Source organism: Pyrgilauda ruficollis, unplaced genomic scaffold (genome assembly GCF_017590135.1).
Source record: "Pyrgilauda ruficollis isolate IOZ18807 unplaced genomic scaffold, ASM1759013v1 scaffold6, whole genome shotgun sequence".
NCBI classification, from domain to species: Eukaryota; Metazoa; Chordata; class Aves; order Passeriformes; family Passeridae; genus Pyrgilauda; species Pyrgilauda ruficollis.
Window position 1 is genome coordinate 11,241,005 of NW_024527710.1, and position 69,820 is coordinate 11,310,824.

At 45.4% G+C, this 69,820-nt stretch overlaps 3 protein-coding genes across 5 annotated transcripts; 1 reads left to right on the forward strand and 2 right to left on the reverse strand.

The window, feature by feature from the left end:
* Positions 1 to 1,120: 1,120 nt before the first annotated feature.
* TAL1 (TAL bHLH transcription factor 1, erythroid differentiation factor) lies at positions 1,121 to 10,876 on the reverse strand. Of its 3 annotated transcripts, none has more exons than XM_041483036.1 (5): positions 10,724 to 10,876; positions 9,253 to 9,402; positions 7,567 to 7,995; positions 6,719 to 6,810; positions 1,121 to 2,580 (listed from the first exon to the last, which is right to left on the reverse strand). In XM_041483036.1, coding segments are annotated over exons 2-5 (942 nt in total). In that variant the 5' UTR covers positions 9,255 to 9,402; positions 10,724 to 10,876; the 3' UTR covers positions 1,121 to 2,161. The 3 variants fall into 3 exon arrangements, with proteins under 3 accessions (XP_041338970.1, XP_041338971.1, XP_041338969.1); XM_041483037.1 differs by having other exon boundaries at positions 9,253 to 9,289; positions 10,724 to 10,833; XM_041483035.1 differs by lacking the exon at positions 9,253 to 9,402 and having other exon boundaries at positions 10,724 to 10,875.
* A 3,474-nt stretch (positions 10,877 to 14,350) lies between these two features.
* STIL (STIL centriolar assembly protein) lies at positions 14,351 to 33,175 on the reverse strand. The gene is made up of 16 exons (XM_041483542.1): positions 32,944 to 33,175; positions 31,808 to 31,915; positions 31,364 to 31,479; positions 31,068 to 31,252; positions 29,894 to 30,141; positions 28,977 to 29,060; positions 28,776 to 28,862; positions 26,973 to 27,120; positions 25,743 to 25,852; positions 24,823 to 24,937; positions 22,982 to 24,034; positions 21,543 to 21,702; positions 20,570 to 20,795; positions 18,503 to 18,695; positions 17,642 to 17,895; positions 14,351 to 15,835 (listed from the first exon to the last, which is right to left on the reverse strand). Exons 2-16 carry the CDS (start codon positions 31,897 to 31,899, stop codon positions 15,016 to 15,018), a joined length of 3,891 nt encoding a protein of 1,296 aa, XP_041339476.1. The 5' UTR covers positions 31,900 to 31,915; positions 32,944 to 33,175; the 3' UTR covers positions 14,351 to 15,015.
* Positions 33,176 to 33,599: 424 nt separating this feature from the next.
* CMPK1 (cytidine/uridine monophosphate kinase 1) lies at positions 33,600 to 48,273 on the forward strand. The gene is made up of 6 exons (XM_041483389.1): positions 33,600 to 33,875; positions 42,614 to 42,760; positions 43,633 to 43,785; positions 45,276 to 45,352; positions 45,437 to 45,533; positions 46,006 to 48,273. Exons 1-6 carry the CDS (start codon positions 33,801 to 33,803, stop codon positions 46,045 to 46,047), a joined length of 591 nt encoding a protein of 196 aa, XP_041339323.1. The 5' UTR covers positions 33,600 to 33,800; the 3' UTR covers positions 46,048 to 48,273.
* The last annotated feature ends 21,547 nt before the right edge of the window (positions 48,274 to 69,820 follow it).

Genomic DNA, 69,820 nt, shown 5'->3' on the forward strand with positions numbered 1-69,820 from the left:
CTGTGCAGCTACCCAGAAGATACAGACAAGAAGCAATGGGTTCGTGTGGATGAGGGATTTCTGAGTATCGGCGAATTATTTTATTTTCTCGCGTCAGGTTAATAACAAGGGTGTAAAACCCCCACATACCCCACCCAGGGCTATTTGGGAACCAGGAACAGCTTTAGCTGTGTGACAGCACTCCCCTACTCCCCACCCAGCCCCGAGGGTCCCCTGGCAGCCCCCTTGCTTGTCTCTCCTAGCCCTGGCACCAGTACCAGTCCAAACCTCCTCCTCAGCATCGCCTCCTCACCCCCAGCACCTTCCCAGCCCTGCAGGTAACCCTCTCCAGTAAGAACCCCCTGCACAGGCAACCCAGACCCAAGAATCTTCCTCCTTTTCCACAATTTAAGATGGGGGAGATTGGTGCTTTCCAAATATTTGGGGGCTATGCTGGAAATACTTGCATGGGCCAGGATCCCTTCCCAGACAACTATTCTGCCTAATATGCCAAGCCACATGCCAGACTCTTACCTATTATTTACAAAGAGGCATCAAAACCAAGCAGGGATGGAAATGACAGGGCTCTGCATTAAGCCTGGACGGGCTTGCAGACACCCACTCATATTCTCTGTGTTCCCTTGTACCTCAGCATCCTTGGGAAGGCATGAGTGTGGTGGAAGGTGTCCCCACTCAGAAAGATTTATTCCCTTCCAAAGGATGTTTGTGTGTGGGGTTGGGGTTTTTTTTCTGCTGTATCATGGTAGGGATTTCTGTGCTTGACATGTCTGCAGAGGGTGGGGATGGGCTGGGGCAAATGCTCCATCAGGCCACAGCTGGGAGCAGCAACTCCCCTGTCCTCCCGCTTCCCAAACGTCCTCCTGGGGGGCAGCAGGGTCAGGGGATCAGCTCAGTCACAGAGCTCAGTTTTGCAGCAATTTGAGCACTCGGGAGTGCAGGCTAATCCCACCACTGTTTTTACTGCTTTCCCCCAAGATTCAGAGAGGCTGTGGACTCCCACCAGCCTCGACAGGTGAGGACCTTCCTAACTCCAGAATAAATCCAGCACTATTGTCCACACTGGGGGCATTGGCACAGCTGAAACACCATTTCACAAAATAAAACCAAAAAATTCAAAGCATACCATCAAAAAACCTTTTTATAACCCTATGTACACGCACACTGTTGATACATCATTGACTCCTTTTGCCCTTTTTTTTTTGCTATTTTGAATTTAAAAATCCCCCAGTCCAAAGAGATATTTCACTAGCAAATATTTTCTTCCTTTACCAACTCTGAAATTCATCTTTCCCAAGAGAAGCTCTGGCCCCACAGAAACCACTGGAAAAACTCTGGGAGACCACAGCAGGCTTAAAATTCACCTGCTGAGTGTTACCAGCAGAAGGATCAGGGACTGGGGGGTGGCAGAAAACACCTATGTACCTTTTCATTCAGTGGATACTGCATGACAGTGTTAAACGGAAGTAATCCCACATCATAAATACAACAAGCCCAAACAATCCAAAATTAGACAGAAGAGAAAGGAAGAAAGGGAAGGGAAAAAAAAAAAAGAAAAAAGAAAGAAAAAAGGGGAGAGAAAGAAATAGTCTAAATCCTTTTAATAGTTCTTTTGCTGAGGGTATTTTTTCACCTCTTTAAAAAGATACAGTCAAAAGCTCTCGGACAACAGGAATATGTGGCCAAGCTCCTGCTCAGACCAGCTGGATGTGCCGCAGGCTGGAGAAGTGCTGCAGCACTGGCGTGATGCAGCAGTTTCCAGCACCATGTGGAGCTGGAAAGCGCCGGTGGCCTCCGTGGGCAGTGGGAGAGGAGCTCCACGTCTCACCCAGATGACCAAAGTCACCAAGTGGTCTGGAAACCCTCTGAACGCTGCAGAGGCGCCAGCCACCTCTCCTTCCCCTCCTCAGAGTCCCATCCCGAGCAGTTCTGTACAACGAAGATGACTTCAAACGCTTTTCTTCTTTGCACGGTCACGTACCTAAACCCCGAGCGTCCGTCTGGGTTGGCCTTGTCCTCAGCCAACGCGCCGGGCTGGGGAGAGCGGGCAGCCCGAGCCCCCAGGGAAAGGCAGAGTCACGAATCCCACAAGCACAAGTTCCAGCAGCTGCACAGCCAGGCCTGGCCTCTCCCCCGTGGCTCTTCAGGAGCAGCGAGGGGGTCATCACCGCTGCGCGTTGCCTTCTACGGGGAGGATGGCGTGGTGCAGGCTCCGCGTGTGCTTCGAATCCAGCGTCTCGTGCTCTTCCGTGAAGCTGTCCGGGCTCGCCGCTCCGTCCAAAGAGCTTCCACAGCTCGAGTTGGGAGACAGCATGTCCTGCAGGAGGTCTTCCTGGACTATCCCCGAGTCTTTGTTCACTTTGCCCCTTTGGTTTCCTTCTTCCTCCTGGTCGTTGAGCAGCTTGGCCAGGAAGTTGATGTATTTCATAGCCAGGCGCAAAATCTCGTTCTTGCTGAGTTTTTTGTCGGGCGGGTGGGTGGGGATGAGCTTGCGCAGCTCTGCGAAGGCCCCGTTGACGTTCTGCTGTCTCCATCTCTCCCGGCTGTTGGTGAAAATGCGGCGAACCACTTTCGTGTGAGGACCTGCAATTCCAACCACGCAGAATTAGGAGCTGGGCTTAACAAGTATTGCTTTGCTGAATCGGTCACCGCTTTGCAAATTAACTGACTGACTAATTTTAGTAAGGTTTAATCAGCAAGGCAGTGAAACAAAGGTTTCCAGCTGATCACATGAGCTGAGAAAGCCGTAACTTTGTTCAATCCAGTGGAAGGGAAAAATAGAGTTGCATCTCTTTGGATGTCTCCTCAGATATCAAAATTTACCTCTCCAAGGAAGAAGGCTTAGGCCATGATATGTGTGCAGAAGGCTGCTATAATTTTTTGATATCTCAACTAAACAACAAGGGTAACTCAGCAACAATGGTCCCGTTTGAAGTTTATCTCACTAGATTGCTTTATTTTCTATCCCAAAAATTGTCTAAAGGACATACCATTGGGACAGGAGGAAATTAGCTTGAGCTAATTAAGAGACTTTGACAACCCTGAGATCCAGAGGTCTTCCCTGCTGAGGGAGACCAGAGGCTTGCCAGCAGCCCTCTGAATGAAACAGGGTGTTGGGATTTGTGCCATGGCAATGAGGACAGGTAGGAAGTGACCACACTGACCCACGGAGTGAAGGCAGTGTCCTGCTGGAAGGGTGGTCACAGGTGAGCATGGAACAGCTTCACAGCTCACCTGAGGGCTGCCTGCTCTCTCTCCTCCTCACTGCCACAGGGCAAAAACTCCCTTTGACACTGATTGGAGAAGGGGCTCCAAGTTGCTGGAGGTGTCCATTTGACCTAACTACCTGTGACCTCCAATTACACCTTGGAATTTTACAGCCATGTTTCTGAGAGGGGATGCTACACAGGATGAAGGCACAAAGCACACCAATTCTCCTTTCAGCACATCAGGGCAACTCCTGGTGTACATGAGAAAAGCTTTGTCTCTGTGCTAGAAGAAACCCAAAAGCACATCTAGTGAAAAGTACTGTTCTGCAGGAGCAGCAGTGCTGTAAATCAGGATTGCAGGCCCTTGGGTCCATGGAAACCAGCTCACATGAGGGAACACTACCCTAACATGTTTTTATTATTACATCCTTCCCATCATCTCCTCCAGGAGACATCAACAATGGAAGGTCTCATCAATCTCATTAAAATCTGGAAGAATGACCAGGGCAGAAACTCCCATGGGATAGGAAGCATCACATACAGTGAAAATCATCACAGAGTGGGAAGCAAAGCCTTGCAGGTAACACATTGGTGAGATTCACCCCAAAGGACTGTGGAATTCCCACTCCCCCCATCTCTCCCCTGTATTCCCCACTCTGTGACACCTGCCTAACTTCTCCCTCCTGGTGGGAGCAAGTCCCTGGCCTTGGTGAGCAGTTTAAGCCACAGTTCTGACATCACCCAGTGGAACCAGCCCCCCAGGGCACATTTAAACACCTTTATTCTTTTCTAGCAAAACTCTTGGCTGCCTTGACTGTGGCACAGGAACCAAACATGTGACTTTTTATAAGTATCCTGGTCAGGCTGTACCTCAGCAAATCCCACCCTGCACAGCAGGAGAAGTGGAATCCCTCATTCCAGCTGATCAGACACCATCACACTTTCCTTCCTTTGGGGGAAGCTGAGTCCCTGCAGCCCGGCTCACCACAGAGAACACCCTGCACTGCAGGGTTTGCATGGGGACACGCTCCCAAGCAGCCAGTTCAAGCTGCCAGCTCCTCCAGTGTGTGAGCAGCCACACACCTCACTCCTCCTCATGGTGTGCTCAGAGCTGGGAGTCCCCTGAAGTCACAAACAGCCCCTGGGACGAGCTGGGGGATGCAGAAATGACAAAACCCTCTCTGACCTCTAGGATTCCAGTGTGATGCTTTAGTAAAGGCAATATTCACCCCCAAACAGCGCCTAGTGCCCTCTGTATGAACTAAGGCACAAGAGCTCGTGCAAAGGGAAGGTTTCTTGTCCCTGATGTGTGCAGCCTGCTATGCCACAGGATTGTGGGGAAGGGGGCAGGAACCAAAGGGACCTCAGCAGTGCTGCTAATTAAGCAGTGAAGAATGTGCTACATCCCACTAAAACAATATGACATTTTTAGCACTTTACTGCTCTTTCCAGACAAGAAAAAGCAACCGGTCTTGAATCCAGAGAGAGATGGGGCTCAAAAGCTATTTACTCCCATAAGGGTATGAGAAATAACCACATCTTGGATACTGCTCATTAAAAAATATCCTCAAGAGACTTTCAGTCTTCAAATATGTGTTTCTGTTCACTGAAAGTTGATGACTAAAAGACAGCTATTCATAAATTTGTCAGAAATTAGGAAAAAAAAAAAAAAAGACCTGTTCATTTTCATCCAAGGGCATTCAAATCAAGCTTTAGTATATAAAACAAATTCTGACACCACTCAAATTCTTGATTCCTGCCCCAACTGAATTAAACATATCTTTTAGAAAGATACCAGGTTTTGGCCAAAACATGTCAAGCAGTGGAGGAAATTAAAATGCCCCATAGCTGTGTTATAATAGAAAATCTACTCCTCATAAAAAAAACTTGCCTCATAATTAATTCAAGCAATCAGATGAGAATTTTTGCCTGGATTTTTTAATAATGAATTGACTGATGCTCTTTAAAATTAGAAATATGAGGAAAATTAATAAAAATATGATCTTCCAAAGTTCCAGGATATACTTTTTTAGAGATACTTTTTTGCATTTTTGTCTTCACTTCTAGTTATTTTTAAAGAAGATATTAAATGGAACAAAATTTCCATAAAATAGGTAAAGAACTACTACAAAAACCCCACCACTTATTCTCTCACAGAAAAAAAACCACAAAGTGTCTGGCAAGACTTTCCTGCCCTTCTGCAGCCCCCAAGGGCTGAGGACCCTCGAGAGGGCTGCTCCTGTGTGCCCTGGATGTCACCCAGCAGGTGCCCTCCAGAGCAACAAGCAAAGTGCCTCAGACCACACAGGTGCCTCAGCATGGGATGTACATCCCTACAAATTGTTCCTGTTTGCACAACATAGTCTGATACCCTTTTTCCCCTCAAAAAATGTTGAGTCCAATCTTGGAAATTCACATGAACCAGAACCTGCAGGATTGGGCCCAATCTGTACTCCTGCATCAAAACACATGTTCAGAAACTTGGTTACAACCAAGTATTTCTGTAATCCTCTAATACCTGATTTAATAGCAAGTCCAAAGCTTTAGTCAGACACCGAGATTTGATGGACTTTCCAGCATAGCTGCTGAGCCTCGGGATCAAAACCCAGACAAAAAGCCCTTCTTGTGCCGGGGCTGTAACATCCCCTGTCCCACGGGGCTGCAGCCTGAAAGGACCGGGAGGGCAGTGGAGGACTGATGAATGCAGATAACACCCTGAGCCTGTCATTTCGGGATGCATTATTTTAGACTGATGCAGGTTATGATTTGATCTTAGATTAGCTGGATAGAAGGAAAGGGACAGCTAGCTGGAAAGGAGGAAAATTAATTGTCCAGCAATTGAAACACAGTGTTTACAATCGCTGAAGATAAAACGCATTTCAGTGAATCTCGTGTGCACGGGCTATTAACTCCAGAGATAAACGGGCCGGCCTTCCACGTGCAAATCGCTCTTGTAAGTGTCCCTTTGCGTGGGCAGCAGAGATCCCCTTGCACGGAGCATCCCACACCCCAAACCTGCTGCCAGGAGCAGGCAAACCGTGAAACGCGAGTCGGATGCCCGGGCGGTTGGTTTAAAGGCAGGTTATCCCTTCTGCCCAAGGCTGTGCTCTGCAGTGCGAACCTCTCCCGGCTGAAAGGGTTTACACACGCACATCTCACCGCAACGGCCCTGATCCGCACTTCAACAGAGACACGCGTTTATTGTCTTCTTTCGGATTTAATCTCTAAGCAATTCGCAGAACAGGGATGCAATTAGCCACAGGCTGAGCTGCATCCCTGGCTGCTGGGTGAAGGCAAACTCGCTGAGCACGCTGCTGGGCACCGCTGTAGGTTCCTCTTACCGGAGAGCCACCCTGCCTCCCTGAGCATCCCACTCGCGTTTTACGGTTTTAGTCCTTTTATTATTTGGGGGTTAAGTCCCAGAGTGTGGCATTGTGCAGGAACTTGCCCCCCATGGCAGATGGAGACACCCCTCCCCACCAAGATGCGGCGCAGGGGGGAAATTCTCTCACCGTCGGTGATCTCCATCTCGTACGGAGAGGGTCTCCGCTTCACCCGGTTGCTGCCGTACATGGAGAAGGAGTCCGGTTCGCCGAAAAACCCGCTGCGAAGAAAGGCAGACAGGCCGTGAGGACACACCGCCATCCCCCCGGCCCGGCCCGTGACGGGGGCTGCCCCCGGAGCGGCGGCAAGCGGAGCGGCTCCGTGACCTCGGAGCGAGCTCGCCGCTCACGAAGCCGAGCCGGGGTCGTGCGGTGACACCACACGCGGCCAGCCGGGGACACGCAGCAAGAGACGCCAGCCCTGCGCGGGCAGGGGGATGTGAGCGGCGTGGGGCGTCCAGGGGTGCGGCTTTGGGTAAAATCCCCCCATTCTCGCGACTCTGTGCCGCCCCGCAGGCGGGCCGGGTGCGCACCGCAGCTTTCCCTGGGCGAGGCGGGGTCCGTCCCCGCACACCCCCGGGCTGGCTCAGCCCCTGTCAGAGTCTCTGCTGTGCCCTTCGCTCATTTGCGGGACTCGTCGGAGAACAGAGAGAGCCCGGGGGGCTCGGAAGGGCTAAACCGGTTCTCGTCCGTTTATTGACGGATCCCTTCGATCTACCCAGGGCTTTACCACCGCAAATATTTCTCCTTCGAGGAACGAGTTTTTCGTTTTTGACTTTCCCCCCGCCTTTTCCCTTTCTCTCTTTGCAAAGTTCGCGTGCAAACCCGCGATGAGTAAGCGACGAGCCCCGCGCAGAGGAAGGGATGCTGCTGCTTCTGCTCCCGCATCTCCGCCCCGCGCCTCCCGCCTCCCCAGCACCGCGCGGGACACCCCTGGGGGAGCTCCGGGATGGGGATGGGACAGGGGGGACACGGACCTGTTGATGGTGGCCAGCGGCTGGCCCAGGTTGTAGAGCATGGCCCTGCCGGGGGGCTGCAGCGGGAGCGCGGGGGGGCTCAGCTGCACCATGCGAGCCTCGCAGGCGGCCTCGGCGGCGCGGCACGGCTCGGCTCCCGGCGCTCTCTGCATCGCCTCCCCCGCCGCCTCACGGCTTTTTATGTCCAGGGAGCCCCCCCGGCGCACCAGCTCGATGACGGGCACAGGGGCGGCGGGGGGCCCGGGGGAGGGCCGGCCCGCCTCCTTGGCCGCCCCGTTGAGCAGCAGCTGGGGGTCCGCCGGCGCCTCCATGCCCCCGCGGCTGCTCTCCGGCTCGCTCGTGGTCTCCGCTTCCGAGTCGTGCCGCCGGGCGGGGCGGGCATCGCGGGGGTCACTGGGGGGCGGCGGGGCGGGCGGCCTGTCCATCGTCCTGCGGAGAGAGGCAGCGCTCAGCGGCGGCCCCGCACCGGGAGCACGGCCGGGCTTTGCCCCTGCACGGGCACCGCCCGACGGGGGGGCCGCGTCGGGGCTCAGACCGCGCCGGTGACGAACGGGGCAGTTCCTGATCACCCCAAATAATTTTAGAGTTTGCTGGCGGGAGCGGGGGGGGGAGGGGGGGTCTGTGGGTCCACCCCGCCGAGCCGTGCGGTGCCGTGACGTCACGGGGCGCCCCAGCCCTGCCGTGACGTCACGGGGGCTCGCGGAGCGGCGCTTTGACGTCGCGCAGCGCCCCGGTCCCGCACGATGGGGACGGGCCGGAGCCCCCGGCGGGCTCCCGGCGCTCCGCGGGGATTCACACCGGCACCGCCGGGGCGGCCGAGCGGCGAGGGGGCTCGGGCGGCTCCCGCAGCGCCGCCGCCGAGGGTGCGGGTTAAATTGCGCGGCCAAATCGCGGCGGAGGCCCAGCACACATCCCCGCTTTTCTGGGGGTATTTCTCCCCGTTTTGGGGTCCCCGGCGGTGTTCGCTGCCCTGCGGAGCCAGCTCAGCCGCCGCCCGGCCTGCCCGTAGCGGCCTTAGCCTCGCGGGCGGCCTCTTCTCCTCCCATGATTGTTTTTTATTGTTATTTATAAACTATCGAAATATACCTGAAACCACTTTTTGGGGGAGAGGGGGTTAACCCAACCCCTAACGGAGTCAATCCCCCCGCGCATTCGCTACCGCAGGAAGGAGGAAGGGGCCCGGCCGCGGCCGCACGCACAGCATTGTCCCCTTCTCCCACAGAACAAATGCTGTCGCGACAGGGCACCTCACGCCTCGGGCAGATATCGCGATTATTTCTATGCTTTATCTCCCACATATGCCCTCGTTCGTTTTTGGATTTTGTTGTTGTTGTTGTTTTGGTTGATTGATTATTCTTTTCTATATAAATAAGGAGCTTTACTGAGCAGAGAGCTGCCACCCATCCTTCTCGCTCCTTTGCCTCGGGTTATTTTTTATTTCGTTTCTGATAAACTGAGTCGCGAGAAAAAAAAAATAACAACCAAAAAAACCAAACCAAAGCAAAAACCCAACCGTTTTTTTTGCCATATATCACTATCTCTCTGGAAAATAAAATAAAAAAAATTTACAACCACCCAACCTAAAGCACAAGTTTTCTGCCTTCCCTCCGGCCACCTTCCCGCCAGCCCTCTAGAAAGAAAAATCTAATTGCCTATTCCGATATTGTATAGGAAGAGATTACTCACATGTGTCATATTTAAGTAGGGACACCGCAAGTCTCTCCTGTTTCAACAAAAGCGCTCTCAGTGTCAGGCTGAATTTACTCCTCCCACCTCAAGGTACTTACGACTTTACAGAGAGGAAGGACACCCGCATCGGGATAAAACTGCTAAATCCTGGGAGGAAGAGAAGGGGGGGAGAAAAAAATAAAAAAAAAAAAAAAATCTCGTGGGTCCGGATTGCCAGAGATCAGTGGAGGGAGAAAGGTGCAGGGGAGAGGGAAGGAGGGGACAGCACCCCGGGGAGGCCCCTGTGATAGGGGACAGCGGCCACCCCCGGGTCCCCCCCCCGCCGCCGCCGGGAGCCGCCGCCTCGCACACGGGGCCACAACGAGCGACGGCCATGGTCTGGCGTGGAAAAAAAAAAAATAAACAGAGAAAAAAAAAAAAAAAAAAGGCGTGAAAAAAAGCGCCCTATATTTGGGGCGAATTGGGCGGTTTTTTGGACACATTGCAAGCCCGGTCTTCCCGGGAGGAAATCACAGACGGGGCCGGACACGGGGTTGTTTTTCTCCCGATGGGCTCGCACGAAGCGGCGACGGCGGCGGCGTTTCTCCCACGTCCGGCTGGAAAATTTAATTCCTAAAGGGGCAAATTAAATTCCTCAAGGGGCCGGTTACCGGCCGAGGAACCGCGACAGCCGGCACCGGGCCGGCGGCGGAGTGAGCCCGCTCCCCGCCGCCCAGCCACAGGAAGGTGAGGCCGGCTCACCCCGCCAACGAAATCACGAAAAATGAGGTTTTCCCCTTGGTAAAAAAAGGAATAATCCCGATGGCGTCTGTTCCCGCATTTGTTAAAAAACGAAATACGCAAACCCGCAAAGATATCAGCAGAATTTTGCCTTAAATTGGGGTGGTTTCGTTTAGAAAAAAATGGAGGGGGGGCATTAAATCCCCGCCCGCTGGTTTCTGCTTCGCAAAATCCTTTTGTTTTCCAGCAGCCGATCGGCAGGAAATTTCCAACCCAAAAGCGCACCTCTCCAGCCGGCCCTTTGTAGGGAAATCGCCCCAAAGCGAAGGGGCGGGAGGCAGCGGGATATGGGGGACCCCGTCTCGGGGAGAAGCGCTCAGGTTCGGGCTGTCGGTCGGGCCGTGTCCCGCTGTCTGTCCCTGTGGAGAGGCTGGGGCAGCCAGGCCCGGTGGGCGCTTCGCCCCCAGCGCCCCCAGCCCGCCCCAGCCGCAGCCCGAGGGTCCCGGGGCCGCGGGGGTGCCGCACCCCAAATTTCAAAGGGGAAAGTGTATTCTCCTCCTCACCGACCCCGCATCAAAGAATAAAAAGATTAAAATCCAACCGCGGAAAAGATTTTGTGTTTTTTCTCGTCTCTCATGTGGGGCAGAAGCCCCCAAAAGCTCCCTCGGTGCCCTCCGAAGCCCCCCAAAACCACATCCCGCCGCCCCCAGCGCCCAGACTTCTGCAGAGCCGATTCCTCTTTACTCACCATTTGCTTTTCATTGGGAAAAGTGAGTGGAGCCATTTTGTGGCCTACGCATCGCGGCTATATTTGTAGTAAGTGTTGGGTGGCTTCAGCTGGGTAGGCTCTAATTCCACATCACGTCCAGTTTCCTATTTAGTATGGAGAGCGGAACACTACTGCAATGTGGCCGAGAGAGATAAAACCCCAGCAGTGGCCCGCCTGCCCTGATAAGCTTCTAAACCCATTATTTATGAAATGATTCATTATTATTTGGCAATTTTATCGAAGGAAAGCGGAAAATTATTGCAGGGATATGCATAGGAATAACTCCGGAATGCATGCCTTCTAGCTTTTTATGTGTGTGTGCTTAGATGCTCTTAAAAAGACACTAAAAAAAAAAAAAAAAAAAAAAAAAAAGTAATAAAAAATTGCACTGTGGCTGCCCGCATCTGAATAGCGATTCTTTATTTTAGTCCTCTTGGAGGTTATTATGCCCCTGTTTTGTTTTTTTTTTTTGTTTTTTGTTTTTTTTTTTCTTTTTTTCTGTTTTTTTTTTTAATTATTATTATTAAATATGGAACACCTACTCCGTTCTTAATTAAATTTAATGAGCCAAAATAAATGGTTAGAGATGTTGAGAGAGGGGGAAAGGGTGTGGGCTGCTTTGGGACAAGAGGAGGTAAATAAAGCACATCGAAAGGAGATGTTTTGGAGAAAACCGGCCCCAATCCCCAGCCTTCCCCCCCAGCACTGTGTATTTTTGCTGAAGGGCTGAATTGGGGCGATCTCCCTGTCTCGTCTCCGCTTCTGGGGTGGGAGGAGGCCGAGCATCCCTGCCGAGATGCGGGATGCTGGGGAGCGTGAGTGGAGCGGGTACCGAGAAATTTGGAGGAGAGGGGCTTGGGGAAGGGAGCGAAGGGCCCTGGCTCGCCCCGCAGCAGTGCGCGGCAGCCAGCGGGGCTGGGGCCGGGCTGCGCGCCCCGTCGGGGCAGGGGCTCAGCCGGGCTGCGGCCAGCTCCGGGCCCGGGCAGGGACCCCCGGCCTGGCCAGAGCCCCGTGCCCCCGGAGCGGCTCGTGGGGCGTAGCGGGGGTCGCGGTGCCCTGCGCGGCGATCGCAAAGCGACGGGAGGCGTGAAAACCTCCCCGAAATGCCCAAGGCTCCCGGCATGGAAAGGGGGAACGCACGAGTGGCTGGAGGGTCCCGGATCCGGCATGGAAAGGGGGAAGGCAGGAGTGGCTGGAGGGTCCTGGATCCGGCATGGAAAGGGGGACGGCAGGACTGACTGGAGGGTCCCAGATCCGCTCCTCGGGGCACCCGCGGGCAGCGCGGCCCTAAAGGCAGCGGCGGGGAGCGGGTTTGGACAGCTCGGGGACCGGCCCGAGCGGGAACCCGAAAATCAACGAAATCACGGCCGGCGCGGGGCGGTAGGGAAGGGGCCCGGGCTGAGCCCCTCCCGGGACACCCCCGGTCCCCTGTGCGGGGCTGGGGCCGTGCGCGGGGCCGGGGACAAGCGGCGAGGCCCGGCCGCACCTGCCGTGGGGCGGGGGGCGGCGGCGGGGCCGGGGGTCGCTATTGTCTCCCCGCCACCTGCGCGCCCTCCGCAGGGGGAAATGCCGGAGCTGTTATTCTTCCTTTCACTCCTTCCCCTCAGCCTCCCGCTCTGGACGCGGCCGTGGGAGAGGTTTCCACAAGCCCCGGGCGCTCCCCCCGGGGCCGGGGCCGTGTCCCGGGCGGCAGGAGCCCGCACGATGCTGGCGGCGTGCGTGGGGCGGCGGGGCAGGGGCGGTCACGACGCGCCGGAGAGCCCGCCGTGCCTCCCGCCAGGAAACACGACCATTTTCGAGCCGGCTCCTCTCACCAACAGGAAGCGTTAAAGATAGAACAGCCGGGGCTGGGCGGGGGAGATTAGGAAGCCGAGCATCTTCTGAGCACCGAGGGCTGCTGCGGGGACATTGCCAGCCGTGCCTGTGCCCGCTGCGGTGGGAGACGGGGCCGCGCTCAACCCGCCTCCGGCCCGCGTTTTTACTTTACTGGAGAGGGATGGAACCCTTCAGTCAGGGTGGGGAGCACCAAAATGATCCAAAGTAAAGCGGTCAGTGATGTTCTGAGCGGGCTCAGCACCTTTTCAGCTAGCACTAGAAATATCTTAGTTTTAATAAAGAATAGCTAGAAACTATAGAAGAAAAAAAAAACCCACCAAAAAAAAACCCCCAAAACCCAAATCGATAAAGCCATGCCATCACCTCACAAGCCAGCTCTGGAGCTTGGGCCTCAGTGGCCTGTTAACAAAGCCAGACCTGGCTTAATGTGTGGGGTTTTTTTTACCTCACTCAGTGGCCTGTTCACAAAGCCAGACCTGGCTTAATGTGTGGGGGTTTTTTTACCTCAAATTGCAGTGAATGCTTCAGGGGGAAAAAAAATCCAGACATCTTGAAATTACTCAGCACCACACTATGAAAGGAAAATGCTGCTTAAAGGGAAGGATGTTTTTTGTTGTTTTGGTCCAGTAAATTAACATTTTGCTTGCTCGGAGGTTGCTGTCCAGGATTATATGCCTTGTGTAACTTATTATAACACCACACCCTTGTCCTGAGCTGTGTGCAAGTAGTTTGGCTTTTGTTTTCAAATTGTTCCTAGCCCTTGAGCATTTGAAGAAAGTCTTTAAAATATTAACCAATACAGCTGTCATCTTCCTGTGTTTCCAGACGTTTTACAATAGGAAACAAAGAACAAAACCCTGCAACAATAGCTCAGAGGTATGAATTGCCTCATTCATCTCACTGGAATGTTCAAAAACATTAACTATTTTTTGACTGATTCAGCAGAAAATGTGCTGGCAGATAATAAGCTTATGCCTGATCCAGGGGAGATTCAGGGACTGAGAAAGGTTTTATTTTTCAGCACAGTAAAGTAGCACCTTTCCTGAAAGGAAGCTAATATCCTTGTTGATGGAAGAGGCTGCGTGAGAGGAGAAATTCTGGCTTAAAAGGAGCTGCTGCCTTCCTCTCTCTGTACTGGCTTCAAAACAGCACATGGTTTATCTTAGCCCAATTCTGTAATAAATTAATTAGCAAATAGTGCCCACTCAAACATACCAAGAACACTGCAGCCCTTAGGATGTGACTGGGAAAGGCCCAGGATTTCAGTACAGGGTGTTTTAATCTCTGGTTTAACACTCAGAACAGGAAAGGCAAGGTCAGCACCAGGCTGAACTGCTGTTGAGACAATGCCATCACTAAAACAAAGTTTGTTCCAAAGCCTGTGAGAGAATGCTGATGCACCTAAAAGGCCAGTGAGAAAACACATGGCTCCACCAGGAATCCCATGTCCTCACACCAGGAATGGTGGGAATGGGAATGAATCACCACTTCCAGCCCAATTCTTCACCTTGTGCAATATTATCATCACAAGATTATGGAAAAGAGCTGCTTCATTAATAGACTGGAGTGCTTAGTGACAGAATATTTATGTGTTCATTCAGAACAAAGTAATTATTTCTGCTTACCCCACCACCCAGTATCAGATTCCTGACAAGTTCAGCAGCAGGTGAACCAGTGAACTCCAGGTTACCCATTTTAACAATGGCTGGGAAGCCACATCTGTCTTAAATAAAGGTAGCATTAGTCAAATGAAGATTAATTTTTTTTAATGAAACCTTTGACCTTTATCAGCAGTATGTAATTTTAAATAAATAGAAAACATAGAGGTGAAAAAAATTACAAGTCTTAAAAGTGCCAGCTTTCCCCCATTTCCTTCAAAGATTTCATGATACAGAGAGTTACATGTGCCATTTTGGCTGAATTCAAAATAATGTTACACAAAATAAAGCCAAAGTTATATTTCCCTTCCCCACAGACCCAATCCACAAACAGGAATCCAACCATTTCAGCAAACTTCTAAAAATTAGTGCTTTAGCTCTGTTACCCCTGCTCTGCCACCTTATCAGTGGCAGAGCAGTTGGCACAAACATGGAAAAGTCTGTTTTTAAAAAGTCAACCAAAGAAAACAAGTAATCACCACTGTTAAAATTATGTTAAAAGTACATCTTGGGCTCAGGTTCATTCACCTTCAATATGCTTTAAAATCAAACCAACTGTAAACAAAAGTGCACACATATGTCTATGCTGATCAGCACTGCTTCAGCCAGGCACTTTGAGGTGGCTGTCCCTGAGCTGGCTGGAAACTCAGTTCTGCAAGTTTTACATTGCTACAACAGAGTGGCCTCTTCAAAGAGAGCTCAATCCGTGGTTTCCTGTACTCTTACAGAGAGGTCCCTCTGATTTGAAGCAGTGGTTGCAGCCATCTCAAGGGATGTTCAGAACAGCTTTGGTAATTGCCTGAGTTGTTTGACATCAAGAATGGTGCCAACAGAGTTGATGCTGTTTGACTGGTTTAACATTTCAAGAGTTGGAGTGTGCAGATTTCCACGGAAGGCCTGAGTATCTCCTTCATCTTTCCTGACAGGTTGTTCAGTGAATTCAACCTTCCCAGGTAACAATCTGGTTTTTGATTTTAAATCCTTTAGGAACTGAAGTGAGTTTTTATCTGCTTGATCTGTTCTGGGAGGAAAAATTTCATTTGTAATGTTTCTTAACACAGGGCTGTTTAATTCTGGTGGAGAAGCATTAGTAGCCAACTCTCTGCTGTGACTTTTTAGGTGAATGGGAAGTCTTCCATCCACTCTTTTGGGTAATTCAGTCTGGTGGCTGCAGCTGTCCAATGCAGGGGCACAGTTTTTGTCTGGAATGCTTTTGCTTTTGACAGTGCCAAAATTGCCATCTTGAGCCTGCAGTTCCTCTTCATCTTCACTGCTGTCACTGCCCTGTATCAGCCCATATCGCTTCATGTACTTCTTGGTTGCAAAGGACATGTTGTTGGGTGAAATTAAACTCAGACCCACCATGCTCTTGTCTGTATTTGTTTGCAAGATGTCTTGGAAGGAGAAATCTGTGGGAGGAGTTTGGCCTGAGCGACTGAGAGACAGTCGGGACAGCTGATTTTCACTGAGGTATTTCAGGGCTATGGCGTTTGCTTCCATGCTCAGATCAACAACGTTGGGACACATGCTGACATTGGCAAGTAACATGGAATTTAATCCAGGCACCACAGCTTCAGGACTTATGCACGCCAAGATGCTGAAATAAAGCATCAAAAAGTTACCTTAGCATTAGAGGAAAAGCATCCATTTCACAATTTTGCTCACTGTACTGATTTCTCCTTTCTTCTGAACAGAACCCCATCAGGACTGAGATCATACTATCTGCACATAACGAAAACAGCTACTCACGCCCATAGTATCCACACACTGCCAGAGCATGGATGATATTCCCTTCTCCTTCAATACACAGCATCCTCATATGGAGAGCCACCCATCTCTAGCAGGTTACAGTGCTGGTTTTGGTTTTAAAGCAGGTTTGAACTCTCAGTCTTTTCCCACCAGTGAATGTGATGTTATGTGTGTCTGATCCTACAACTCTAAATTCTACCATTCAGCCCAAATTTTATAGCTAGAAATACAAGCCAAAAGACTGAGACCAAGAACATCTTTCCCATGCATGGTAATTCCAGGATTTTTACAGAAACTCTGACATAGCATCTGTTTCCAGAAGCCTACAAGGTTCTAGTTTTTGAAGTATCTTCAAATGAGCAATGTTCATTTGTTCTGTTGCCTGGTGCAGCAATTTCTTGTATATATATCAGGTGTTTAAAGACTGAAAAAACAAGCTCTGGTACACCAGTAATGGTTGTAAACCACTGCATTTAGTTCACACATCATATATTAGTTCATAAACCCAAGCTCTTCATATTAAGAATTAAGAGGCTTCTTATTTCACTGAGCACAAATTCTCAAGTTTGCCCAGGGAGAATAAACTGGCTCAGCAACAACAACCACTTATTATGCTATGGAGCTGCACTGTTGTTTCCTTCTCTACTGAGCTGTAGACCTTTTCTCAGAATTGTTTATCAATCTTGAAAGTGGAAGAAGGAAGAACTCCACCCCACTCCCCAAGTTTGAAGAAAAAAACCCCCAAGAGTTCCAGTTTTGCCTTACGGGTTCACATGTTAGCATGTTATTGACATTAAAAGAAAACTGACAGACTCCAGCCAGGAAGGTAGTCCAGAAATCTCAGCCAATCACCCAATAAAATACAAGTGAAAAGGAGAGAAAAGAGGTTAGAAACTGTGTGACTGCAAACAGCTTTTGACACATGGCTGAAGAGAAGATTAATTAGGAGGTGGTTAGATTTTTTGTTTACATAACAGCTACACACTAGGATCAAGAAGACAATAAGGATGAAAGTGAAGCTGTACCAGGCAGGCAGCCTATGCCTACACAGCTATGCAAGTAAATTCCTGTGCCTAAAAACCCTCCTTCAGAAGTTACTTCTCTGTTCCTTCCTGTTTCAGCAAGGCTGTTGTTTCCCTCCCAGCACTTTCTCTGCTCAAAGCACAGCACCCACAATAACAGGCAATTAGGCCAGAACCAGTTTTGATTAGGTACCAAAGCCACAATAAAAATTTCACATATACTGGTAAAGAGCAAGACAAAGGTTAAGAAGCAATGACAAAATACACAGCTGCTTAATGTTCATTCTCCCAAGTGCAGAATTGCTCCGGAATACTTGGGACACAGACCAAAGAATTACCCATAGCTTCTTTGTTATTCTAGGGAATTGCCTGCACGACCCTTTAAGAATCACCAGATGCTCTAACAGCAAGAGCTACTTGTGTTCTATTTAAATATTTTGAGTTTTTCTAGCAGAGCTCTTAAACCTATCTGAAATGCCCAAAGCACGAGCCAGTGTTTCAGTTTTGGAGGAAGTGTAGATCAAGCACCCAAATCCTAGTGGCAGTGAACTGTCTTCTCTTGACTCATTGAGCCAAATCTTCATTTTCAGTTGGATCTGCACATTACTACTCAAAACCACCAGCATTTTTACCTGGCATTCTCCACTTTGTGTGTATTTTCCTTCATACTGCCAGGTGAGTCCACTGTCACTCCAAGACTCCTCAGCTGTTTGAGTGTGGCACTAATGACACTCTCTTTGTCCACCCCTCCTGTGTCAGTCTCTGAAGCCACTTCTGCTGTATCATCAATATTCTGACACGTAGGACCATCATCAACAACAAATCCTGATTTTAAAGGCAAGTGTTCTTGCTCTTCTGAGGTCTTTAAGAGGTGCTTTACTTGGCCCTAGAGAAAAAGGGAACACATGGCAAAAACAATGACATACAGGGACTGTCAAATACCAAAATTCTGACTTACTCTTACACAACTCCAAATACAACTTGATGGATTAATAGCTTATTCTGACAAAGAAGGCAAATTCAGATACAGTTCAGATGCAATCACTTAAAAGTCACAGCAGCATAGTCAAACACTGGAACATGTTACACTTCAAGCTTTCTATAAGGGTCTGTTCTGAATTTAAACACATCACATACTGATATGCTTCAAGATCAAAATACCTGCCCTTTAAGGGACTTGAAGGTAAAATGCTGTGTTATTTTGAAGGCCACTAATTTGGGAAGTTATCAGCTGATGTCCTTGAATTTAAAAAAAATATTATTTATTAGATAATAGAAAGTACTCTGTGTATGCATGAAAGAGAAGTACAAAATAACCACTTAAACATTTTTAAAACATTGAAGAACCACAAACTCGGAGTTTTCTGTAGAGCACAATGTGAATTTGAAAACCACAAGCAGCTTTCATTCATGCCAATACCACATCATAAGTTCAGCAGGGTGCTGTTCTGACTGTTGCATTCAGTGCAGAATATAAAATGTGCATGAGTTACCAGTAAGTCCTGGTAAAGCTTCAGCTGCTCTGAGGGCTGCTGAGGCAGCAGCGAGGTGGGTGGCTCCGAGCTCTGCTCACTTGTTACCACCACCTGGCTCCTGGCTCCCTCCAATGGCTCTTTCTGTAAAGACACACTGGCACTTTCTTCCAAGGATGAACCACGAACAAGTGCCTGGGAAACGTTTCCAGTTCTGGAAGAGAACATCAAGATAGCTACATACTTCCTTGAAACAGCATAAGCATCATTATTACTATATGTACTTTGTTCATGAACATCAGAGGAGGAGAACAATTGAGTGCTGCAAACAGATCCTAAGGGGTTTTAGTTTTGCCTGCTGCTCAAGGCTTTGCTCCTTTCTGCAGTCAAAAGTCTCAAAAGTCATTTGAGGACTGAGGAAATAGACCTCCAAGTGTGCAACTACAACAGCCCAGCTAGTTTTCCAAAAGATGATTTGAAAGTGGCAATGGTATCTCTGAACTAGTCAAAACTCAGTCACACTATGACTTAAACCAGATGAAAGGAAAGTTATTAGCAATTTGGAATTTATGTTCTCAGCATATCACTTACAAGCCTTTAGGAGCAAGTATCTTCTGTATGCTCTGACACATGACTTATTAAAAAAGCTGCTTTTACCAAGGTACATAATTTACCATGGGATTCCTGTGGCAGTTTAAAAACTCCTCAAAGACAGTTACAAGTACACACATGCACACTGAGTATCACAAACTGAGAACAAACACCTAGCTGGAGTATTTTTCAATGAGAGATGTGAAAGAGGAGCTATAAAGGCTAAACACAATGAGTTATAACACAATGCTCTGCACCCCCCTCATTGGTGTGTGCATTGCATAAGCCTTTGGAGACCAGACATATCAATACTACTATCATCCCAAGAAGATCCTCAAGCAACCCTCCTCCCCCTTCCTGTTCCTCCTGAGGAGACAAGTGTAAGATAAGGGAATTTCAGAACTCAACTGATCAATTGCCTGTGTTGAAAGCGATAAGATTTAAACCACGTGACATACCAGATAGTCAATGTAGGTTATCAGCAACTGTTACACTAGCAATTATTCATCATTCCCAAAAATGTTCCCCTCCTCCTCCTCCAAGAAATCTGGGTGATGCTCTGCATTCTCACTATAAGATACTTTACAGCTATTTTACTGGTTTATGAATCCGAGTTGAAGAGAACCTTAAGATGGCATTGTCCTAAAATACAATGTTCATAAGATTGATCTGAACCCACAATATTTCTGGTAGCAGTAGATGTTTGCAGACAGCACTTTAATCAAGGACTATGAATAGTTAAGTTACAGCTTAATTATCATAATTTTCCCCAATATGAGTATTTTAGGAACCTAATTTAACTGGAAGGGCATTCCCCCTCCTTTGGCTTTTTATACTTAGGCAATATTAGATCACTAAAGTGCTAAATTGTTGAGCTATCCCTACGTAGAAATAGCATCCATATAGATAATTAAAAATATTTTTAAAACCACTTCCCAAATTAGTCAGATTAGTCACTGCACTATAAAGCAACTGAGCTTAAAAATAATTAAATTAACAGCAGTGAAGTCAGTATCTGCATACACCACACACAAAGTAATCAGGCATAAAATAAAGTGAAATTCAGGGAACAGCCACATAATCATAAACACCTCATCCCAAGCCCCCCAGAACTGGAAGAGCTCTAAATGCTCATGAGGAAAAGCCACTGTAGGAAAACAACTAAGTACAGCAACATCCCCTTTTCAGTCAGGATTTAAGGTAAGAAAAGGAATGTTTCCAGTACAGTGCATGCTTTTGTAAGTTAAAGGCTTTTGCCATCAGCTGCTGCTGACAGGTAGCTAAACCTGCATGACTGATAAATGCAGACTCTAAAGGCAGATGTCTTTTGGTGAGCTGTACAATTCCAAGCATAATTAAAAAATAAAGAAGGGAGAGAACACAACAGCTGAGGTCAGACTATTTATAACTCCAGAAGGAAAAAATATTACAGAAGTAATAACTTACATAAGGCAGTTCAGGCACATTATGTGAGCACAGGGTGTTTCTGTTACTTACTGGGGAGTGCTCTGATTAGCTCCTTCTTCCACAAGGTGAATACTCTCTACAAAGCTGGGCATGTCAACCACCCTTAAGGACGAAGCAATACTTGTATTACTTGCATCTTGTTCAGCATTAATTGAAATGTTTATGTCCTCCTTCGAAATCTCTCCATCTTCTTTTTTCCCTTGTGGTATGGAGTTGCCTTGTTTTTCTGAAGCTGTATCCCAAAATAAACTAGCACCTAGGACAAAATTAGAGATTTAATTATTTAGGAAGAGTCATTCTTTCTTCTGAGACCCTTTGGATTCCTACAGCTACAGGAATAATTTTCTCCTGTTCACATTTCTCTCACTATTTAAAAAGTGATTTACAGTTCAAATCAGCTAAAAGTTGCCAAAACATCATTCAAGTTCTATTTTCTTCCAAAGCATACCTGATGAAAAGAAATGGTTGCATTAAATAATTTTAATGCATTGACCTTGAGCCTGTTTCAAAGTTTCCTCCAGACTAAGCACAACATTTCCATGGATTTAACAGGAACCAATATGTTAATATGCAGCTGTACAGATACAGCTGCATAACTCTCCTAAACTAAAGCAAATACAATCTCCTCTTCATGCATGATTTACAAATAACATCAGTAATATATTTATTGGAACACTATATGGCATAGAAGCTATTACTTTCCAAAACAGTGTATTAAATAAAAAAAGATGTGGAGTTACATTTCAATAAGACACCATTTTAAACAGAACACCTTTCTAAAGCTATTGGAAAAATAACTCTTTCAGTGATGGCAATCAAAGACAAAGTAACTCCAGCCTAAACTTACAAATAACACCTCAACAACTCAGGTGTTTTTTGGATCTAGGTGCATGTTTGCACAGCTTCAGCATTTCTGCAAAACATTTCCTTCATGCCCAAATAAAACAAAAAAAAGGTCCAGAAAAAAGCGATGCCAGTCTGTTTTAGAAGAACGAAGCGTTACCTGTGCTCACGGCAACGCTCACACTTCTCCTGTGGTTCGGGGGCGGTGAGGTCTGTGTTTCCATGGAAACAAGCTCCCCTGGCTTCTCCTGCACTGCCCGGGCTGCTGCCGCCTCCGAGGAACCCTCCTGGCGAGCCTGGGCTTCCAGCAAGCGTTGGATCTGTAACAGTCATCACAAAGTTACGATTTGCACAATAAAATATCAGCTGTAACAGGCAAAAGTGAGTTAATTTGGTTCTGCTAAGATCTGGATTCAAATACAGGCTGCTCTGCCACAGCAGTCTGAACATCTTCCAGTTCTCAGCAGTGCACACAGCATAAATCAAAATACCAATTTTGATGCTGGCAGAGCTAGCAAAGAAGATCTTTAAGCACATTGGCAGAGGCAGCACCAAGACAACTTGGGTAAAGCCTGTTTGCACCACACTTGCTGGAAGTATTCCTTCCCTTTCATTCACACACAAAGCCTATTAACCGACTTACCAGCCAAGCATTTATATGCCAACTGTCCCTACACCAACTTTGTATTAATTACAAAGCTAAGCAATTAAATGATAAAATTAAGGTTGCCAGGCAATCTTCTCTCCAGGATTTTCATCCACCCTGTCCACTGATTAGCTTGCAGCTCCAGGGAGAAATACAGTAACAGTGAAGGCTGCAGTAAGGAGGGGTTTCCCTCATGCACAACCCACACTTTGGGAGCTTGACTTTACATACAGGAACTATACCAAAAACAAATTCCAGCTGTCATTTTCTAGTTCAAGTACTGCAAACTTTTCTGTTTGTATTGTTAATCAGCAGCAGCAAAATTTAAACTCTGGCTCTTCAGCCCCAAATCATACCCTGCAAAAATACTGGGCCAGAAGGTTGATCAAGGGATTGGTATTTTGAAGAAACTCGACCTGGTGAGGCAACAGAGCACAGAAAGACCCCCAAAGTTTTCTAGCACAGAAAAGACCTGATGAACCAGGAATTGATACAGACAAGTTTTCAAAGCAACAGCTCAGGGAACTGCAGTCTTGAAGATGGAAAAAGCAACATACGAGAACATTCTGTGCTTCATTATTTACAATAATTCCAAAGCCTATAGCCTATGCAATATATATATATTTTTACATGGAGAAGCACGTAAGTAGAAAAGCATTTATACAGAAAGTGTATCAGTTTGCATTACAGTCTACTAAAAATAAACCTTCACATTATGGAAATATCACCAAAATAAATGCAAAATTTAATTAGCTCTAAGTCAAATAATTTTTAAAGGGACATCAATTGGTAGAGCTAATGGAGTCCCCTCTCCATGCCCAGACTGCAGCTGGTATGACAGGCTCTCTTGTTCCAACATGGATAGACAACAGTTAATTTAATTCCTTTAGCAGGGGAACTATCAAAGCATAATCACTGAAAGGGCAGAGGAGAAAGCTGACATTTCCACAAACCTGAGCTTGCAGTAATTTGAGTTGTCTGTCCTGCTCGGTAAGGAGCTGGTATGCATCTGGAGATAATCCCATCATGCCATTATCTGATGCTGCTGCAGGAGCAGGCGTGTGCAGGCACGGGGAGTGGGCTGCACAGCACTGCACGCTCGAGGGGCTCGCACTCGATGCCATCCTCATTCCAGGTGATAAGCCACTGTCAAGAGAACAGCTCCCTGTTTTCCCAGGATATCTCACATTCATAGGGCTGCTCGTGGCATATCCAGGGTTGCAGCAAACGTTTGGGCAAATGATATTTTGATGGAACACTGCACAAGGATTTTGCTGAGCCATCTCCGATTGGATTTCTGCTCCGTGTTTGGGGCTCATTTTCCCAGCTCCTTGCCATGGGTTTATAGGATTGTACTGGAGAGAAGCAGGACACTGACAGCTGCATGCTGGACAGGAAGGTGGCACTTGAACTGGCACCTGCAGATCTGGCGGTTGTCTGCAGCTCTGTGGTGACAAAGCAGAGCTGTGGAGGACTGGCTGGGTAACAGCAGGAAGCTGCTTGGAAGCAGATATTGATGTTCTCCTAAGCAGAGGCTCTCCCTGAGGTGTGACACTCTCAGGATTCAATACAAGTTTTTCCAATGGCTTTCTGGGGTGGTGCACAGATGTATCTGGGGAAGGCCCACTACAAGGGGTTGAAGGAGAAGATGATCCTGAACTTTTTCTTGATTGAGGGGAAGCCTTCTTGCACTGCACCTGCTGCTGTAGCAGAGCTTGATTTCCTCTATGAGGCATTGAAGCTGGAATTTTCTGGTTTATAGGATTTGGTAGTCGTCTCAAAGTGGGATCTCCCATATTAGCAGGAAAGTTCTGCCTGTCTTCAGAGTGCTGGCTGGGGTGACATGTAGATCTCATGCAACACTTTTTTTTAATAGGCTGATTTGGCACTGTGGGCAGACTTTTAGCACCTGAAGTTCCTACTGGCTTAGATGATTGTCCTGATTCTATGAAACTCCCATCCAAAATAAGTGATAGCTCCGGCACTGAAGGAAAAATTCTGGTAACCTGAAGGGACAATTACACACATGTATGATAATTTTAAAACATTGTCTGCTCTTTGAATGCAGAATTTCCTCAAAGAAAATGTTTTTATTTAAAATCAATATATGATGATCATCAGCTTCCAAACCAACCACATGTTAAACATATTCCTAAAAGACTGGAGAATCCAGAAAAAGCAGCAAGATCTCTAGGATCATTTGTAAGGGAAAATTGTTTTCATATACTGTAACAGCCATGTCTGCCACATTAATGCTCCATGTCATTTGGGACTACATTTCAGATTATGGATATTTCCCTTCTAGAGGTGGACTCTGTGTCCCCTCTTACCACTCTTAGATCCAGGAGACAGCTGCAACAGAACATTTTATACACAATTACCACATCCTTCTACACCTATACTGTACAAGGGCTGGTATTTATTGTATTTGTACATATTTCAGTGAAAAAAGAACAGAGCAGATCTTTTGGGTAATGAAATAAAAAACACAAGAGCTGGCTGTCTCTGTCTCAGACATTACAGCTCTGCCACTCAAGAACAGTGAGATTCCTGAAACAGAAACTACTCTCTCTGTTCCCAAATCACAGCATGTACAGGAATTTAAAGTGTCTAAAATCCTGGAAAAATGGCAGATTAACTACAGGAGTGGGACTCATGGTTAATTTCTTCAATTCTGTTTTCCCTTGCTAGGACTTAGAGAGAGAAGCTTTACACTGTCCAGTTCCCTTACAATGAGTTTTGCTGCTCTAAGTGTCACATCCAAGATACCCAGAGCAACTATTTATTTAGTTACCTGTTGACTCACTGGGTGAGGACTTGGAATTGGTCTGGGGGATAAATCCTCATCTTCCACACCAGAGTCGTGATCACTTGCTGACAACTTGCTGGGTGAAGAGCCTTGGGGAGGACTGAAACCAAAATAAATCAAAGTAAAAATGTTTGCTTGTCAGATTTGGCAGCAGTAACATGAAACCTCACGTTTTTCAATGTGCCATCTACAGTGAATCATTTTTCTAAGAAGCAGCTGCCATCCATCTTCTCCCTGGTTAGCTGGGCAGTTAACCCAGCAAACAGTTCTAAGATGAAACAATGAAAATAGAAAAGCTGCTTTTGGGTAAGAAGATGCAAACCCTCCCTCCTCACAGCATCACACAAACACACCTTTTAATTGGCATTCTAACAGCAAAGCACTGATATATAGTAAAAGGATAGGAGGTGCTGCAGTAAAGATTGTAACATGGTTTGAAGGAAAATAAAGGCCATCTTCTAGTCATAGATAAAAATTTGATGGATAAGCCACGTTCTTAAAAATCACTAAGTTTCAACTATCCAGGTCTTGGAGCTCTGAAAAGTGGGAAGAAAAAAGGAATTTTTTTGACTTAAGTAGATTCCAATTAGAGATTTGCTTCAAAGGACAGAGCTCACTTAAAGCTTAATACAGTGAACTAAGCCTCATCAGTGAGGAAGCCTTTTTAGAAACATCCACTGTATCAATTACAGCCACCAGTACCAAGTAGGTTTTTTTTGGAATACAGACAGCTTGACCATCTTACTTGAAAAATATTAACTGTAGGAATAAATAAAAGCACATATACAGATTTTAATGCAAGAGAATGTATGCACAGCTCAACTGACACATAGCACAGAACAGATCAAAACCCTCATCCAATAAATATTTCATTTTTGCACATAAACAGCATCTCAGAGATTTACCTTTTGATTGGAAGTTTCTTGCAAATTCTGCCGAAGAACTCAGTTTCTGCATTTTGATTTTCTCCGCTCAACTCAAACTGGATAGGGCTTTTGTCTGATGGTTCAACATTCTGGAATGAAATGTTCCATATTTGTGAAGCACAAAACCTTCAAACTTTCAGTCACTGAGGTACTACTCCCAAAGAAAGAGCTTTAAGGACATTTATATGATTATTTGCTGCTTGTCCCCTACTTTCAAAATTTTCAGCACTACAAGGAAGCAGGCAACTTCCCTTCCTGTTTAACACTGCTCCCCTGCTACTCTGTAAAGTAGTTGGGCTAATTATAGTCATGAGCAGATGCTTCCTCACTGTAACTGCTCAGATACTCCTCCAGGGCTGCCACCACTACAGGAAACAGCAAACGTTCCTGTACTGTTTCACACACCACAGCTGGGCAACTCCTGGAAACAACAGAAGCGAGCTTCTGTGGAGAGATCTGTCATCTTCAGAAAGCTGAGCTGTCCCTAGGCTAAGGGAGAAGGCAGCCCTGACAAGGAAATTCAGTTGGGAAGAGAAATGACTACACAGCAAAGCACCCACGTTACACTCACTGCTTCTCTGAGAGAGCATAGCAGCACTTACTGAGCAAATTAACAGCTCAACTTCAGGTTCTGCACAAGCCTAGGAAAACACTTAAGGAACTGAGATTTCCTAGAACTTCAAACCTTACTAGACATCCCAGACATCTCAAATTCTTTCAGAGAGTTACTTTGCACAAAGATAGTTTTCCATTAATAAAACTGATTAAATTAGTAACCTCTGAATTCCCTTTTGCATTCAACTTCAAGCAAAGCACAACACTCAGCTTTGCTCTCCAGCAAGCATCACCCAGAGCAGCTGTTAGATGTGGCCAAGGTGAACACAGCACGCCAGAGTAACAAATGCTGCAGGAAGTCTGAGTCTCTGCTCACAAGGCCAGAAGGTCACTAGCAGGAAGGAACACTAACCAAGAACAACACAGCACAGTATACTTAAAAGACAGATGCTTAATGCAATTAGGAAAGTGAGCAGTGCTGACTTTGGAAGCAATTTCTCAATTTGAGGGAATTTACAGCAGTCCCTAGGAAAAAGCAGCTTTATAGAGCTACATCATTTTCAAACACTGCCGATCCATTTGGGTCACATCATAATGACTCTTTTAAGGCAAATTTTGTAGTACCATGATGCAGGAGTAAAGCAAGACACTTACTTTGAAGAGATGAACTGTTTCACGGCAAGTTAGGATCTGAAACCCCAGCTCAGTCTGCCCACTGCATGGAACACACTCATAAAACTCTGGTTCCTTGTGTGTCAATGAATAAAGCACAATAAGAAAACTCCCAGATTCTGAAAAAACCCTGAAACAGAAGAAAAGCACATCTTTAAGTAACTTAAACATGAAGAAGGCCCTTAGATTTTCAATACAGTGAGCAAATTTCCCACACAGTTTAGCAAACTGGTGAATCACAGCATTTTGAATGGTGCTTAGCTATAGACAGTTAGCAGATGGATTTATGACTGTCGACACATGCAAGAATCAAAGAAAAGTAGAGAAATGGAAATAATCCATGCCCTTTGTATTTCAAACCTTTACGATCACTTAGTACTTTAAATGAATTCCTGGAAGTGTTCAAACATAACAGAGAAGAAAACATCTGTAAGAATGACATTGTGTTTTATTTTCTTTTTAGTGCTCAGTTGAAAGTGCATTATAAAGACACTTACTGACTCAGTTATCCCTAAACATTCAAAAACATTCATTAGAGGAAAAGATATTTTTTTAGGAAAATTATACTGAAGTTTTTTTTTCCTATAAGTTGAGAATAGCGAGTAACAGCAATCAGCATTTAACACGAGTTCAAGGATAATGACAACAACGTGTGTTTCCAGTAAAAGGTAGCACTACTTTCAGAACAGTTTTTCTTTTTATAGCACTTGTAACATGCTTGTTTATGTTTTTTTATTTGTTTGCTTTTGCATTAAATAATATGCGAAATAGAAAAAGTAGTGGAAACAGAATGCTTGAAAAACGCATTCATGCAACTTCAAAGTTTACTTGCAACTTAAAGAGTTAAAAATGTATGATGCACAGATTAAGCAGTTAGCCTGCAGAGGTTAATGATGTTTGCATGGTTCATCAAATCTCCCTAATCCACTTCCATGATGGCATCAGTGAAAGTTAATGAGAGTCAAGCATCCAACTTGTCTATCTAATAATCTAATTGGTCTCTTATCTGTGTTTGGACATATTTCAGTTGTTAAGGGAAAGAAGTCTATTTTGTAATTGCAGACACATCTGTTCACCAAATGTGATATATTTCATAATTTAAAAATAAGTCTGGTCAATCAGAAGTGCTTATGCAAACAGCATATTTTAGAGTCTCATCTATCTGAGGTGCAGTTTCAAACTATAAACACCTGAACTCTCTCCCAGCTCCATACAAATAGAACTCAGCAAATGTTAAAAGTGAAAATATCTAGACTACGAGGAATGATTATCCTCCAACATTACAATGAAAAAATACCCCAGAATGCAAACACTCTTAAAAAACCTGAACATTTAACAGGAAGTCATAACAGGACAGAAGAGGCTGCAAATCAATATGCTGCAATATGTTGGTCAGGCACAACCAGGAAAAAAACCTATCTCAAAGAAAATACCCCTAAGAAAAGCTCAAAACCAAAACCCTACCACTGTTTAAACTACTATTTCCTCTTGTGGCTTCTTATTTAAACTAAAATGCAGTGACCTTAAGGATATTAATATTCACCCTCTTCTGACTTAAAGATATCAGCTCAGCTTAGCTTTCCAACATCTCAGTCACAGAAAATTTTTGAGCAGAAGCCAAAACCAAAAAGAACATTTAAACCAGACTGCTTTACCCCTATATAACATACAAATCACAGAATTTCCTCAAATATCTTTGATCAGAGCCCATGCTGTCATGCATTTCTGTGGAATACTTTTCTGGCAGCCAACAGCTTCTATGTTTTACCTATAAAAGTGACTTGCCTTTCTTGAATTGAAGAACTGAACAAATATCGCAAGCAACAGGCCCAGACTTGAGGACTATAGATATGAGTAACTCCACTCAGCCAACTAGAAATAAGAAAAAAATCCAATTAAGAGACGGCTCTGTTACCAAATTTTTGGTATACAATTCCTCAGATACGTCTCAGATCAACGTGTGTATTAATCTGGACAAACACTTACACTCCAACTAACGGCAGGGCATAAGCCTTGGGATCAGACTCGAGCAGTAAAAGCAATTTCCGTGTTTGGTCCATAGTAAGGTAGCTGAAAGAAAGCAAAAGTTGGGTTTTTTCAGTATTTTGGAAGGCAGTTTTTCAGAAAAAAAATCTTGAAGGATAAGTATAAGTTTAGAAAATACTATAAGGAAAGAAATTTAGGGAAAAAAAAATTAAAGGTCAAAACTGCTCTCACTCCACACTTAACAGCAACTCCCCAGCTTTTCAGCAATTCCCTGTGCATCAAAGAGTTATCAAGGATAAAAATTACACAGTACTATTTGTAGTGTTTTAGTGAATACTAGAATTAGTGTTCATAACAAATCCCCAAGTACAAGTCATGTTAAATTTGAAGAGTAACTTTCAGAGAGGCATTCATAAAGTCCCTGTCCAAATAAAATGATATTCAGTTGCTTCACACTATTTCTCTGATCTATCCTTAGTTCACCCTATTAAATTAGTTACCAGGCAGAATGATGACTTCCCAATACCATCTCAGAAGCACAATTAACAAAAAACAAGCTTTGGTTTGCATTCATCTGCTTTTCATTGTAGGGCAAGCACTGATGTTGCTTAAAAAGCTGGAAGTTGTTTATATTTATTATGTTAATAGAGGTGTGTTCTACTGCCCCAGTAGGAAGATCCTTTCACTGAAGCCAAAAGCAAGAACTCCTACTCAAACTTAATGTTTTTGCTCCACCCCATTTCCTGTTGCTTGTTCATAACCTTTAATACATTCCCAAGGCCAGAAGACATGCCATTTTTATGCCAGTTATTTTACTAAAAAGCAAAGTACAGTTGAGATTTCTCCTTCCCACTCCTTTAGGAAAGGCAAGAAACTGACAGGCAACTTTGACAGCTTTAACACCACCCTTTACTCACCCACATTTGTAAGTTCCTTGAACTTGTGCAATATTCATAGGACTGGTCAAATTTCTTGCTAGGGCTGTTGGAATAATTGGGACAGACTTCACAGGGGTGTATTCCAAAATATTTGCCACAGTAAGAGAAGCCCAGCAAAAATTAAAATGTAGATTATCTAGGTTTTCTGTGAAAACAATGTGAGCTCTAACAGTCAGCAGTTTAGAAAGATCCAGAGATTCTTTACTGCACAGACTCTGCTGCAGACCCTAGAAGTAAGAAAAAGAGTTAAATACACTAAATTATTTTGTATTATTCAAGATGTATTACACTAGGAATTCAAATAATTCATCACAGCTACTACTGCAGTAGGTAATATATACAAAAAGCCATTAACCTAGGTCTCCAAAGCTCACTGCTCTAGTGAACAAAATTAATAATGCAGAATACACTTGAAAATTAGCTAAGCACACCTTAACATTGTTTTATGATGTATTAGAAAACCTGGCGTTACCTAATTACATAAAAATTCATATAATAGCAGACAACTAAAAGGCTCAAGCTGATTTGTCAAAGTTTTCTTAGTTGCATTCATGAAATATGTAATTTAACATCTGGATGCATAATCACAAGAAAATTCAGATGTGAAGCAGGCTTAATTTGTATTATAAAATACACACTACAGCAACTACAGGAATGGAAAGTGTATTTAATAGATTACAGCCGAGCACACATTTCAGCTATGGCTGCTAACCTGCATAGGACTTTACATGTTTTGGGCGGGTCACTTGCCTAGCAACACTTCAGCAACAACTGCCCAAATACTGCAACTGATTAATGACAGTTTTGAGGGAAAAAAAAAAAAAAAACCACAAAAAAAGCTGTTTTCTCTTGTTTAAGTTTTGCTGCAATTGCTTTTGTTTTGCTGGTTAGACCAGGTGAAAAACTTTGGTCAGTCAGCAAGATTGTCATCCAAGACTAAAGACTGTGTGATCCTTAAACACCTGTGAGGATTAACTGATTTTACCAGTTTCCAATACACTTTTCAATGACACTCAAACAACAACTAACTACATAGTCTTGGTTCAGCCATAACCTTGCTGTGCTAGAAATCAAGTTCTGTGCATAGTCCAGTGTCCTGCCTGGCAGACAGTTCACAATTTCAGAGACCCAAAAGTTGCTAAGAGCTGCCTACCTTGAAAGCCAAGCTGATATCTTCAACGCTGTGCACTATTATATTATCTGAACAAGGTCCCCAGGCACTAACGGCACATGGAATCAAAAAGTCTCCAGGAAGGGATGCAGTTGGAATTTTGCCCGATCCAGCAACTTCTCGGCCAGGATCAAAGCGATCTACTGTTAGTGTTACGCCTTCCCCATCTTCAAAACAAATAAATGAAGTTAGAGTCCAAGAGCAGCAACTCAGGCTCCTTAACAACAGCTTACTCTACCAACCAATATACTGCCTGTCTACCTCATGTTCAGAATTACCTTCATCTACTGCCAGGGTGCCAAGCAAAAAACAGGAAAATGATTTCTTTTCGTTCTGCTTAGCATGGCGATAGGCAAGCCGCAAGGTTTTCTCCACCAGACGTATTCTGGGGTTTCTAAAAAGAGACAATAAGCAAGTTTAACTCACAAACTCTTTTTAATGCTTTTTTCAAAAAAATATCACTTATCCATATGGGAAGAAAACAGAAAGAAAGTTTAAGTTACTTTAAACTGATGCACCTTCAGGCCATTGGACTGTGTTACACAAAGGAAAGGAAACTGAAATCTTTCCAGCAAAAATCCCTATATGCTTATAACAAACACACTGCTTCCTTTTCCTCTGGGCCTTGTCATAGAACAGATTCAAAAGACAAAACGAGGCTTTGCATCACACAATCCATAATTTATTTTAACCTTTAGCCTGCCCAGAAAGGGTATCAATACCTGTAATAGGTGATGTGTGCACCAACGACATCGCCCATGGGGACTGGGTCCCAAAGTGCACACTTGGACAGAGGGAAACTGAAAGGGACCATCCTTCTGGGAACAAATCTGGGAAGATCACAGAGATTAAAAAAAAAATTGATTAAGGCACATTGTTATCTTACAATGCTTAAAAGAAGGAACAAAGCACGACACAGCAAGAAAATAAAGAAATAGGATACATAAACTGTTGGTATTTTTTTGTTTCAAGTCCAGGCCAACAAAGCAGAAACTTTGTCCTACAAAGTTGTCAGAGTTACAAAGTCAACACAAAACCTTTATTGTCCACCTGACAGTTTCTTTGTGCAACCTTGGAATATGTGTAGGCCAAAATACAAGCCTGCAGATAAAGCTTAAGGAAAAACTACTTAGATATAGTTTAGGGAGAAAAAAGAAGTTATTGCTAATTAGAAACTCCCATAGCACAAAAAAACTGATTTAGCAAATTTAACACTAGATCAGCTTCCCAAAGCCCTGTTTCAGTCTTTGTATCTCAAGTGAGTATTCAAACCACTTAAACTTTGAAGACTTCTGAAATAAAGCCTTGGCTTAACTCAAATAATATAGTGCAAAACTTACAGTCGGACTTCAAAGAGCCCTGAAGAAATCAGTGTGTAATCACATTAACTTATTTACACTACCAGGATTAGATTTTTTGAGGTGCCTAAATAAAGCAACATACAAAACAACCAACAGCCCATATAATTTGCCAAATCCCTCAATACCTTTCAACAAATAAGCAAGAAATCTCTTTGTACTTATCTCAAGCATGAAACTTTGCCAAGCAAAGGTGCTTCCTCTCCATTTCAACTTGCCAGGAAAGAACTTTACTTTTAAGACAGTCCTCCAAGGAACTCAGCCACCTCTGATGCTTCCAGCGGCAGTTCATTAACCCCCCTTAAAACCCAAACGCCCAAACAAGCCTCAAACTTAGATTTGTAGAAGAGGACATTTTTTTTAAGCACCACTGTTCCAGCTTGACAAGCACGAAGCAGCAGCCCACCCCGCTCCCCCCACAGCTCTCTATACCCCGAGCCGCACTCGCAGAGGGGCGGCGGGCGCGGCGGGGCTGGCGCGATTCGGACCCTCCCGGGTACCTCAGATCCGGGCCGGGCCGAGCGGGCTCCGGGCAGGGCCGCAACGCTGCCCGCTCTTCTTCTCCGTCTCCCCAGCGCGGGGAGCGCCCGCTGCAACCCCCGGCTCGGCCGGTCAGCGGCCGTGAGAGAGGAGCGGCACCGGTGGCGGCGGCTCCGGAGGGCAGGGGCGATGAGAGAGGAGCGGCACCGGCGGCGGCTCCAGTTCCAAGCCCGGCTCCGCCGCTCCCGCCGCGTCCCGCCCGCCCCGGCGCCTTCTGCGGCCCCGGCCGGCCCTCTGCCCACGCCGGCCAATCAGAGAGCAGAACCCGCCCCCTCCGCCCGTTCCGGCCCAATCGGCGCGCGGCGGGGAACGGCTGGCTCGACCAATCAGAGCGCGCCCCGGGGAAACCAACCGCCAGAGCGCGCGCAGGGTGTTTAAAAATGCCAAGGGGCGGGGAGTGCGCAGGCGCAGTGCGTCGATGCGGCGGCGTTGCCATGGCAGCGGGGGCGCCGTCGGTGCCGCTGGGCCGGGCCGGGCCGGAAAGGGCTGTGGCGGGGCGAACAGTGAACGGACACCTCCGGTCCCGCTGGAGCGCCGCGCCGGCCTCGGCCTTCCCCAGCCGGGGCCTGGGACTGTGAGTCCCCACAGAGCCGCCGCCGCCGCCAGCCCCGCGCCCACGTGCCCGCCCCGCCCCTCCCGGGACCCGGAAGCACTTTCCCTCCTCGGGGACAGCGCGGCGGCAGCGGTGCCACAGTCACAGCCCCGGTCACAGTCCCGGCCTCGGCCCCGCCGCTCCCCGCCCGCCCTTCGGCCGCCCCACGGCCGCCGCCCCGCCGCCGCTGTCCTGCTGCTGCAACGCCGCCGCCTCCTTCTCCTCATGAAGCCCGTCGTTGTCTTCGTCCTCGGCGGGCCCGGGGCGGGCAAGGGGACGCAGTGCGCTCGTATCGTGGAGGTGAGGTGGAGGGGCTGCGGGACTGCGCGGCCTGGCGACCCTCGGCGCCCCGGCCGCGGGGGGGCCTGGGAGTTGTAGGATCCCCGAGTGGGGTCCGGGTCGCCTGGGGGTCGTGTCCCGCTCTGCTCGGTGGCAGGACCCCCATCTGCCTTTCGGTCTAGTCTCTTGTCGAGTCTCCATCTATTCCTCGCTCCTTCGAGGCGATACATAAAAATAACTGACCCACATCTCCCCTGTAGTGGGTGAAGTGGTGGGGCAGCCCTCACTCCAGCCCCTCCGTTCCCCTTCCACCGCTGTCAGGCCGCCCAGCCTTTTCCCTTCTCCCTCAGCCCCGCGGGATCACACTCTGCTGGTGGGTCCGGCTGCTCCGGTGCCCACCCTGGGGTTTTTGCATCCACTCTGGGGACACCCGCTGGCGTTCTGGAGGCTCTCCGGTTCGGCCGGGAGCAGGGATCGCGGGCCGTGCCCGGGCGGAGCAGGCGTTCCGGGCGGTGCTGCCCTGTCAGGCCGGTCCCGCGGCCCATCCGGGCGGGTGGCTCCCTACACGTCTGCACGGCCACGTCGGTGGCTGCGGGGCTGCCACCCGGATGCTCAGGCCCGGGAGAGGAGGTGAGGTGTCTGATAGCCATCGGCAATACGTGCACTTCGAATGGATCAAGGTCCGTGTCTCCTGAGGCCTGTCCCATAAATGTTACAGCTGGCAGGGCCGATATTGCAGGGTGTTGGCTTTTTTACCCGGTGCCAGTAAGTTGTGGAAGTAATATGTTAAAAATAGAGTGATTTTTTTTTTTTTCTGTGACACAATAGAAGTTAAAGGATATCCTGATCCCATAGATTGCTCATCTTGTTCCTTCTTTTTAAAGAGCCTAAGACTGACAGTATAATTTGACTAAACTTTCAGTTATATTATCAAATTTTCAGTTTTCCAAATACATTTTTTCCAGCCTTTTGGGACAACATATATCTAAGAAAGAATGGTGGATGATACATGGTGTAGTTCTGTCCTTTTAAACACCAAAAACCGCAGGGATAATTACAGTGTATCCAGGTGGATAATTATGGAAGTACTTAAGGATGAACGCTTCCAAACATATGTGTATGTTGGATTTGAAACAGCACTTTTATCTTTTTTTCCCCTTTTTTTTTAATGAGCAGTTATATATACTTTTCTTATTAAAAGCCATATGGGATCAAAGCTTATGCATGCCCTCACTGAAAGATATGGCTAAGAACTGTGGTGATGCCCATGTTCCTGAATCTGTTGGTGGAAAAGAACCCTAAAACTCCTGGAACAGCCACGTTTTGTGTGTCCTGTTCTGCTGGTGCCCTGGGAGTGCTGTTACAGTTTATGCACACTGCTGCTACATCCCAGACCTCGGTGTTGTATAACTAAGTTAAGTGAACTTGGTCCAGACTAAAAAATGCCGTTATGACTTTAGTTCTGAAGGATTTAAACCTCAAATTACAGACTCGCATTCAAACCAGCATATTCATTAAATTAAATTGTGGCATGGAAGGTTCACAGTGCTCATAAAGCTTTTTTGGTAAGGTCAAATTGAGCCCCTGGCACGTAGCAAACAAATGAGCTTAAACTATAGGGGAACCTTGTAGGCTGTCATTAATGGCTTTCAGCAAACCATTAGTGTAGCCTCAGGGCTGGAGTACCTTGTGTGGCTGCTGGCCTGTGTTTTTGGAGGATAAATGCCTATAGCTGGATAGGCTGATATAATTGGATAAAGACCACTTTATTAGGAGGAGTTCAAATGAGCCATTGCTACTCAAATAGTATTTCCAGCTAGAAAGGAAAAAAAGAAAAACCTTGCTATGCAGTATTTATTTTCTTCTCTAAGCCTGAAAAGGGAAATCCAAATTCGAATAAATGCAAATTTGCTTTAATTCTGCTAATCCTGTTCACTACATGGAAAGAAGTTTATTGAAGTCAGTGAGCTGACAGTAGAAAGCACTCAGAACTGTTGAATGCAAAGGACAGCCTTCCTGCTGGCTCAGACACCTCCAGGAGAGTCACTGGCTGAACTGGGAGGCAGGAGGGTCTGAGGTAGTTTAAAGAACAGTTGGACTAATGCAAGTGGGCTGGAGAAAAAGGGCACATGAGCAGGGAAGTGTGGGTGAAACACAGCAGAGGTACTGGAGAGCAGCAGCTTTTCTAAGCACAAATCCTCACCGTGGCCCCTGGCAGCCCCCAGAGAGCCCTGCTGCAGGCGAGTGTGCAGTCAATGCTGCCTTTGGGTTGAAAGTGTATTTTTATTTGTGTTTTAAACCCTGTTGGCAGTTTGCCACAGAGAGAAGGGAGCTGTAGCTGAGTAATAATAAACCTCATTCATCCTTGTTGTAAATGGATGGAATAATATTAGTTTACATTTGGAATGAGTCTGACCCAGTATCTTACTGTAGAGCTGAAGGTTGTGCTGAACAAAAAGTCAGTATGAGCTATAAATATGTCTTGGTTGCTATTCATACTGGAGATTTGGGACAGAGCACATCACATGTGGAAGAAGTCTCATTTGGCTGAGGTGAGCTCTTCTATGAATTTAGCATCAAACTACTTTTATTCAAAACCAAGGGTGTCTATGTTTTGTAGAGTAAAGGGGATATTATATACTTAGTACCTGGGAACAATTTCTCAAAGAAGTTTTGTAATTTTTTTGCAGACTGTGCTTTACATTCCCAAAAAAGGGAGATGGGCATCCCATGTTGTAGCTGAAATATGTATTTGTTAAATACTAGTGTAAATCATAACTGCTCAATATGTGTGTGCTGGAATCCCTGAATGTGGAGAAAGCATATATTCATGCCAAATTTGGACACAAAATGAGAAATTATTTGAGGGAAGAAGACCTAATAACAAGTGGAAATGGGTATTGACACAATGTAAGAAAGGGAACAGTGGGTAAGTGATTAGGATTCTTTATCTCCACAGATAAGGTTGGATGAGACAGCTGAACCAGACTGGTTTTCTCCGATACGGAGGGAAGACTCGACTCCTGTGTGTTCCACAGACACAGAATTGTCAGGGAAATGCAAATGCAGCAGAACTGCTGCTGTTCTGGAGCAGTTCCTCCTATTTAGAGAGGGATGAAGCAGAATTCCCTCTTAAGTTCTTATCCTCTCCCTTCCAGCTCTGCAGATTAACTCCTGAAACCTTCCACAGCTTTGTTAGGTGGAGCTTGCCATCATCTGGGACTGTTGCGTAGCTGTCGTGTGAGGCAGAGTATTTGAGCTATAGTTGAATGATGTCATTTGAATGCAGGTGTTTGCAATAACCTTCATGCTTTCCACAGTGTATCTTCTGTGACTGTGAGATAATGAAATGTGCTTTATTGCTGACTTCTGAACTTTGCGTATAAAATCATTATGGTAAAGTCAAGGAAAAAAATGCATTCAGCAAATCTGCACAAAATATGCTTTCTTGTGCTTAAGTTTTAAATCCTTATAACCTCTGCCTGAGATGTAAAGCTCTTTAGTTGGTGGGAAGAATAACAACCAAATCATTTGTCTTTATTCCAAGCAAGATTTGAGTTGTACTTTTTTGTCTGTTTGTTTTGGCAAGGTGATCTGTAGAGATTTGGGCTATGCAAGGCATTGCTCTCTGTGTACCTAAAATATAATTCACCTCCACCACAGCCCTATCCTGTATGTTTGTGGTTAAATCTAAAATTAATTCCACAAAGTGGGATGCTGAGCCTTCTCTTTTTTTAAGAGCATAAGTTGATATCCAAATGGAAGAAGCTGTTAAGATGCTTTGGGATATATGATAAGGAGATTTCCTAGGGTGAAGGAAACAATGCAAAGAAGTATTCATTGTATCAGAAATGCTCCTCTGAAAGTAGCAGAGGATTTAGGTTTTGCTGTCATGTGTTAATTGTCTTCTAGAAGTCTGCTGAGATACAGCGTTAACTTCCTTGAAATAAAAACAGGGTTTAAATTGTTTGCTTTAAACTCAGCTTCTGAAATCTCTTTAATGAATATCATGTATTAGTATTCTACTTAGCCTTAAGTTCTCATAGTTGATTTTTAGAACAGAAATTTGTATTTCCGAACTTTGGATTTTTTTTTTTAAAACATGGTCAGTGTTTAAATCTACCCCCTGAAGATTTATCCCTGAACATTTCCATTTTGAAGAACACTTAGCATTAAATTTTGGACTTTCCTGAACATACTGGGTGCTTTGTATTGAGTCAGTGCTCCTGAAGAGCCTGGGTGCTCTGTTTTCCCCCCTCTCCCTTGGAGGCACTGTCAGTGGGATCTTCATTGTGTGTTTTGGTTTGTTAATGTGGGATAGTGTTTGTTTTTGTTTCCCAGAGACAAGAACATGTTTCAAATGAAGAAAATTTCTTCAATTTTTAAAATTGGAATAAGCAGACAGAAGGTCTGTTATACAAGGTCTGTAGTCTGTACCCCAAAGATTTAATTTCATGTGCTTGTAGGACAGAAAAGCTTTCTAGTTTAAAAAAACCCCGAAGGCAGCATAAGAACTGCTTTGCACAGTTTTGTTTTTATTTTAACTAGTTCTTGAATGGTTTATGTAGCAAATTTTAGTTGTTTATTAAGGTTGCCCAAGATATGACAGGTCAGAACTAGGGCAATAAAAGTTTGTATTTTATTTGTTTAAATCTTAAGCCCTGTGGCTTTCATTTTCAAACTAACAATGATAAGCCAAGATAGGAGTCAAGGTCAAAGCAGTAATTTGTGTTTCTCTTGCTTCTTGGCTTCTGCTGTCTTAAGGAAGTCTCAAGCTGTGTGTTTAGTGGGGAGATTTGTTGCAGGACCACCAGGGCTGAATCAGAAATAAACTCCGTGCCCCTCGGAAGGGGCTGTGGAAGGATTCCCAGCGTCAGCTGCTGCACACCCCCGATCCTTCCTGACACCTCCGATCCTTCCTGACACCTCCGATCCTTCCTGACTGCCCGAGATTGCTGGGCAGGCTCCGCCTGCTTCCAGCCTGATGTGACTCCTGGATTTCCATTTCTATGCATCTGTTTGTTGTATTTACTGAAAACAAAGAGTGTTCTGTCTGCAGAGTGAAAGTTGCAAATCCCGGCTGACAGAAGGAAGCTGGAAGGGCTGGAGAACAGGGGAGGGAAGGGCATCCCAGGGAGGCTGCAGTGCTGGGTTGGAGTTTGGGAATGTGGAGCTCACAGCTTGTGTGTCCCAGTTTGTCCTGCTGTGACTGACCAGGCAGAGGCAAACAGCAAGTGCTGTTCTGATCTGCTCTATCCACTGCTGCAGTGATGGCATTGATGGAAACTTGAGCTCGCCTTTCCATTTCACTGGGATATTTTTAAATTATTTTTATGCTTGTGTTTTTGGTTTTTTTTTAAGCAAAAGAGGAGAATGTCTTGAGTGGTGTTGAAGGCAGCACTTTTTCATTCACAGTTGATTTTTTAAGTTATATTTGGAGACCCAGACTTCAAAAAAAAGGTTTTAAAAATAGTGGGAAGTTGTGTAATAAATAGATGTGGTGCTCACACTACTCTTGCCAATTTTAGTCAAGGTGTTTGGGGCACAAAATATTGTTTTGTTTTAGGTGAGAGAAACCCTCACCAAGTGTCCTGAATTGGAGCAAATCATCACAGCATCAAGGGCTTGCACTACTTGTGTAGTAATGAGAACTTGTGTAATAGTAACTTACCAATTTAATCTTTTTTTCTGCCTCTAGATTACACCAGTCTGAAAGCATAGCAGAAACCATTATCTCTTAAATACATTTTAGAATAGTTAATTATATATTTTCTTTTTTCTTCTCTGTCATACCAACATCTCTCCAGATTTTAAGTGCTTGGCATCCAAGAATTTGGAAATTTTTTTTGACCTAATTTTTTTTTTCAAGTCATCCTTTCAGTCTGACATTACGTGCCTAGTAAGAGCTGGGGAAACTGCTTTTTTTTTTTTTTTTTTTTTTTGGGCAACCACTGTCCTGCTCCCTTTTTGATTGCAGAGGAGAACACAGGAGTGGCAGTGAATCACATTCTGGGGATTGCATCAAGATGTGCTTGGCACTGCTGGGAAGTGCTGCTGCCACAAGGCAGACCTTGTCCAGACCTGAGAGTGTTTGACCCATGTTTTGTGCTGTCACATCACAGTTTCTTCTGCGAGCCCTTGGTGCTGCAATGATTTGCTGCAGTTCAGACTCTTGCTGAGGTTCCTATGACCTAAAATGAAAGAAAACTTTGTGCCCTGAATGTCTTGATTAAAACTGGCAAGGGTAGCACGAGCTCCACATCTCTGAAGCCTTCTGTGTGTGGAGCAGCAGTCAAGTCATTCTCCCCCCTTGTTTGCATTGTTTAAACCCACGTGTTTTCTTTGGCTCTTGGCTCAGTACAGTTCACAAATAGATGTTTTGCCCCTGAAGGAGAGGTTTGTTTTTCTTATTGCCTGGTTAAGCCATTCTGAGGGTTAGTCTTGAATATAATTTATTATTATCTCAAACAAGTCTATTTGTACAAAAGCACTTTAAACACTTCTGGTTTTTGCTCTCCAGTTCAGCTGTTAAAAACTACTTTAGTTTGCTCTTGCAAAAGACAGAGAATTCCAAAAATTTTCTGACTCAATTTCGTTTTCACGCATGAAAAGGGAAATGCCAAGGAAAATTAAATGGTTTGGTAATCCTCTAAAACCTAAGGGATTATATTTTCCTCCTGTTTTCTTCTTTGTAGAAACCTGATGTTAAAAAAATCATCATTCTATAACTTTAGCAAGAAGAACTACATGTTAATTTAGTGTTCAGCAGAGTAATGTTTCTTGCTTATAAGGAACAATTTATTTTGGTTTATGGCTTCTGTAGGTTATAAATATTTAGATTTGCAATTAGTTAGGCATATCCAAATGCAATGTACATTAAAGCAAGAGTACAGTGAGCTTAGAGGATGTCTGTGAAGCTTTTCCTTCACACTTACTTACAGCAAAATCTTGCTTCTGTTTTTTGCCAACTGTGTACAATTTTGGAGATTTAAGTAATTATATTCCTTCTTAAATTATGACTATGGCAGAACTAACTTTCCATGCTTTTGTGGGTGAAATTGGAAAGCAACTGAAATGTTTTAAAGTCACTTAGTGGGTTGTGTAATATTTCTGTTGTACTTAGTTCAGTAGCCAAGTTTTTAAATCCAAGTTCACAGCCTCACCAAGTGTGTAGTCACATTATTATGCCTCTCAGACACCTTATTTGAAATTTGCTTTGGATGTTGCTGCAGCCAAACTGATAACCCTGAAGTTTTTTGCTGCTGCTTTTGTTTTGTATAAAAACTTTCAGATGAGAATGTATGTGTGTGCTGTTTTGGATATATACCTAGCTTAGGTAATCACCAAGGAGGTGTCTTTATTGCCTGTTTTGATAGACTTATATTTGGTCGAGGAGTACAGTGCACTTTGTTAGTTTTCTTGCAGTGTTAAATGAGCTGAGAAAATGATTATTTGTAACCATGCATTTCTCTTTGGTAGGAATCTATTTGTGTGCTTGCACTAGGTGTCTATTAACAATGATAAATGCCTGAGAAACTCATGTCTAATAGATACTTCCATCAGTATTTTTCATAAGTGACTATTTTAGCTGCAGTTTGAGGTGAAGAGCAGTGGTGTGTGCTGTTTTCCTGCACACTGCTATCACATTGATGGATCTGAATCTGATCTCTCTGCTCTCTCTGTTTACTCTGTGTGGTGTGACAGAGGGTGGAACCAGTGTAGCTATTGACCTTCATCTACCACGTCATCCTTAGGAGAAGTCACTGCTGTTCCCCAGGGGCTGCTCTGCGTGGTCATCCCAGGGAAGGAGTTAGCAGGGGCAGGAGGACTGTCTGTGCAGCTGCTGTGTTATAGGTGATTTCACCAAGGTAGGGGAGGAAGCTGGTGCCAGAACCACAATATCAACATAGGGATTTCTGTGCTTGGGACATTCCTCCAGCTCCAAAGGACCTGCAATCAGCATATGTGTTTTCTTTAAGTAGGTAAACAAAATTCTTGTCTTGTTTCCATAACATAACAAAATTGCTTTTGAAAATGGTACAGAAATACCTGACAAAAGCCCTGTTGAGCATTTTACCCAAGGATGTCCAGTTCTGGGCCCCTCACCTCAAAAAGACATTGAGGTGCTGGAGTGTGTCCAGAGAAGGGTGATGGAGCTGGTGAAGGGTTGGAGAGTGAGTCCTGTGAGCAGCAGCTGAGGGAGCTGGGGGGTTTTAACCTGAAGGAAAGGAGGCTCAGGGGAAACCTTGTCATTCACAACGCCCTGAAAGGCGTTTGTACTAACGTAAGAGTCAGCCAGCAACAGGGCAAGAGGAAATGTCCTCAAGGTGCAGCAGGGGAGGTTCAGGTTGGACATCTGGAAGAATTCTCTCACTGACATGGTTGTCAGACACTGGAGCAAGCTGCACAGGGAGGTGGTGGAGTCACCATTCATAGAAGCATTCAAGAAACGACTGCATGTGGAACATAAAGCTTTGGTTTAGTTGTCACTATGGTGTTTGGTCAGGGGCTGGACTTGATGATTTTGGAGGTCTTTTCCATCCTTAATGACTGATTTTTACTGTGTGTGTTGTGTGCAGAGTGTGCTGTACTGTCGGATTACACACTGAAGATGGAGCAGATCCATTGCTAGCAAGATGCTGTTCCCTGGGTTTTCCTGTTGCAATGCAAGGATAAATAGGGCTGGCACTGCTGACTGATGTTGGGTTTGCACAAGTGCTCTGACTGAAGGGAGCCTGTGTTTGCTTTGCCTGTTGCAGAAATACGGCTACACTCACCTTTCTGCCGGTGACCTTCTCCGGGACGAGCGGAAACGGCCGGGCTCCCAGTATGGAGAACTCATTGAGAACTACATTAAGGAGGGGGAGATCGTGCCAGTTGAAATAACAATCAGCTTGCTGAAGAGGGTAAGGAAAAGGTTATTTCCTTGCAGGGTCACTCCTGCAGAGTAAGCAACAAAGCAGTGGCTGTGTTCTGCAGAGCTGCTTTTCCTCCAGTGTGAGCGGTATGAATGGGCAGACACGGAGCTGCTTCTCTCAGCAATCACTTGTGTTTCTTTCTGACTGCTGGAGAGCTGATGGCCTCTCATACCTGGGGATCTATGAAAATGGGTTATTTTTATTTTCCTTTACTTTTTAGTAGCTCTAGGAAAAGCAGTGAAACTGTATTTCTTATTTCCCTGCACTAGTTTTTGGGACCTCTTGGTCCATTAATTCATATCTGATTGGAGGTCAGAGGCCTTAAAGGCACTAAGATTTGTAAGTTTTGTCAAAATAGATAGTCAGGTGAAGGAGAAGAGCACCTACTGTTGTTCTTGTAAAAGGAAAAGCTTCAGCCTCTATTGGATGTCCATGAAAACATGGGGAGTATCTATTTTAAGTTAAAAAAAGGCTGCTGTTCATGGCACTAAATTTATCTGGAGCTTTTCCCTTCAAATTAACTTTAGATCAGGGATGTTCTGATGTCTTATTGTGTAAAGACACTTCCCAGTATCTTGTAGAAAATAAGCTTTAAAGTTGGGATTTATTACGAGATTTGTTTGTTATGAGTTTTTTAAGCTTTGTGAAATAATTAATTCAATTTGAACAATAGTTGTGTTGGTGCATCAGTGAATTAACCAGCACAGATTGAAAGTGAAGCAAAAGCACATTTTGTAAATCTGCAATAATCCTAAAATAAATGCTTCTCAACTTACCATGTCAACATCTTGGGGGTAAATTAATAAGTAGCTAAATCAGCATATGTGCAGAAGATTGTGAATTGAATTCTCTTTTATCAGGCTATGGATCAAACAATGGCTGCCAATTCCCAGAAGAACAAGTTTTTGATTGATGGATTTCCCAGGAATGAAGATAATCTTCAAGGCTGGACTAAGACTATGGATGGAAAAGCGGATGTTTCCTTTGTTCTCTTTTTTGATTGTGACAATGAGGTAATGAAGTGTGTAATTCTGCAACTTCCTTTCTTGCAATATTGTGGGAATCATTCAAGAAGAACAATTAAACTCTGACAGGGAGAATGGACTAATGTAAGGGTAGAAGGAAAATTTGGCCTGGGTGTTTGAAGGATTTTTTGGCAACTTGTTTTAGTAGATGAAAAGTTGCCTGTTTATTGAAATAGACAGCTAATGACAATTGGTATAATCATATGTGAATAAATTATATTGAGGAAGTACTCCAGGCAATTGCATTCTTAAAGAAAATTTATCAAAACTTTAAATAAATTTTACAAAATCATTTGGTTACTTTTCAGAAAATATTACTCTGTTTACTCTTAGTAAATTGTTGTTTAGTCCAAAATTAACTTGGTGCAATGTTTGCTTTAATTCTGAAGTGCAGTAGCAATCTTTATTTTCATAGTTATGAGCTGTGCTGTAGGATAGTCAGTTACCAACATTTTATTCAGCAAGTCATTAAATTACAAGGGCATTTTGACAGTGATGCATTATATTCATTTAACAAGTGCCGTGATGTGCTGTCTTTTTAATTTGTCAGTGCCCTTGAACATAAAAACTGTTATGAGTATCCCATCACCTTAAGCTGACTTATTTCCTGTTACCCCCTTTCCCCAACTTCCTGAGATTTTGGTCTTTGTTTTTTTTTTTAACTTATTTGCAATCATTTTGTAACCTTAAAGAGCATGTGAGGGATTATTATTTTTCTGTTAAAACCTTAAATAAGACTAAATTAATTTTTTCACTTGGTGGGGCTTTAATTTTGTGATTCTGATTTTTTTACTAGATCTAAAAATACACAGTGCTTAAATGATCTATACTGTGATTGTACTGTGTAGGAAAAATAATTTTTAACCCTTTTCCTCTTGCATGAGTAGGATAAAAGTATTCATGGAGTGTACATGTGTCAGCTTTGCTTATTTAACTAAAGGTTTAAAAAACTTAGTTCTTTGGGACACTCCTAGCTATGGTTAGTTCTTAATTTTTTACTTAGATTTTGAAGTCTTCATTATAGCAATGTCAAGTAAGAAGAACATTTTAATTGACAGTAGTATTGCCAGTTTGCCTTACAAAATTCTTGAGAGAACATACAGTGACTTTCCTTTAGTGCAGACATATATTAATAGTCCCATTTGACATGCTGCTTTTCAGAAAGCCTGAACACATCCTTGAAAATCAGGTAATTTTCTTTTTTTATGTCTGAGGTTGGGGATTCAGTCAAATCACAGAGCTTAATGCTGCTTTTACTTCCTCTGACCTCAATCCCATTTTCATAAACGGGATTGTAAACCATCATCCTTCTCTAGAAGACACTAACTTCCCATGTGATTTCTGACTACATCCACCAGATCTGGGCTGTATTTTGTGTGCCAGGCGAATTTAGATTTCCAGGATTTTTGTTAGTTCCTGCTCTCAGGGTGGCAGCTAGTGTTCCTGGCTGCAGTCATCCTTCTGATGTTTTTTTGTAGATATGTATCGGCCGCTGTCTCGAAAGAGGCAAGAGCAGTGGTAGGAGCGATGACAACCGGGAGAGCCTGGAGAAGAGGTACTGTCTTCAGAACTTTTCTGTTCCCGTCTCTTTATGTTTTTCTATGTAATGTGTTTTTTTCCTTCTTGTGCTTTCTCTTAGAATTCATACATATCTGCAGTCTACTAAGCCTATCATAGATTTGTATGAGAGAATGGGAAAAGTCAGAAAAGTGGATGCCTCTAAATCTGTTGATGAAGTAAGTATATATGCCAAAATATGGGGATGACAGGGTGGCAGGGTGCATATTTCTGGCATTCTTCTGAGATGTGTGTGTGTGTGATTAGCCTGCTAATTAAGCACTGATGTTATTACTCAGGGATGTTGTGGACCTCTTGATTTGACTCTTGAAGGACCGAGTAAGATGAGAATAACTTGAGGAAATTGATCTGTTCTGCTTGAGTGTGAGCTGGACTAAACACATTTCCAGTGTTTTTGTGTTTAACAGGTCTTGCCTTTTACATTTTCATGAGCTTTTGCTCTTCTCAAGTAGTGTTGCTCTTCTGTCTGCTTCCCAAAATTGATGCCAGTTTGAATGTTAAAGAATAACTGTGAATGTTCTAAAAAAAACCTATATATTTTTGAAAGTACTGTCAAATACTGTTTAAGTTGGTTTAACTTGGAGTAACTGTTTGATGAATACTTCATAAAATTCTTCTTTATCTTTTTAGGTTTTTGAAAAAGTTGTACAAATTTTCGACAAAGAAGGCTAATTCCCAGCTTGAAACTCCATTTAAACTTGTGCTTGAATCTTGCTTGAATAGCTGCTACTGCAGTCCACTCTTTGTAATTATTTTAAAAGATTTTTTATTTTTTTTCACATATCTAATGATGATTGGTAAAACAGTTGATTAGAAATGGATCTGTTTTTTAAATAGGAAATCATTTCTTGTGGCGATAGTATACAAGTTTCAGGGTTCTCCATTAGTGCAAGTTCAGTTACTCACATGGCAGAATCACAGTTAATACATCTTTCTGAAGAAACTGTTTATTCTGTCACAGTTCTGTGCCTGTCATAGGCAGTCCTTCTTCCTTATTGCTGTGCACCTACTTTCTTTTTAAAGATCAACTGAACAGCATTAATCAATGAAGGGCCCATATACCTTGGGTATTTTTGGATGCTTGGACCAAATTCAGCAGGTTTTTTCTTTTTTTTTTTATTACTTTTTATTCTAAGTATAAGTTTGCCCAAAATTCCCTTATATCCCCAGACCTGAATTCTCTAAGTCAAGCTACAGTTAGTGTGAGAATCTGTTTTAGCAGTTGTCAAGAAACTATTAAATATGCTTTTCAGGAGCAGACATACAAAGTACTTTATGGAAAGTGGTGCTTCCTTATGACTCTGGATGTAAACTGTCTTGCAAGTTCTTGGTTGACATGGCCCTGGATTTTTCCTTGTTTTCATTTGCAAAAGATTGAGTCAGTTTAGTATTTCAATACTCATCTTAAATTATAGTTATGTTCTTAACTACAGCATAGTCTTCACAAGATGGCAAAGTTCTTAAAAAGTGTACAATAAGCAAAATATTCTGACAGTTCTGTGTTTTGTAACAAGTGGAAAGGTTTTGCTTTATTATTATTGAAATACTGTGTTACCAAATGCTTTAAAGTTTGTTACCTGGGGAAATATTTTTATGGTTAAACTAGTGAATATGTTTCCCTAAAAATGTGTAATTTTAATAGCTGTTTGTTTGAGAAGTTTGTAAGTTTTTGCACTTTCGTTACAATGTGATCAGCTGTGGGGAAGATAATTGCAGAAAAAAGTTTAATTCCCTGAAACAGAGTCCTGCTTCCCCATGTTCTCTTGAATAAGCCAAGTGCAGTCAGCAGGAGGAGCTGGGGTGAGCAGGGAACTGGCTGAAACAACCTGGTTGAAATGTTTGCACAGATGTGGTGCAATTTTGTCTTTTGTTTAAGCTTTTCTGTCCCCTATATAGTATGCATAGGTCTGGGGGGGGCCCAACCATGCATTCCTTTCGTGCCCTAAGCTTCCACTGATGGCATGAAGATGAGAGTGTTAACTGATTTTAGTGCTGGAGTGGTTTTTCCTACATTAACTGATGCTCTAATTGGTTTGTGACATGCTAATTACACAGAATTGCAATTTGGAAATCTTGACGCTCAGCTTTTCTTTAGTCATGACTTTCTCTGTTTAGGAGAAGGTTTAAATTAAGCTTAGTTTTTAATTAGAATCAGATGTGTTGGTCCTCATCTTGCAGTCAGATTTGTATTTTCAGGAATTCTCATCTTGCTGAGGTTGTTGAGGCTCCTGGAAGGGGAAGAGATGGATGGAGAACTGCAGTAGCTTTTCCAGTCTGGTAGGAGCTCAGGCAGTGGACTGGCCACAAATAGCTGTTTACTACTGCAGGATATATGGACCATGACTACTTTTGTGAGTGTGAGAGGCCAATGCTCTCACTTTATGAATTTCTCATTAAAAAAAAGAAAACCTGGAATTTAACTCTTCCTGTATAAGTATGCTGACATGGATAGGATCCAGCAAAACTGCGTGTTAGAATCAAGGTTTCTCAAAAAAATACTTCAGACTGGGTTCTTTAATCCAATTAGAGGGATTTCATTAACTTACTTCTAGGTTAGTGGTTTTTACCAGTAACCAAGTTCTCTTCAGAATTTTCTCTCATCATATACTTTTCTGTGTATTTAAGTGCTGAAACAAAAAAGCAACCTCTGAAGCAAATTTTAGAAAAACACCCAACAATGTTTTGGCAGTATTGAATTGGGAGTGGATTGTAATGTGTCTGTGTAAGGACTAGATTTTATTTATTGAAGATGCCATTAAATGTGTTATCACTTCTTTCAAGATGGACTTATGACTGAAATAAAAATTAAAGGCAATGTGCGAATGTGGTGTGTCCATTTAGCAGCAAAACTGTATAAAGAATTTGAAGAGATCAAATAAACTTTGTTCTGTGGCTTAATGAGTGCTTGCCTTACAGTTATCTGTCACAAGGAATATTTTCCATATATATCCATCTGTATAAAGTAAGTATTTATTAGAGTTAAATTCTTCATGTGTCTGCATTCACAGGTATGTGTATAAAAGTTCGGTTTTCTCCATCAAAACTGAAGTCCTAACAGTCCTTTTAAGCACAGGAGAAGATCAAAGCCTGTGGCATTGATACCTTTCCTTGATTATACAGTTTATCAAATGACTGTATTCATATAGTTGTGCAGTGATAATTCATTTGGCACATGTGTGAAAGAAAAACTACTTGGAGTGGTGTAGGAAACACAAACCTATTGTGCACCTGCTGTTGGAGACATTTTTGGCCTGGATTTCTCATGATTCCTTGCTCAATCAGCAGCTGATCCCGACTGCCATTCTGCTGGCTCTGCAGCACATGTGTACGTGCCATACTCCAGGCTGTTCTGAAAGGAGATTTGCACAGCATAATATTCTCTAGAAATGAAACTGAGAGGCTGCCAGGCTCATTTTAAAATAACCCATTTTATGTAAAGGTCTGTTACAAAAGAGATTGTTTTGTCATGTGTAGCTTCCCATTAAACAACTTGTTGAACTTAAAATCATAGAATCATTTGGTTGGAAAAGCCCTCTAAGTTAGATCATCCCTTCCAACTTGAAACTTTACACTGGAAAGATTTGCAGAGCTGGTCTGAAAGGGGTGGGGAAAAGCAGGGGATTTTTCAGCAGTGCTAGATGCCTTTCTGCTGGTAAATCTGCAGAGACTAAACTTTTGCTGAAAACCTCACCCTGAAGCTGTAGCATCTCCTCAGGGATGGACTGAAAGGGTCAAAGCTGCCCATTGGATTTGCACCTTTCAGACAGAGATTTTAAGTTAAGTTTCCCACTTTGAGAGTAGGAACGACCAAAGACCATAAACATGCACTTGAGGATTGCCTCAGTGTAAGATATCCCCCACTAGGAACAATTTGTCCTTAAGAAAAAGAACTGGCTCATGAGGGAGTTCTTGAGGAAAATCCTGTGTCTTACAGCAGTGGGGACATGTGTGTGCTGCTGCCCTGGCTGAGCTGGGGAGAAGGGGAGAGTTAAATGGAAAAACCACTCTGTTCAGGCCGGAGCTGCCAGCTGTCGTTACCGGTTGGCAGTTTCTGGCTGCCAGCATTTAGGAAAGTTGCAGCTTAGGGGATTACTTTCCTCCTCTGGTGTGAGCTTCAGGAGCAGTTCAGTCCCTGTTGTGGCACAGATGTCTCTGAAGGCTACAACCTGTGACAGCTCTGCTGGCCTTCTGCTCTGGGGGACAACAGTTGGCTCCTTGGCACAAGGAGGTTATTTCTTCAAGCCGTGGTGCAGCAGGATTTGGAGACCCAGGGCTGTGCCCTTGCCACAGTCCAAACACAATTTAATGAAAACTGCAAGACATTGTGAAGAGGATTTGCCTGGTCAGGTAACAAAGGAGACAAAACATTAGATAATATAAAAATATTAATACGTGGTTTCATATAGCAGCAGCGTGCACACTCTTATGATCTGCAGACCTTTATAAGCCTTCCATTGGAGATAGAGGAGCATGGAAGAATTTAATCTTGCATCTCTCTGCTATTTTTCATGGATTGCTTAATTTAAGATGGTGGGTTTCAGCCTGTGTATTTGTAGAGTATTTCTGTTGGTTACAATAGGTGTCTTTATTGAGTCTTCTAATCTCCTCAGCTGAGGTATTCTCTGTCTTCTTTACTTTCTGCCTTTGAATGCCTTTTCCTTACCTTTCTGAATTGTAGATGCTCTTTGGGATAGGGAAGGGGGTACTTCTGCCAATCTCTATGTGCTTGCTAAATAAAGAAAACCTTTAAACCTTCCTCTGGAGCAATCTGAACCTGTTTCTGACACGAACTTGGTACATAAGCTGTTACAAAACCAACATAAAGCACATTAGTTTTTTTTGGGTTTTTTTTTCCCAGCTACAGGAAATCTCTGTGTAGTACCTCTGCTCTTTTTTCCTATGTGAGTCAGATCAGCTGCGTCTGCCTTGCTTCAGCACGGTTCTTAGCAGCAGCTGCATGAGCAAACCTCCTCAGTCACTAGATGTTAAACCAGCAGTGACGAGTTGTGCATCAATGGAGGCAAGTGAGATGGTTAAAGAGGGGAGAGAAGATGCTTAGAGAAGCTCAGTCAATTCTGCTTCACTTGTAATACTTCAGCTTTAGATAAATACCTGTTCTACAGGGCAGCAGTGCTTGTGGGGTCCTGCTATTTCATGATTGTGCTGTTTAGAAATTAATGCAAAAGCACTCCCTGCCTACAAGTTCCTCATCTCCTCTTGTTAAGTCTGCCACCTTTAATGCCAGGGGTTGTGGAGACAGGATTTTTTCTTCAGGATAACGCTGCAGAAACTAAACTAGGCAGCATGAAAGCAACATAAGCCTTGCATGTGAAGTGAGAGATGCACAGTGTATTTCACTGTGGGCAGCAGTGCCAGGCATTTTCATTATCCTGTCTTATAACTGTGTTCAGACAGCAAAGCAGAAATTTTCCCCCTCAAATGTTTGGCAGAAAGCTTGCTTTTGTCTAAAATGCTTCTTAAGCACTGTGTGAACCCTTCAGTCCTAAACCAAATTTTGAGTTGTGCTTTTTCTATCCAGTTTGAGTTGTGCTTTTTCTATCCAATTTACAAATAGGAGGGTTTGGTTTAGTTTCTTGTAATAACTGCTCCAGCGAGAAAACTCTTGGAAAATACAAGGCACCATCCCAAAAGATATTATCTGCTTTACTCTGGAGGGCTTTTTAGCACAATGCTGTTTCTGTGTGGTAAGAAATGGCACTGATTGCTGTGTGATGTCCAAAGTGTGATGGGCTGGGTATGGTATGTGAAAATGGTGTCTTGGACAACTTCTATTTAGTGCCAAGAGGTATAAAAAGAGATTTGGGGGATAGAATTAGATCAAGTTTTAGGATTAAAGCTTAATCTATGGTGGAGGTCTTCAGGACTACCAGGATCTATGAGGGTGTGTGGAGGATCTAAGATCTGGTGGTCCTCTCTCCTGACTGAGCAGAGGGCAGCTCTGTAGGTCTCTGTTCAGGGCATTACTACTGTTGTCTTCTTAAACCAGAACCAGCTATGGTCACCAAGTATGCTGAGGTTTGTAGTACATTTAACTCAAATACCTCTGTTCTGTATGAATACCCCCTCCAGCTTCATTTGGATGTGATGGAAATCATCAGGGAGAGGGAGGACTGGCACTGCTGCTCCACCTCATGTTCCACACACAATTTTTTATGAGAGAGAGATACTTTCTGGGAGCTGCAGTGGCTTTCTTACTTCTATTTTCCCTTCCAGACCATGCATGCTGGATGCACAGGAGTTCCCAAGGCATAGCAGTATCTCCATACCCCAAGAGGGGAGGTGGTAGCTGGGCAGTGGAAGAAGCCCTTTGGGCAGAGAAGACAACAACAGCATGAAACATCCTGGGTGCATTTTCCAAATCAAATCATACTCAGGAACCACTTTTTTTTTGCTGGGTAATCAAAATGTCTGTGGAAAAGAAACAGGGATGATTTCACCATGTTCTTTCTAATTTAAAATTTTCTGTGGAAAGAAAGTGCATTTGACCACTTCCTTGCAACAGCAAACACAGGGGTTTAAGTGCTGTTGCTGAAGCAAGCATTGCTTTTGGCTTACTATGTGTGACTCCTTGTGAAGCTTCCCTGGGCTCTTGGATCCTGCTCTTGCCAGCGAGAGCAGATTGCTTCCAGCAATAAACATCCCACAAAATTATGTATGTTCTTTAAGAAAAGTACCAAGATTTTCTGCTAATTGCAAAAATACATAATGGATGCTTTCAGCATCTGTTATTTATTCTCTAACCAGCTTTCATCCAAAAGTAACCTTTAAACAAACACTAAGTTTGAGAAGTGTAACTGTTTCAATGTGTCACACATTTCTACTCCCTCCAGTTTAATGATGTTTGAAACGTGTGCTTAGAGTTGACTTCTAGTAAGAGGCAGAAGTTGTTTATATCTCTAGCTCGGAGACGTCCACAACATGGAGAAGGTGGTGCTTGGTGCCAGAGATGATGGATGTCTCTGTGCTCTTTTTGCTCTTTTTTTGGAAGCCAAAGCCCAGCAGAGGATTTTGCTCACACGACAGTTGCTTCGATGCACCACAAGGAGGGGTGCAAGGCTCGCGGAGAGCAGGATGCAGCTTGGAAGTGCCGTTCATGGGATGCACGGTATATTCAAAGACCTGATTTTTAGTTTAAAAGCCTGACTATTTTTAACTGTGTAACTTTTTAAAAATCCTTATAAATAAATAGATTTTTTTATTAGATTTTTGTTGCACTGATATGGATATGCTATGTTGGTAACATGACAACAGTCACTGTCATGCCTTTTTTTTTTTTTTTTTTTTTTTTTTTTTTAGTAATTTTATTTAATTGCATCTAATGAGAACAACTGGATGGGGACAACTTAATTATTTTGGCTGTTCTTTGCAACTACATTCATGACAGTGTGGACCAAAAGGTAACTTTCTCAGATAATCTTGAGTGAGAGTTTGCCACAAGTGAATGAGTTTGATACCAGGTACCGTGGCAGTGAAGTGTTTCTGGTGTCTCTCCACCCCAGAATGCCTCAAAAGTAACCTCTACCCTGGGTTGGCAGGGGGGACACTAAAAGCAAAGCTACTGGGAAGGGCTGAGTGGTAAGCACCTGATTGCCTTCCACAGGAACATTTTAGAGAAAAAAGACAGTAGCAACACAGCCAAAACCTTAATTGCTGTGTCTGTTGATAGATGTTTTTCTGTCAAAATCTTCTGGTTGCCCTCCTATCCTATTATTTCTTCCAAATGACTCTGGTGGAAAAGCATGGACCAGTTTACTCTTCAGGCATGGCTGTGCAGGTGCTACCTGAGTACCCTTCAGCAATAACAAGCCCATGCTTACTCAAAAGGACCTGAGGGTAGGGGAATGGGAAGAGACACAATGGGGTTGGCATCGTGGCTGGTGCAGGGAAGAAATGAGAAGTGTGGAGGTGCCAGCAGGGTTAGACTTTGTTTTGACAGCACTTTATGCTGGGGCATGGCCAGAAATTCTGATTGTGGGGCATGAGCAGGACGGTACCAGCAGCCACCTCCGGGGTAGGGTCAGCATCTCTGCTGTTCCAGTGACATCTGGGTCTGGTGACACTCCCCAGGCAGACAGCAGAGCAGCACTGCTGGCTGGGGGCTCAGCACTAAGGAGTTTGTAGCTCCTTTGCAGCAGATCTGTTCCTCTCTGCTCAGACGTGTTCCCATTTTCTGAGCAGCCTGTATTACAGACCGGGAGATCAACGGGCAATGGGACTCCCAAATTTGACAGAAGTACAGAGTACATGTCTGGCAAAAGAAGAAATAGCCTTTGCAAAGAGCAACTGCCCAAATTTGACCAAACTGGCTCCTAGCTCACCACAGTTAGCAGGACAAGGTCCCTTAAGAAGGGCAGGCTAATTGGGGTTTAGCAGATTTCACTGCATCTCTTCAATTTTAGTCCAAAGTTAGTCCAGGTGTTCAAGTCAGGATGTTAATTCTGCTGGTTTTCCAAAGGACTGAGAGGAGAGGGTTTTTTTTCATGGGAAATTCATCAAAGCAATTTTTAGACCACCTGCTGATACTGGTAGAGAAGTGCCTCAAGAGCAATTTATCATAGTTGTGGGCAGAGTGTGAGAACCAAAACTAGCTTGGATGTCCAGTTGTCCTTGAAGGATGTGATATCTTTCAGCAGTCATGTCCAGCCTGCTAAAGCCCATCCGCACTGCAGAGTAAAAGAGTAGATAATTTTGTTTCAGATGACATGTGCTTTTAAAAGTTAAAAATATCAGTTAATGAAAAGGATAAGGCACAAGTGACATAAGCATCAATAATAATAATTAAAAGTCTTAGCCTTAATTTCGAAAATCAGGGGAAAATGATGCATCCATTAACAGGCACTGTGATAGAGACTGCTCTGGAGAAGGGAGATTTTGGGTCTCTGAGAGAGTGGGTAGGTTTCTGCTGTCTGAGCAGGCACAGGGTCACCACAGCAGCTAATGATGTTTGGAGGAGGCATATGAAGATCCTTAATTAGCTGGTTGTTATTCTTCCATTATGAGCAATTCATTAACTGCTGCCTTATCTACGCTGCCGTTCCCGAACTGCACAGTCCCTTAGCAATACGAGCTCTGGGGGAAAGGGGGAGATGAGAGCCCCCACAAACAGCAGAGGAGATGCTGACAGCGAGGAAACGGGTAAGGTCTTTGGCAAACACCCGCATGTGAGAGTCCTTAGCACAAACGCTGATGCGCTGCTAATTGCTCTAATTGGTTCCAGCAGCGAACCCAGCCCAGGCGGGCGAGGACGGGCATTTACCCCGCGGGCTGCTGCTGGTCCCAGGAGCGAGCGTGGCACTGCCGACGGGATATCCCACACGGCGAGGGAAGGCTGCTCCTGCAGCCCCAGCCCGGCGAGCCGGGCAAGGAGCAGAGGTGAGAGCTCTCGCTTTGGTTGTTGCTGCGCCCCTTTGCTCAGGGTCCTTTGGGCTGTCCGAGGGGAAGGCGCCGGGGTGGTTTTGGCCACTTTGGCTGAGCAGCTCCCTTTCATAGGGCATTATTGGGTCAGGGTGGCCACTGGAGCCCAAAGCCTCGGGATCCCTTAGGCAAAGGTCCCTTATCAAGCTTAGGTCTTTCCTATGCTCCCGGTTCCTTTTCCCCACCAGGAAATGCCCCAAAGCTCCCAAGTTACTGAGGAGTTACTTAAGGGGAGGGACTTTGGTGCCCCAAAACCTTCGTGACTGGAAAGCCTGCCAGGCACTCAGGGAGCATGAAATCCGGTTAGAAATCATCTGAAGCTTGGTTTTGTCTTTTTTTTTTTTGTTGTTGTTTTGGTTGGTTGGTTTGTCTCTTTCCAGTAACCACAAGGAGTAGGAAAGATGGTTTGCCTTTTTTTTTCTCTCTTTTTAAGTGGACTCAGATTTCTGTATCATCTCTTGGAGCTTTATTTAAAGGCAAAAATTCCTACTCAACTTCCTCTGACTCCAGTATTGAAAGCTTTAAGGAAGCATGGCTAGTTCAAGTCAGTGGGAAAACTTCCCTTGCTGTCTCTGCACTGCAGGCTTTAAATTTAAGTGGAGAAAACGAGTAAATGATAACAAGTGAAAGAAATGCTGAAGGTTAAATGAGTTATCACACGCCTGTAGCAAATCAGAGAGCCTTGCTTGTTGGAGGAGCTGCCCTGGTCTATCAGACCTGTGGCAAGATCTGCCTGCTCTGCCCTGCCCGCAGATCAGCAGCACGTGTGGTGCTGAGAGCTTGGTCTTTTCTTGGCTGGTTTTAAATCAGAGCCAGCTCTAAGTAATGGGCTAAGTAAGGTGCATGAGTAAACCCTGACCCCTCCTGTGCAGGTGACAGAGGTGAGACAGAAGGGCCATGACCCACCAGCCCTGTTCTCTGTTTCATGTACAGCTGATGCCATTTTCCCTTTTCTGCTGCAGAATGATGTTTTTATCACCTGAGAGGCATAAGAGAAATGGGAACAGTTTGTTCCAGTGCTGAGATGCTGCTGTGGGCCTGCTGGCTGTGGTGACAGACCCTCTGCTCCCCAGCAGACTCCTGGCCTTGACCCTTTGTGCTCTTGTCTTGTGATGGTGGGAGCAGAGGAGGTGGGTTCTTTGTGTGCCTAAAATTGGGTGTCCATTAGAACATGGCTGTGTCTAGTGGGTCAGTGGAAGGGAGGAATTCTGCTGCTGCTGGCAGTCAGCCTGACCCTGCCTCGTGTAGGACACGTGCAGGGTGGGGACAGGGCACCAGTGGCGCGCTGGGCTGTGTGTTGTAGGTGTGAAACCCTGTCTGGGGGATGAGTTCACTCATCATCACCACGAGGTGGGCATCCATGGGGACACGAGACCTCAGTCTGGGCTCTGCTGTCCCCATCCCCACACACAGACACTGGTCCCCAAAACCTGTTTCTTTAGGGGTGACATTTCTAGTGCCCCACAAGGTCCTGGGAGTGAAGTCACCACCAGCAGAGTTCAAAAGCCTTTCTAGAGGTAAATAAAGGCCTGAGCTCTCCTATTATTTTAAAGAAGCTGCCTCCCATGTGTGACCTTGGGTGTGTGTTGATGGGAGCCTGCTGCAAGCGTTTAGTCTGAAACCAAATCCCCTCTCCCTCTGCCTTTCTCCCTGAAATGGGAGCTGTCATCATCCTGCTCAATCTTTTAAGTCAGCCTGAATGCTGATTGTCTCCCTTTACTGAAAGGAAAGAGTCTGGGATGCTGCACGAGGCTGTGGCTCTGTTTTAAGGTGTGCTGTCACTTGCTCTGTGGCATTTACCTGGTCTCCTCTGCCTTGTGTCTCCAGTGAAGGTGCATTCCTGATGAAAGGATTGTTTTAGTGAAAGTGGGGCTGATGGGAGGGCTTGCAGGCCTGTGAGCAGAGCTGTTGTTGGGGTCACTGTGGTCTCTTAGAGTGGGCAGCTGTTGGTAGGGAGGGGAGGGATGACACACACCCAGGGTGGCTGCAGGTCCCCCACCCTCTGTGGGTGAGAGGAGCCCTGGGGGTCACCCCTCTCCTCTGGGTGAGAGCACGGCTCTGGGGTGGGTGAGGCAGGCAGAAGTTGGGGTCCTGCTGCTCCCTGATAGAAAACACAACCATGAAACTGCTTGAAATACCCATCATGAGTAACAAATGCACCAGCAGCTGCCAGGAAGCTTTTGGGGATGGACCAGCATTGGGATGCTCTCTGCTGAGGCCTGGCTTGAGAGAATGGGGCTGATTCAATGGGGAGATGATATTCCCCAGGTGAAACATAATCCCTCTGACAGGGATGAAACAAGCTCTCCCAGCAGGTACCTTTCCCTGCTGGGTGGGATCTTTCCCCTTTTTGGCCCCAGACCACAGCCTGCTTGGCAGGGCCATCTTTAACTGTGTCAATCACAGCGCAGTGGAGAAGGGAAGGCAAACAGGAGGAGCACAGTGGAAGGGCAAGTTGGAGTGACCTCGTGATGGGGTGGGGACACAAATCACTGGAGCGTGGCTGAAATGAATGGCTCCAGCAGTGAAATTCTCAGTGAGCACAAGGAGGGAAAAGCTGTCTGGCTCCAGGACAATACCTGGTGACTTGTGTAGAGGAAGAGCTCTGGCACCGACCAATGCATGAGGCTGATGAGAAGAGATCTGGGCAGGTCATTCAGAAAATCTGGTTTGCTGGCCTGGGAAGGACATAATCACCTTGGACTGATGTTATCTGGGAGGCTGTGTTGAGGAGGAGACAGTGAAATGGGCAGGCAAGCAGGAGCCTCTGGCTCAAAGCCAAGCCTTGAGATCCCAGGGAGGGGTGATCCTGGTGGGAGAAAGGATTTGAGTCACCTGTGTTGTGGTTGGTAACTTGGTCCTCCCTTCCCCAAAATGAAATTTCATCAAAATTTGTAATTTTGAAGAAAAGTTTTAGTTTTTATCTGCATGCACACCTTTGAAACTAGAGGCTAACATACCATAGATCCTGGCTGGGAAAGGGTGAGGCTCTGGACATCGCTGTGTCCCATCACAGGTCCCAAATCCTACAAGATCCCAAACTGTGGCTCTCAGTAGGAGCTAGACATCCAGCTCCTGATTAGTGGAGCTGGAGTGACTTTCCCAAAGATTCTGGGACACAAAAGGTAAAAGCTTCCAAATATGCCAGCAAATATTAAAGCATCAAAGCATCTTGTCTCCTCTTTAGCCTGCATTAACAGGCAACAAACTCATAGTTCTTATTAGCACAAAACCTTGTTCATATTGGCTGGTTTAATACTGAAATTGGTGTCTTTCTAACTTAATCACAAAAATGTCTTGGTTTATTATTATTTTCATTGACATTCTTATTTTCAGATGGCAATGTCATGAATAGGAGGGGCCTGCTGAATAAACAGCTATTGCGTTTCTTTGTGAAGAGATTGTGTTTTGTTGTGCTTGCAAAAATGACTTCTGCTGCCATGTGTTGCCCTTTAAAAGCTAAAGAATAATAAAGAGCAAGCATCTCAGATACAGTGCCCATTTGGAAGGAAAAATCAGGTTTGATATTGTGTGTGTCATTCAATTTGTTTTACATTAATTTGATCTTTTTCTTTTTTATTTTGGTGTAGCCTGATTAGTTCCACATGTTTTCCCCTAAGGATTGGACAGTAAAACTGCTTGTCTGAGTCATCAACAAGATAAATAATTGGCAAATTCAAGGTCTCATCTCCTAAATCATTCCACAGTTGCTTGTGGCCCTCCCAGAGCTCGGTTGCTTGTGCGCTCAAGTCAGCAGTTCAGTCCCCAGCCTGGGCTTTCACTGGTCCCAGGAGACCAACAAACCTCTGATTACAGAGCCTCACATCAGCTTGTCTTGGCACATCTGCTGGAAGAACACGGGGAGCCGCTGGGATCCTGTGGTCAGGGCTGGTATTTACAGCCAGGGCAGGGGAGCATTCCCAAAATGGGCACCCTGGAGTGCACACCTGGCAGCTGTGCCACCCTCCTGGGTGCCATGTCCTGTGTGGAGCTGCTGGGGCATCTCCTTCTCACTGGGTGTGCTGAGCCCAGGCTCAGGAGGTGCTGCCTTCTGTGATTTAACAGGCTGATCCTGAAATGGGCCATCTCAGCATCCTTATCTTTTCCAGCTGCAGGTACCAGTCCCAGGTCCAGCTGGCCTAAACATAGCCCCACTCGTGGGTCCTGTGGAGTAGCCACGAGATAGAAAATGAGAACATGAATACAGGCCCTGGGGTCCAGCTGTGTGTGAGCATTGAGAGATCCGAGATGGACACAGAGCTGCTTCTTCATGTGTGGTGGTTGTCTGGTTTCTGAGGGAAGCATGAATCCCTCTACTCAAGAGAGATGCTGAACTTCTGTTCTTCTATCCCTGTGGATTATTTCTGGCTTGGATTATTTTTTTAAGCAGTGCCACTTGTGTCTAGTGGAAATCATATCCAAAGTGTAACCCCACCACGGTTGGAGAAGTTGTACTGCTGTCCTGGGAATGTTAAAGGAGCTGAACTGGAAGGTCCCTTGTCTGGATATGTTGTTTTTGTTGGTTTATTTTGGGGGAGGGAGTGTGATTACATTTTAAAATGAAAGAAAGTGCCAAAAGCAGAATGAGACACAGCTCAGTGGTGATCTCTGAGCTTAAGGAAAAACAGTGTAAATCTGGAACAGGCCCATAGTCTTCAGAGTGGGCTCCAGGCTTCTTAGCAGCAGAGTCACAGTCTCTGCTGAACTGGAAAAATAAAGCAGCCCAAATGCCTCTCGTGAGAGGTCCTGGCCCTTGGCTCGAGTCAGGCGTGTTTGGAGCAAATCTGGTGCTTTGAAAGGGAAGCCACAGAGCCCCAAGGAGACCACTGGGGACGCTGGGCATGGGGGATGCAGAGCCCTCCCCTCCTTTGGATGGTGCTGAGGAGTTAAAGGAAGTGAAGCTGAAGGAGAATGAGTGGATTGTGCTTTTCTGGAAAAAAAAGGTCACCTTAACACACTGCAATGTGTGATGGTGACACCTGAGAGAGCTAAATTGGCTCACTGAGTTAAAGCTGAGCAAAGCTGTGCACTTTTGTGTATGTGTCCCCATGAGGACTTCAGCTACCTTGGCTTTTGTGGTGGCAATTTTGGACATCCAGAGCCCACTGAGGTCCTCCTTTGGCAGGTGCCTGGCTCGGATGCTGGGTGCAGGCACTGCTGACAGTGTGACAGGACACCTGCTTGACTGGGGATGTGACCCAGATCTTGTGGTGGTGCTAAACAGGAGCCAGAGCATTGTCCTCTGGAATGCTTACATTTTCCCAATTAAAACAATGATGAGAAACTCAATGGGCACCTTCCTGCAGGGACTAACCTCTAGTCTGTGGTGGTCTGTCTTTGGTCCTCTCCTTGCTTCCCCTGTTTTTCCAGGAAGCAAATTAGTTGTGCAGCTGAGAGCTTTATTTTTGTAGGTCTTGCTTGCTTTTTTTTTTAATTGTCAAGATCTTTCTGCTTGGGGAATAGTTTCCTAAGAGAGCACACTGTGTGTCTGTATACAGCACATACCATGAGGTGTCAGCATGGGGCTGGGTGGGGAGCTTCACCCCAGTTCTGGAGTTGTCTGGGTGTTCCAAGAGCTCATCAGCCACTCTGTGCCAGGAGAAAGGAGCTGAGCCAGCCCCTTTCACGGATATTTCCCATGCAAATGATGAACCACCCTGGCAAGACAGCTTGGAGACAGCCACCAAGTCTCCTTTTCTTCCCTAATCATTGTCTTATACTCAGTATAAGCTTTCTTCCTTCTCCCTTCCCTCTTAGCATTTGAATTTGGGTCTAGGTCTAGCTTCTCAAGAAAACAGCTGTCCTCTCTATCAGCTGCTTAGAGTCTTCTAATCCTCCTATTCCAGCTCAGGAAAAAATGGGTTGGTTCACATTCTTCTAGAGAGTCCCTCCATGTACAGTGAATATTTGGTGGTGCAGAAGAGTAAAAAAGCAGCAGAGGACTGGAACAAGCAATTTGGCAGTCAGTGCAACTGGCTGTCTTGAATTACGTGTTAAAGTTTTGCCAGTTGTCAGTGTGTTGAGCATTTTGTATCATTAAAAGATTTTAGGAGTCCCAATACAGATTTTCTATGTTTTGCTGTCTGAGATTTCTGTGGTTTTTCTCTTGTAGAAAGAAAACTTGCCCAGCAATTTGCTGCACACATTTATGCCCTTCTTTTTTTAATGTACAGTGGAAACAAGCATCTGAAATCATTCTTCTCCTTCTGACAGCAACATCTGTAAAACCTTAATGCTGGAAGGAGGCAGGAACCAAGAGATTTATAACCCCCTGCTGAAATATTGGAACGACCTTATTTCCCGGCAATTAGCTTTGCTCAAAACATTTTTGTTTCCTATTAGAAGCAATCTACTAACATTTACATTGATGTGTTTAATAGTTGTTGGCCATCTCTGAATTCAAGCAGGCAAGGCAGGAGGAGAGGGGAGGAATATGCTTTGTAAACCCTGAGAGTGTTTGTGTTGCATTGTATGCTGTCTGTGTTGATAGTGGTGAAAACATCCATCGTGCTCTGCTCCAGAATGGGAATGACATGGGGAAAGGGAAGAGAGCTGGTGTTGGCCCAAAGCTTCTCTTCCACCAGAACATATCAGGACCAGCTCCAGCAATTGCTGGAGAGTGAATCTTGATTCAGCTTCAACCCTGAAGAGTGAAGAGGCGAGGAAAGATGAGGAAGGAGCAGCACCTACATGCAAGATGGTGTAGGAATGAGTAAGGTCAAATGGTGACAAGTTGGGTTAAGGAAGGGGTGAATGAATGGATCATTCCCCTTCTTCAGTGGATGCATTGATCTCCAGCAGAGACAGCAGCTCCTGAGACCTCTCTGAGGCCATCAGCAAGAAGCAGATTTTTGACTAAGTAGCTGAGTTTGGGTTTGTTTGGGGGTTTTTTTTGTGGTTTTTTTTTTTTTTTTTTTTTTTAGGACGTTGAGAGCATGATGTAATGGGATGAGACTGAGAATCAGATATTTTAGGTTGAGCTGCAACATGAGGAAAGCCTCGTGTACGCATTGATAGCCTGCCTTGGAAGTGGTGGCGAATACTGCAGCAGTATTGTTTTATAGGATCAGGGGAAAGAAATGCCTATTTTCTCCTTGGCTTTGAGATCAGGAAGATTAATGTGTATCTAGATGAGGTCCTGAGTGGATCTGAAAAAGATGAATTGTTTAATTGTTGAAAAACGCAATTTTGGGGATGTTGAAACAAAGTTGAACTTGAAATATTGGGGATGTTTAAGGACAGCGTCTTGTGTCTTTGTTTTGAAATTAACACGCCTTGAAAATGGAAAGAACATAAAAATTACAATTTTGAATATTGTTAACTGAATGTGGGATGTCCCTCTGAGGGGGCAGCATGGAAGAGCAGATTCTTGGGGAGATGTTGTAGCCCTGCAGGTGATGGATGATCACCCTTGGCATTCCACAGGCTTTTGTAGTCTTTGCTTTCTGGAGGTTTCCTTCACCATGAGATACCATTTTAGGAGTTTGCTCCAGGATGGGCAGCAGATGGTGTCAACTCAATTTTGCTGAAGTCATAGATGATTCACTCACTTTGGCTGAAAATGAGCTTTTCCTGGCCCAGTTGCTCTTCCAGCTATGCCCCAGTTCCCCATCCTCAGGCTGTGTGACTGTAAGTGTTTTATAAGGCCAAGAGTTTGGTCTGGGTTAAAAACTAATCCCTTTTGGGGGTGTGACAGTGAACTGCAGCCTGGAGCTGCAGGCATTTGGGATGGTAACTTCTCAGCCTGGCTCTGCTTTGGGAGCCAAGGCTTTGCAGAGCTGTACATTAATATTCCATCATGCAGATGATCTCTCTCCATAAATCATCCCGATGGCCAATCCTCGATCATGGGTGTGTTGACATAAATACTTACTAGCACAACTAGAGGGGAAGATGGTTTTTTGACAGCCTTGGGGAGCAAAGATGTGTGCCCTAAAGAGGCAGCCTTCCCCCTCTACCACCCCTGGGACACTTGTTGGGTTCTCAGTGGAGTTTGGGGCACCTCTGCTGCATCTGGCTGTGTAGGGGTGAGGATTGATATCTCTCTTTGTGGTATCACCTCCCAAGTCCACCTGGTTCCTTAGTCTTCATGGATGGCTGGAGCATGAAAATGCAAGCTGAGACTGACACATCAAAGCTCCACTGGTGTGTGGGGACACCAGGGGCTGAGATCAACCCACCTCTCCTGCTCTTTGCCACAGCCTGCTGCAGAGGGAGGGTGCTGCTGTCAGTCATCAGCCTGTCTCACTCCAGGCATTCCTGGCACAAGTCTCTTCAGGTTTGCCTCTTTGTGCACAGTCTGGTAATTCCTCCTGCGAGGAGTTTATTTGTCTTTGCTTTTTCTTTCTGAGAGGCTGGATCAACCCCCTGCTACCCATCCTCCCCTCCTGAAACACAGCCTGAAAAATTATCCTCCTCTTCAGCTGCAGACAGAGTCCCTGGCACATGCCCTGGGCTGTCCTGGATGATCCCTGCCCAGCCAGCTCCCCGCAGCAGCAGGAAAAGTTATTTAAGCACGAGCAGGAGCAACACTGGCTGAACACCCAAGGGGAGAAGGGAGGCTGTTCAGGTTAGCCAGCTCCCTGCAGCAGCAGGAAAAGTTATTTAAGCATGAGCAACACTGGCTGAACACCCAAGGGGAGAAGGGAGGCTGTTCAGGTGGTTCCCCCAGCAAGGGATAAACTGGCCACGCATCAACTTATGCTTTAAGCATCAGGAGGTGAAGGGCTGAAGCAAATTAATGTAGGATCTGGTGAGAGGCAAAAACTCAAGTGAGTTTTATGGTAGAGGTTGGTGCTTTTCTGAAAGGGACAAGTTGCCTTAAGAGTCTCTTTAATATATCTTTCCCTGAGGAATTATTTCCATATCTACCCCACAGAGACCACTTATCCCCTTAAACATTGCTGTGGGTAGGGGAGCACCAGGGAGGCTTTTTCCCCTCATTACCAGGTCTGTGTCCCCCAGATTGTGAGTGTTGTACCTGTGCTGTGCTGCTGGGACCACAAGGGCAGTGCGAGGACCAAGCCAAGGTTGGATTGGACTCTGGCAGCTTGTTTGGTTTGGATCTTGTTCCCAGAGCTTTATCTGGTCACAGGGGATGTGCAGCTGGGGGGAAGGATGCAAACTGCTCCCCACTCTTAAATAGCTGGAGGTGTTTGGAGAAGATGATGTGTTCATCTCACACGTGGCACCAAGGACTCATCCCATGCAAAACTGTTCTGCTTGCAGCTGGCCTGGGAGCAGCTTCCATATGTTCCCCCTCGAAATGGAAGGTGCCCTGCCTTTCTCCTCATCTGCTGGACAAAGAGGCTTTTCAGCAGTGGAGATGCCTTAATTCAACTGGGTATTTAAACTGAAGGATGTTTCTCTGTGCTTTGGGTGTTTCTTTGTGCCAGAAACTTGTCACAATGTGTGGGAAAGTCCCCTTTCCCTTTTCCTGAAGGACAGGTTCCTTTTCACCTCCCAGCTGCAGGCAGGCTCAGCACACAGATTTATTTAGAGCCAGGGATGTGTGTGTGCTTGTGTTTATTTATTTTTTTTTTTTTGAAAGTACAATGTTGTGGCGGCTGACAGCTAATCCTAAATTTGGGATACCTGACATGGTAATGAGAAAACAAACCTTCCTGCTCTTAAAATGAGTGACAGGCCAGGTTTGGCCCCAGCAACCTTCAGAACTGGTTTGACCTTGCAACCAGATCTGCTGGGCTGACTGACAGCTTTTTACAGCCGCATTAGGGCTGAGCTGACCTTGTTTATCTGGGGATTCACCTGGGAGACAGCAGACATGTCCAGGGATATTAAGTCTCAAGCTGAAAATGTTTGCTCAGGTATTAGGGAGAGAGTTAATTTAGACTGAATTCCTCCTATGTGGCACCAGCCACTGCTCTGAGGGGCACTGTGCCCCCAGCTGATGACAGCTGGTTTAGACTTTCTCTAGAAAGTGGAATCTCCTTTGAGTGGAGCAATGCAGAGCCCTTCAACTCGCTCTGAATTTCCTTTCACATGCAATATTTTTTGGGTTTTGGTAAAGCAGAGCCCAGGTGAAGGTGCAGGTTGATTTTCCTGCAAAGGGGTCTTGCAGCTGGCACCACAAATGTGTTGGACCACGTGGGCTCGCTTTTGTTTTATGAAATATGACTCGTGTGAGCTGGCATCTGTCCCAGCTGTGGTTGGGATCCCCTTGACCTGGTACCTACCAGCTCCTCCTTCCCATGCAGGGGGGTGTACTTCCCCTGCTGCAGTGCCTCAGGAAAAGGCTGAGGACAGCAGTTCTTCATCTTTGCTTGTGCAGACCAGAAGGAGAGGACCAGGCTCTGGAGCTGCCCTCCTCCTGCACACCAAGGATGGGCAGAAGAGGAGCATCCTGTAGATGCTGCTCTTCCCTGTCTGCCCCTATCTACACATTTGGGAGCATCCAAGGGATGCTGCCTGCAGCCTGATCCACGCTGGTGTCACCTGGGGAACTAAGGCATCCCAGCAGAATGATCCCATCTGGTGTGTGGTTGGTTGCAGCCTTTGATTTCCAGCAGCACACGTGCCCTGGGCAGGTGGTACAGCCCTCCTGCAGCGACTCCAGGTGCAGGCAAGACCATTCTGGGTGCAGGGACATCTTGGGATTTAATTTTTTAAAAGTTATTTCTTTGGGCTTGCAGGCAACTAACAGCCCTGAATGTGTGAATGAGTGCCTGGGTGGTCCTGGTCGTGTCCCACCCCTCAGGAGCACAGAGCTTTGCTGTTCCCTGGGGTCAGGCAGGCACCTCCACTGCTGAGATTCTCCAGGCTCCCTCTTCTGCTTTTTATGATGAATCACAACCAATCCCTCCTTTTCAGATTCCTCTGGCAAGTTTCTTTTCCTCCTGCCATAATAACTTTTCAAGAGTGAAGGTTTCATGCGCTGGCATCCCACACGTGGGGGTCTGGTCTCTGCTGGATGGGGTTGGGCTCATGGCAGAGAGCGGCTTGGGGGAAATCTGGAGTTGGTAACAACACAGGTGTCTGTGGTGTGACATCCCTTGCAGATGGAACCCTTCCCTGCTGTTGTAGGGAAGATGTTATTTAGTTATACCCTTCCAATTTTACTTGTTTGTATTCCCTGCTATCACCTCCTGCATTTCTTCTGCTCGGGTTTCACCTCAGCCCTCCCTCTCCCCTCCCCACGTGCTTGTTTGGGATTGTTGGGGTAATTGTTTGCTCAGTGTATTGCATATTTCCACCTTGGCATTGGATTTTTGGTCCCCAGCCAAGGTAAGAAGGTAAAATGCCTGTCTAGTGTGAGAGAAGACAGCCTTGTCAGGATTCCCCATAAGCAGCAGAAACTGAAATCTTCAGGGAGGAAGGCTTTAAAGCAGATTCCTCTGCAGTTTGTGGAGGCAAGGGATGCTTTTCTTTGCCTGTCACAGTTTGACAAAAATTTTGAGACCAGATAGGACAATTAAAAATCCCTCATTATAGGCTTGACTTTATCCAGATATCACATGTTGTGCTCAAGTGTAAAGCCTGCTGCTGCTCCAGGGGACAGCCAGCAGCCAGCCACGGGGCCTCCTGTCTGTGCACCACCCCAGAGCTGTGCCCCTTTCCTCTGGACTGTTGCTGTCCAACCCAGGGCCTCAGGTCCCCATGGAGCCTCTCCTGAGGGCCCCAAGGTCCCCAGGTAGAGAAGGGAAGAAGGCACAGATGAAAAGCTGCCAAGCAGAAGTAGGACATTGTGGTGCATCCCACACCTGGAGAAAGAGCAAGAAGCTCACTGGGTTATGCAAGTGCCCCAAATCCTGAATATTTACCTCTTTTCCTGACCCACCTTCCTTGGGCTTCGTCTGCATCAGGTTCTGGCAGGTCTCTAAAGACGGAGTTCACATGAGGAGAAAATGACCTTTGAATCAGCCTGGGAAGAATGTCCATACCAGCTAGTGTTCCTACATGTTGCTCCTGGGAACTGGTGGGGAAACATCAGCTGAAAGTGCCCTCTGGATGTGTGGACCCTCAGCACAGCACAAGGACTGCTGCTGGTCCCTCCTGAATCATTCCACCCTCAGTAACGAGTCCAGCAAAGAGGGGAAGCATTGCAGCAGTTTGGCCTGGAGGGCTGGAAATGTGGCTGCTGCAGCGTGAAGCCTCCCTGTGCTAGGGGAGGCTGGGATCCTGCTGCTGAGCTATTTATTTAAGAAAAAAAATATTATCATTTCAGGCGTTGGCAGCATGGGGTGTATCAGCCATTGTATCAAAGATGTGGTTTTAATGCACTTTCCTCCGCTTAAATGCTATTTGCCTTCTCCTTCAGGCAATTGAATTTAAGAAAACTCTGGTTGCCCAGGTTTTGTTGAGCAAATTGGTCCCTGCACACACAATTCCCAGGAGGAGCCAGCTCTGCAGAATCTCTGGGAGCTGTCACTTCAGTGCATGGCTGGGATGGGCTGAACGGATTACCCAGCTCTGCATAGTCTGCTCTTTTATCTGTCTCAAAGCAATGGGAAGCCAGGAATAACCCCTCGGGGTTCCTCTGAGCCCGGCGTTTCTGGAGCCCGGGGTCAGATGACTGTTATTGTAGCTAAAGGTGTTTAACCCCAATTGATTTTGACAAGCCCTATTAGCGAATCCCACAATTACTTATTGGGTTTGGAGAGGAACCTTGTCGATTTAAGGCTGGATGCTCTAACCTGAGTGCTGCTGACAGGATGCCATAGGTAGCAAAGCTGTTTCTGCAGGAATCGATGGAAAAACTCCCTGTCAATCCTTGGGGCCAAATTCTGGCCTTTCAGGGCCCGGCAGCTCTCAGGGGTATCAGAGTCACCCCTAAAAGTAAACGTGTTGGAATGAGATGTATGAAGCCTCCTCCTCGGCAAAGTACAGAGCATCCCTGGGTTAGGCTTAAATAAACCTTGTTTGTAGCACAGCTGCCCACATCCCAGCCCTGGGGAACCGTGCAGACACCATGGGACCTGGTGTAAAGCATAGGAGAGCCTCTGGGAGGCTGCCCAGAACAGGCTGAGGGCTGTTTCTGCTCCCCTTCCAAAGTGACCTGTCCCCCAGCTCGGTCCCAGCTTGTGGAGAAGGGAGCTGAGGGTGTCTGGTACCTGTGGCTGCATGAGCAGGAGACTGCTCAGCATCTCTGCATGCTCAGAGCCAGTGTTTATCCCATGGGATTGAGCTCAGAGCCCCAAAGCCCTGCAGGCTGGAGCTGCTGCTGGGCAGGCAGAGAAACTGCCTGGAGACTTGTGTCTGTGAGAAATATCAAGTGATGAGTTCCCTGAGGCTCATATCCCAAAGACGCCTGAGATCATTTGGATGTGAATGGGAGTTATGTGCCTGAGTAATCTCAGAGGATCTGGGTTTAACAGCATTGCTGATTTTTTTTTTTTTCTTTCATAGTGCAGCAACTGGGGGAATAAAAGCATGATCTAAAAAAAGGAAATTGTTGCATTAGCCCAATATTTTAACGAAGCACTGCCGCTCTGCGGGTCAGGTGTAGGTGTTTGTAGGTGCCGGCAGCAGCCTGCTCGTCACCCATCCCGGGCACACAAATGTGACCGTCACTCGTGAGAGTGCAGTTTAACCCAGAAAATGCTTTCGGGCAGCAGAACAAGCAGCCTCTTGGAAGCCCTGCAAGTTTCACACTTGCTTTTGCTTCTCGGTTGCCTGGCGAGAGGAGTGTCCCTGTCAGGGAAAACAAAGAGGCATCGCCTGCCTGGCCGGGGCTGGAGCGAGCGCCTGGAGACTGCGAGTTCTCCGGGAGGTTTTGTAACAAACACCTTGTAAAACGCAAATATTTGAACAGCGACGTTCTCGGCTAATGTGCCAGGTCGAGGAACAACTGCTTATGCTTTTTGCTGGCTGTTTGAAACTTAAAGGGTGAATGTAAGGATTTGCCAAAGACAAAAGCATTGAATACACTATTTACATACTCATCCTGCAGTTAGTGAAGAGGATTATGAGCCATTTATTTAACAAAGAAACCCTAGTTAATCAGCAGTCTATTTATTGTTTGTTCATAATTTGGCAGTAATTCATAGCTATGTCTTGTTTTTCATTATGGGCACAATTGCACTAAGTGTGCTTGCTCCCCATGTGCCATCTCTGAATTTTATTTTCCCTTTGAAAATTGCTCATATTCTTAAAATAACGGATCATATTTAAATGGAAAATATTTCTTTCAGATGATTGCTTTCAAAAGAACCAGTTCCTTGCCCTGTTTTGTGTTATTAAATTATTTTCTTTGTTTTATTGCAGGCTCTTTTAGCTCAGCCTCCAGAAACCTGGGCAACAGAGGAGGTGGCTGTAGGTGCTGGAAAGCACTTGGGGTCAGCTTTGGTCATGGATGTCCTGTGTAACTGGGTCAAGTCACTGAATGCCTAAAGGTAAAGAGGATTCTTATGCTTATTTTGGGCTATTATTAGTTATTTGGCAATGTGTCTCTGGTCTCTCTGCCTACCTGAGGGGTGGGAAGGAAGGCTGAAGTTGCTGTGCTCCTCCCAGCCTCACCAGCCTGCTCCTGACTCTGGTGGGGTCCAAGCCCGACTGAAGGGACTCCAGACTGGAGTTTGGCTTTCACCAGAGGAGATCCCATGCCCCACCCTGCTTGGCTGGCATTGTGGTTTTCACGAGGTGTTTTTATCCCTCCTCGGGCACAGAAGTCATTCCTTCTTCTCCAGGAGCTTGCCTGACCTCAGGACTCGTGGTTTGCAGGTGTGTGAGGAGAATGGGGCTCTGTGCCTGCCCCCCTGCCAGGCAGGGAGCTGAGGCAGCAGCATGGCCAGGGAACCATTCCTGGGGTACTCGGTGCCAGCACGAATCGGGCCACAGTGACCTGCAAAGCCTTCTCTCACCCACCGCAATATTCAGGACAATGGTGATATCAATGAGAACCCTTGGTGGTGGCTGGGACAAAAACAAATTACTTTCCCACTAGGGAAAGGTCATCTGTGAAATTTCGTGGACAGTTCCCCCCACTTGTTAAACACCCCCTTCACTTGGCTTTTTTTCTTTTTAAAAAATTTTATTATTATTATTTTGTGTG

Excerpts from the sequence above, each read along its gene's own strand:
- TAL1 (XM_041483035.1), bottom strand. Across the intron at positions 6,811-7,566 it reads CCGCTGGCCACCATCAACAG|CGGGTTTTTCGGCGAACCGG; the intron begins GTCCGTGTCCCC and ends CTTTCTTCGCAG. Across the intron at positions 2,581-6,718 it reads CGAGATGGAGATCACCGACG|GTCCTCACACGAAAGTGGTT; the intron begins GTGAGAGAATTT and ends TTGGAATTGCAG.
- STIL (XM_041483542.1), bottom strand. The coding sequence starts at position 31,899 with ATGGTCCCTTTCAGTTTCCCTCTGTCCAAGTGTGCACTTTGGGACCCA. Across the intron at positions 31,480-31,807 it reads GCACACATCACCTATTACAG|AAACCCCAGAATACGTCTGG; the intron begins GTATTGATACCC and ends GTCTCTTTTTAG. Across the intron at positions 25,853-26,972 it reads AAACAGTTCATCTCTTCAAA|AATGTTGAACCATCAGACAA; the intron begins GTAAGTGTCTTG and ends ATTTCATTCCAG.
- CMPK1 (XM_041483389.1), top strand. The coding sequence starts at position 33,801 with ATGAAGCCCGTCGTTGTCTTCGTCCTCGGCGGGCCCGGGGCGGGCAAG. Across the intron at positions 43,786-45,275 it reads TTTTTGATTGTGACAATGAG|ATATGTATCGGCCGCTGTCT; the intron begins GTAATGAAGTGT and ends GTTTTTTTGTAG. Across the intron at positions 45,353-45,436 it reads CGGGAGAGCCTGGAGAAGAG|AATTCATACATATCTGCAGT; the intron begins GTACTGTCTTCA and ends GCTTTCTCTTAG.